Below are 63,013 nucleotides of genomic sequence, written 5' to 3' on the forward strand. Positions count from 1 at the left end.
CTCTGTTGCTGTCAAAGAACAGGAAAAGCAGAAGGCAGTGGGAAGGGCATGACTATTGGTGGGAGGAAAGGAGAGCAAAAGTACCCAGAGACAGAACCACGTTGTGGCTTCAGTCTTCTTGTTTCTAGACCTCAAAGAGAAAACCCTTGCTAAAGTATTTCTGCTTACTTCACAGTAAAGTTCTAAGGGCAAATGTTTGTCTAGCCTCAATTACTCTTGATCTTGTAATTCTCTTGTCCCTTCTCTGAAGGGACAGGATAATCTCCTGCCTACATTATTCTGGAACTCTGAAAATTAGCAGCTGACCCTTCTGATACCAAGTGAACTCTTTAAGCCTGTGGCTAGATCTTAGTCTTGGCTCTGTCTGTAAGGTCTCATACTCTATCCTCACATGTGCTTTCCTCCATTAATGCACCTCTTTTTATGTACTGTCATTCCAATTCTGTTTAAAAACCTTGGCCATTTTTTCCTAGATATGTGACATAAAGAGTATTTCAAAATGAGTTCAGGAACAACTTATGCATCTACAAAGAAATGGCACCTACATTAAAGAATAACTGTAGTTATTAAATTTGATGTAGTAATCTTCAGCATGGGTGCATAATATGTATCATTATTACCACACACCCTTGCATTTAGCTTGAATTTTCCCCAAACTGCTAATTTTCCAGTCATTTCCTCAGAAACTCTTGCTTCATTGTGAATATACTTCCTTATGTCCTCAACCACTATTTACAACTTCTCAGAATATACTGGAAAGAATATCCTGGGAATATATATTCTGCATCTTCTTCCCAGAATATACCTTTCCTGCAACATCTGTGAATGATACTGTTTTATAGTTGTTATTATTGTTGTTGTTGCTTTAAAACAAGTGTATCATGAGCTGAACTTTGATCAACTTTCCTGGCTCTTCATTGCAATTGCAAGATGATCAATCATTTGTCCATCCTGGATCAAGAAATTCTCCACCATTAAGACCTGTGTTAGCTATAAATACTCCATTTAATCCTTCTTCAATTTGTCTTTGGAATGCTACCTCTTTCTTTTTTTCCCATCAAAACTAAGGATAGCAGTTCACTGTTTCTTTTTATGTGCGGTATTCATACCACCTAGATTTCATCTATATCTAAATGAATTTTTTTATTGAAGGACTTTATTTTAAAAAAAAGAAAGATAAATGTACAAATTTTAAACATTTTTGCATAAAAGCCTATGAATACATTTTTGTCATTGCTTGGCTTTTATTAATAAGGTTTCGTAGTGTGCATTAAGATCTTACTAGTTACAATGAGCATAAAGTACATGTAAAACAGAATGTAACCTGGAATTAGTCAAAGTTATATTAGTGTGTAAAGAGTAAACATAATGGGTTCCTTTTGTTTTTTTGTTTTTTTTTTCTTGAACTTCACACAGTCTGTGAGGTGTTTCTGGGGTGTTCAGAGCTTTCTGGGGTTAGTATCCCATTATCAGTGAATGCATATTATATCTGTTCTTTTGTGACTGGGTTATCTCATTCAGGATGATATTCTCTAGAAAAATCCATGTTCTTAAGCATTTCCTTAAGGCATTGTTTCTGATAACTGGGTAGTATTCCATTGTGTAAATGTACCACAATTTTTGTATCCATTCATCTACTGAAGGACATCTGGGTTCTTTCCAACTTCTGGCTATTATAAATAGAGCTGCATGGAACATTGTGGTACATGTATCTTTGTTGTGTGTTGGAGCATCTCTGGGGTAAATGCCCAGAAGTGGAATAACAGGGTCTTCAGGTAGTACTATGTCCATTTTTCTGAGAAACCAACAGAATGATTTCCAGAGTGGTTGTATCAGTTTACAACCCCAGCAGCAGTGGAGAAGTGTTCCTCTTTCTCCACATCGTCATCAGAATCTGTTGTCATCTGAGTTTTGGATCTTGGCCATTCTGACTGGTGTGAGGTGGAATCTCAGGGTTGTTTTGATTTCCATTTCCCTGATGGCTAAGGATGTTGAGCACTTCCTTAGATGTTTCTCAGCCATTCGATATTCCTCGATTGAGAACTTTTTAAGTCTGTACCCCATTTTTTAATAGGGTTGTTTAATTCTCTTGTGTCTACCTTTTTGAGTTCTTTGTATACCTTGGATATTAGGCCTCTATATGATGTGGTGTTGGTAAAAATTTTTTCCCACTCTGTTGGCTGCCGTTTTGTTTTCATAATAGTGTCTTTAGACTTACAGAAACTTTGCAATCTCATTATGTCCCATTTGTCAACCTTTAAATTTAGAACATGAGCCATTGGTGTTCTGTTCAGGAAATTTTCTCCTGTGCCTGTGTAATCTAAGGTTTTCCCTACTTGCTCATCTAATAGTTTCAGTGTACCTGGTTTAATGTGGAGATCTTGGATACACTTGTACTTGAGCTTTGTACAACGAGATAAGAAAGGGTCTATTTTCATTCTTCTGAATGCTGAGTGCCAGTTGAACCAACACCATTTGTTGAATAAGCTGTCCTTTTTCCATTGAATGTTTACAGCTCCTTTGTCAAAAATCAGGTGACCATATATGTGAGGGCCCTTTTCTGTATCTTCTATTCTATTTCATTGATTTACGTGCCATTTCTGTAGCAATACTATATTGAATAGGTAGGGGGAGAGTGGGCGTCCTTGATGAGTCACTGATTTTTGTGAGATTGCTTCAAATTTCCCACTGTTAAGTTTGATGTTAGCTGTTGGTTTGATGTATACTGATTTTATTATGTTTATATATGGGCCTTGGATTCCTGTTCTTTCTAAGACTTTTAACATGAAAGGGTGTGGAATTTTGTCAAAGGCTTTCTTAGCATCTAGTGGGATGACCATGTGGTTTTTTTCTTTGAGATTGTTTATATGGTGGATTATATTGTTGGATTTCCATATATTAAACCATCCCTGTATCTCTGGGATGAAGCCTACTTGATCAAAATTTATGATCATTTTGATGTGCTCTTGGATTCGGTTTGAAAGGATTTTTTTTTTTTTAGCCAGACTAGCTAGAAGGCAAAGAGATTGTATCCAAATTAACAAAATCAGAAAGGAAAGTGGAGAAATAACAACTGAAACTGAGGAAGTTCAAGAAATCATCAGATCCTACTATAAATGCCTATACTCAACAAAGCTAGAAAATCTGGAGAAAATGAATGAATTCCTAGACAGATACAAGATACTAAAGTTAAAACAGAACCAGGTGAACCATCTTAATTATCCCATAATACCTAAAGAAATAGAAGCAGTCATCAAAAGCTTCCTAACCAAGAAAAGCCCAGGTCCAGATGGGTTCAGTGCCGAATTTTATCAGACATTTATTGATGACATAATACCAATACTCTCCAAACTATTCCACAAATTAGAATCCAATGGAACACCATGTAACTCATTTTTTGAGGCTACAATAACTCTCTTTCCTAAACCACACAAAGACTCTACAAGTAAAGAGAACTTCAGACCAATATCACTTATGAACATTGATGTTAAATGAATTTTCAAAAGCAACAAAAATCATTAGCACTAGACCTTATACCTATAATCTCTCAGTGATCAATAGTCATACCCCCATCACTAAGAATTTTTCTGCCTCTCAGGCTCTAATTTATTTATTTTTATTTTTATTACATTCATGAGAGAGAGAGAGAGAGAGAGAGAGAGAGAGAGAGAGAGAGAGAGAGAGAGAGAGATTCTGCATGTGCATATGTGCACACAGGCACATTCATACAAGTGCATTCATATACAAAGTTGGAGGACAACTTAACTCAAGGATATCATTCTCCCCATACTAAATCCTGGAAGTCACTCAGGTCATTAGACTTGACAGCAGGTATGTTTATTTACTGGGCCATCTGATTGGAATCTAATCAAATATTTGAAGATATCATTCCAAGTATTATTCTCTCTTTCTAGCCTTTTCTTTCCATTAATTATCATACAGAAATAACTCAAAGCCATTTTATTTTATGCCCATCAGACTGGTTTGGAATTGATTCCTCTCCATGCAAATTTGATATATCCCCCCTCCCTGTGCTCCCTACCACTATACAGAGCCATGATAATACTGCATGTAAAAGCTAAAAATGACTCAGTTGTCCTGCTATATATCTCTTTTACAGTGTCTAATCTTCCATAAATTCCATCCATTGCCTCTGTTGCTTCTCCCTTGGCTACTGACTGCTGCTGAACACTACCACATTCTCAAATGGACAAAGGATTAGTTAAAGCCATCACATACTTATGATCTCTCTCTCTCCCTCTTTCCCTCCCTTCCTCCCTCCATCCCCCTACATCCTTTCTATATCTTCCTTCCTCCTTCCCTCTCTCAATCTCTCCCTCCCTCCCTCCCTCCCTCCCTATCTCTCTCTCTCTCTTTCTCTCTCTGTCTGTCTATCTATGTCTGTCTCCCTCCCTCTGTGTGTGTGTTTCTTTGAATCTTCTTTTATGAAAACCTATTCATCTTTTCATACATTACATTCTAATTAGAGTTTGCATCCTCATCTACTACTCCCAGAGCCTCCCACCTCACCTCTCTCTCTCTTTCTTTCTCTCTCTCTTTCTTTCTCTCTCTCTTTCTTTCTCTCTCTCTCTCTCTCTCTCTCTCTCTCTCTCTCTCTCTCTCTCTCTCTCTCTTTCTCTCTCTTCCTCTCTCTCTCTCTCTTCCCCCCTCTCTCTCACAGGCAAACAAACAGACAAAATATATTTTTAAAAAACTCAAAGAAAACACGTACTGAATAAGATCACAAAATTGAAAACCATGATATATACAAGTAAAAGGCTATAAATGCAAAAAAAATTGTGCAAACAAGGTAATGTGAGCCAAAAAGTCTACAAAAATACCATTAAGTTCATTTTGTGTTAGGCTTCTACTGCTGAACTTACATTCTTAAGTAACTGAAGGCCTACTTTTGAGTGTAGTTGATATAGCCAGTACAACTCCACAAGGGGGAACAAAATTTTCCTTTGTAAGTCCTTGTCAATTGAAGATACTTTCCTGGTTAGGGATGGGGACCTGGCTCTACTTTCCCTTCTTAGTACTCAGGTTCCATCTGGCTTGAACCTCTGCATTCCCTCTTTGTGCCAGTGTCTGTGGGTTCATATGCACATATTTGAAGGTGTGTCATTGTTGACATGGAGTTTAAGATTCTCATCCTAGCTGCCTGGAAGTGAGTATTCTGCTAGCAGCCTTCAGATGAAGATGTTGAACTCTCAGCATCTCCTGCACCATGCCTGCCTGGATGCTGCCATGTTCCCACCTTGATGATACTAGACTGAATCTCTGAACCTGTAAGCCATCCCCAATTAAATGTTGTTTTTATAAAAGTTGATTTGGAGTCACTGATAATTGGATACTAACCACAGAAAGCTCTGAGAACCCCAGAAACAACTCACAGATAATATGAAGTTCAAGATTGATCTACAGGTGTCTGCTTGCTGAAAGGACTAGACTGTAGCTGCTGGTTCCTGCCAGGTGTCTGACTGCCTATAGGGGTGCTCTACAGCTGCTAAGTTGTGTTTGGTGTTTGCACACAACTGAACTTCTGTCGAAGCAGATTGAGTTAACCCCCAAAGAACAATCACTGAACATGCCTGCTTCCCCCATATCCTAATAGCTTTTCTTTCTGCTACGTCTGCTGGATGTTGGATTAGAGGAGAAATTAAAAGTAAGTTGCACATAGTTATGCCTATCAGTGGCACCCAATGTGTTCTACGCATAACTGGTAACTGCTTCTAATGTGGTAGAGAAAACTGCAGATTATGAGCTGTTAACAATGTTACTTAAGGAAATTGGCAAAATGGCTGCTGGGTGGTCTCCTAATATGGCCCCAGGGGAGTCTTGTGTTGCTTTGTAATGTTCACATCTACTCTATTCTGAAAAAGTGTGAAGGGAAAGCTGAAAACTCAGAAGACTCACTCAGTTTTTTCTAGTGGACAAGATTACAGAGTTGCCTATGCAAGTAGAAAGTTTAAGACTAGAGATTGTAATGATTAAAAAGAATAAAAGAGCCATGGGGAGGACAACATAGTTAATTCAGGCCTGAGGACTGAGTCTGGAAACATACTGCATGACAAAGGGGGGAAAGTAATAGGCTGAAAGGTAATGTGCTGCCCCATCTGCTCCATGTACTTTCACTACCAAATGCCCATAGCACCTCAGTGATACAGGGGGATATGAAGAGCAGGAGGTGGCACAAGGACAAAGAATTAATGTGCAACCAGGTATACTACCAGAGGAGTTGCTTTGACCTACACAGGCACCTTCAGCCTTCCCAGTCTCTGCAGCATATGCCTGTCAATGATGGTATTCCTGCCTATAATGAATTGACCTAGCAACTGATAAAAATGCTACATTTAAAGCATTTTAAAGAGTCTGTTATTTTGTATGGCTTACATTCTTCCTTTGTCAAATAAATGCTAAATAAGTGGGCTGTACAGCATAGGGTGATCCCACAAGATTGAAAGAAATTTTTGTCAGATGTTATAAAAGCTGGTCAACAATTACAATGGCTGTTGTGGTAGAGGCATGAAGCTATACAACTAGCACAGCATAATTTAGCAACTGGAATAAATATTACTAAGGAACAGCTATTTGATGAAGGGTGTATGCTGACTTACAGGAACGAATCAGATCGGATGACAGTGTAACTGAATAATGTTGTGTTGCCACTTCAAGAGTTTGATATTTGGTTGAGGAACCTTGGGAAGAAAATCTACCTTCTTTACTAAAATAATACAAGATTCTGGAGAAGGTTTTATAGAATTCTTACAGGGATTGAGTTTCAACTGGAAATAGAGCCACATAAGACCCTGAAACCAGACAGTAATTAATAGGAATATTGGCCTTTGAGAATGCAAACACCAAATGTAAGAGTGCAATAAGGTTTTTAAAAGCATGTGGAGCCCCTAGAAATGAATGAATAAGAGAAACAACTGTTACTGGTTCTCAGGAGCACAATGCAGACAACATAGGGAAAATTATAGCTAAAAAATATTATAAATCAAAATGCTTATTGTTTTACTTGTGGTCAATTTGGTAATTTCCAAGAAAATTATAAGGCTAAAATATCCAGAGTTCAAAATACTAGATAATATAGTAATATAGTAAGCAGAACCTACTTGCTTTCTGCTATGAGTCTCAAAAGCTTTCAGGCTATTGCCTCTTCTGTGGAAAGGGCAGACACTGATAAAAGGATTAGTGTTCTGAGAGAAACAGACTAGGTAACCTCTTTCCATCTGAAAGGAATTGAGGGACCTGTCAGCTCAAGTCCCCACAACAAACAATATGAGCTGTTTTCCTTTGGTCAGTCATGAGATACCAAGCAGGCAAGAAAATTAGGTATTTCTGATCTTATACAGGTTACAGAAGGAAGTCCACCTTTGAATATGGCCACAAATACCTCTCTTACATTATCCATAAAAGTTGAATGTTATTAGTTAACCACTGGTGTGTATGTTCCCTTACCTTCAGGGACAGTGGAAATAATCTAGAAAAAGTAGATTAGCTTCTCAAGGTTTATAATCTATCCAGTTCTAGTAAATGGGGATAGCAAGGCAGAAATAAAAAATTGTGGCAAATGTGATAAAGGAGATGCAAATTGAAACAGGGGATAGAATTGCTCAAATGTCATTGTTTCCTTGTATCAATGGTAATGTCATTCCTGTTGAACATACAGAGACTTTTGGGAGCACTGAGAAATGTGTGTTCTGATAAACAAACAATCAATGATCAGAGACCCAAATTAACGGTACAAATGAATGGTGTGGACATAGATATGTTGGTATATGCAGGAGCTGATGTTAGTATACTTTCCCCAAAGTCTTGGAATCAAGATTCCTGCTTCAGAAGGTTTACACACAACTTATAGGAATTTGTAAATTGTCACAAATAAGACAGTGTCCAATAGATTGCCTGTGTGGGACCAGAGGGAAAAACAGGAAAGTTGAGCCTTATTTGGCTGACATACCCATAAACTTATGGAAAAGGGATCTTTTACAACAGTGGGATATTAAAATTAGTATTTCTGCAATTCCAGGGACATCAAATAAGGAAATAAGGAATGATGTGGTAATTGTTCCTGAGGAAGACATTGATACTGGTAATGGAGAACAATTTCAAGCTGTGTCCACATTCCAAAAACAGGATATCACAGGGACTAAATTTCCAAATTGATCAAAAGGGTCACTGCTGACATATGAAAAACCTTACCCCTAAAATGCTTATCAAACCAAACTTTGTGGCAAAAGCCACATAATAAAAGAAAAATGCAGGGACTTGAACAACTGATACAAGAACAAAACATCCATGGGAGGAAACTAAAGGCACAAATAGAGGAGCAGGAATAAGAGAAAAGATCATCTATAGACTTCCTCACCTTGGGATACATCCAATATGTGCCCAATAAACCCAAGCACTATTGCTGATGCCAACTTGTGCTTACTGGCAAGAACCTGATATGGATGCCTCCTCAGAGGCTCTGCCAGAGCCATACAGATACAGAGGAGGATGCTTCCAGCTAACCATCAAACTGAACATGAGGACCCCAATGAAGGAGCCAGAGAAAGGACTAAAGGAGCTGAAAGGGTCTTTAACCCCATGGGAAGAAGAAAATTATCAACTATCCAAACTCACCACAGTTCCCAGGGACTAAATAACCAACCAGTGAGTTTGCATGGAAAGATCCATGCTACCCATATGTAGCAAAGGATAGAGAGCATTTACTGACATCAATGGGAGGAGAGGTCTGTGGTCCAGTGAAGGCTCATTTTCCCAGTGTAGGAGAATGCTGAGGTGCTGAGATGGGACAGGGTGGTTGGAAAAGGGAGCACCTCCATGAAGGCAATGGTAGAGGGACGGGGATGGGATTGTGGGAAAGGGATAATATCTGAAAAGTAAAGGCAAAAAAAATTCCAATAAAAAAGGAAAATAAATAACATCTGGAGGCTCAACATATAGAAGAATCTATCAGCCCATGGAATCACCTGTGTTTGTCTTAAAAAAGAAATCAAGTAAATGGAGAATGATAACAGATTTAAAAGTAATTAGCAAGGGAATTCAACCAATGGCTCTTTTACAGCCTGGACTTCATTGACCATCTTGTTACCAATATTATGACCTATAATAACTGAATTGAATGATTGCTTTCTCTCAATACCCTTGCATAAGAAATAGAAAACAAAACAAAACAAACAAACAAAAAGACATTATGCTCAATCCTTACACACCAAGAAAACTACTAATTCCGGGTTACATCCTGTTTTACATGTACTTTTTGCTCATTGTAACTAGTAAGACCTTAATGCAGAGTATCAAACCTTAAAAAGAAAAGAAAAAAATTCAAGCACTGACAAAAATGTATTTGAATACATTTATGCAAAAATGTTTAAATTTTTTTCCTTTTATCTTTGTTTCGTAAAATAAAGTTTAAAAAAATAAATAAATAAAAGAAAGACTTGCATAAAAAATTTGTTTTCTCAGTTCTTGAGTAATAATAGTCATCCACTAAAGAGATACTTCTGGAAAGTACTTCCACAGAGAATGTTAAATAGTCCAACTTTATGTTTATATTTTGTGTAACAAACTTATTCATAAGTGATTCCCTTGATCTGTCATGTATGACATTCTGTTACCTGATTCTGATAAAGATGTTTAGAGAATGTTTATGGTAACACAAAAAAATTCTACCATGCTGGGGGTTACAGATTGCTTCAGAAACAATACAAAGAGGGGATTCATTTAGTTATTTGGGTTATAAAATCAATCAATAAAAAATTCAACCTTAGAAGGTACAGATCCGTAGGGACTAATTATATACATTTAATGATTTTCAAAATTTAATGGGAAATTTTAACTGGTTGATGACTAAAATTGGATTAAGTACATATGAGTTAAGTAATTTGTTTTAAATACTACAAGGATATTCCAATTTAAACAGTCCAAGATGTCTAACAGCTGAAGCAGAAAAAGAGTTAACTCTTGTAGAGAAAAAGAATGCAAGAGGTGTAAGAGGACAGAATTGACCCTAAACTTGAGTGTATTCTGATAATTTTACCCTTGACTCATTCTCCTACTAGTCTCACTATGCAAAGGGAAGATGATATTGTGGAATGGATTTTTTTAGCTCATAAACAAAGTAAAAATTGAAGACATATATCAAAAAATTTCTGAATGAATTATTAAAGGTAGAGTAAGACTATTTCAATTGTCAGAAATAAATCCTGCTAAAATTGTAGTACCTCTTACATATGCCAAAATTATGCCACTATGGGTGACCAATGAGAATTGAAAACAACTTGTAGTAACTGCTTGGGTAAAATTAATAAATATCCAAAATACAAATGGACACAATTTATTAAAAGAACTAATAGGTTTCTTTCATGTATCATAAAGATAACACCAATTCCAGAGGTACCAACTTTTAATACTGATGCAAACAAGATGGGGATGGCAGGTTATAAGTCACATAAAATAAGCAAGGTGGTCAAAAGTTCATACACATCAGTTCAAAAGTCAGAATTTATGCTATTGTTATGGTATTAGATTATCCTGAACCTCTCATCATAATTACTGATTCCTTGTATGCAGAGTTGTTTTGCATTCGAGACTGCTGAATTTGTACCTGATAAGTCCAAATTAACTTTATTATTTATCCAATTGCAATGGGCCATCAAAAGTAGAAATCATCCATTATACATTACATATATTCTGTTTCATACAGGTTTGCCTGTTCCATTAACTCAAGGATATGATGAAATTGACAAATTACTAAAAGGGAATGTGTTAGAAGTCTCAAAATTTCATGAGAAACATCATGTTGATGGGAAAGGTTTAGACAAAAAAAAATTCATCACTTGGCAACATGCCTGTATTGGTTTGCTTTACATAAAGTTGTTGAGCTCAACTTGTGGTAACTCAAATATTGAAACTCACCCAAGAACTGATCATGAAGTTCAGCAGCAGCTTGTAGCTACCACTATCTCAACCTGAGGCTGGTTGCTGAGCCTGGAAGTTTCTTCAGGATTAAACTATAGCTTCCTGGTATCTTATTAAATGTAGGTTGCAAAACAGTGTGCCTACAATGAACAATAAAAGAAAAATGAACCCTCTTCTAATTAAGGACTTACTTTTAATAATTATTTTAATTATGTGTATGAGTCTGTGTCTACATTTTGTAGTCTACATGTCTATATGCACATAAGTGTGAGTGCCAGCAAAGGCTAAAAGACAATGTTGGATTCCCTAGAGCTGCAGTTACAGGCAGTTTTGAGCCTTCTGACATGGCTTAGGAAAACAAACTTTTGTTCTCTGCAACAGCATAAGGCACTCTTAACTGCTGAGCCATCTCTTCAGTCCCCCAAATTAATAACTTGTATTCATCAAAAGATACTATCAAGAGAATAAAGGGACAGCACTCCAAGTATGAGAAAATATTTGTAAATCATATATCTAGTAATGTTCTAGTGTTCAGGGTTTTAAAATAAAGAACTTTTGGGACTTGACAAGAAGACAAATAACTCAATTAAAGTGGACAAAAGATTTCAAAACCATTTCTCAAATGAAATATATACAAATGTCAAAAAAATGAAAAGACATTCACCATCACTAGTCCCTAGGGAGATGCAAAAGTGAACCATTATGAGCCATCAACTCATACTTACCATGATAGCTATGAAAAGAAAATAGAAATGAGAAAATCTAGAGGATATGGTGCCTCAAACATTACTGGTGACAATGGATATGGAAAAATACTTTGACAGTTCGTTTTGGCATTATGTAAAATTACCATATGATCCTGCAGTATTCCTCCTACACATACCAAAATTAACATACATGCATTCTCATAGCAGCCCTCTTCATAACAGCAGAATAGTGGAAATGATTGGCAGAGAAACTTCTTAGAGGGCACAGAGTTTTATTTCAATATGGTAGAAATGTTTTTGAACCAGATAGAGATGATTGTCCTGAAATCTTGAGAATGTATGGAATGCAACAAATTGTTCATACTAAAGGGCTAATTTCATATTTTCCCTTAATAAACTTAAATTTTGTTTCACTTATACTTTTAAGGCTTTGCTAAAAAAGCATCACTAACCTTACATTCATCCTAGTCAGAAATATGGAAACAATTCAGAGAATCTTCTTGTAGTTATTGGGAATACATTATTAAAGATGGAGGTCACTTTTCTTGGACATTTGGTTTTTCCACACCATCTATCAGTATCATCTTAATTTAGGCCATATACTATTTTCCAGTTTTGTCCTAGATACACATTCCTCCTTCAAATGTCAAGTCTTCAAGTTTCTTATATACAGCAACAGGAATTAGTGGCTCTCAAATCACAAAAGGCCCACTTATCATGAGATTTGATTATCAAAATTTTTGATCCAGCAGATCTATACTTGTAATAAGCTTCACTGTGATGCTGATCCTGCTAACTTAGAGCACAGTCAGTCTATAGCTTCACTGATCAATGACTTTACACGTTAAAATTATCTTTTCCTTAGCCTCTGATCCATGTATGTATGTTTATTGCACATTTCTCTAGCTTCTCTCTTGTCTATCCTCATCATATTTATATAGAATTCAGCACATTTTCTTTGATAAAGATCTATAACTTGGCTGTCTTTTTATACTATAGAAATTAACATAGACATGTTGAAAGAAAATTTAAATTTATTAAATGTTTATCACAGACTTGATAATAACATCAGAGGACCAACCAGAGTAAACAAGATTTCAGAGAGATCCAAGATCTAGCCTGCAGTGATTAGACAGCAGAATATGATTATTTAAGTATTTTCCTCAGGAGGCAGTCTCAGAATGAATAAATTGTATTTGTTTTATATACATGAATTTGCTAATATTCAAAATACATGGATGAAGACCATGTATTACATTTTAGTTCCATCCATTAATATCCACATGCTTGTTCGTATAGAAAGACACTTATCTCTGTGAAAAAAAAAAACAGAGGACAAAATGCCCACAGAAGGCAATTGGGCTATGGTTATCAGATTACAATGACAATATACCCAGAAACACCCCAAATCTCCAACACTATTTTCTTCTAGGTGTCTTTCTGTGTGTTGTACAAACTACCATATTATTAACACGTTCAGAACAGTTTACACGTGTTTTTCTATGTTAGAAGTTTGTCAACTGAAACCACTTTTCTTTTGTTTCTATTTCTAGAAATTAGTATAGCATGGCATCAAGCAGATAGTCAATAAATGTTTGTGTATGGCAGATAAATGAACAAAGGAAGGAAATCAAATGAGTCCAAAATATAACTACATTACTAAATAAGAGAAACAAGAAAAACCTGAAGAGAGGCCAAGGAGGCAGGGAGTAGTTGTGCTAGCTTCTGCAAAGTTAAGACATACAAAAACCTGCTCCAGTGTATAAAAATTTAAGTTACATTCAGTAAAATTTCTGGTTTTCATAAGAACTATATATATATATATTTAGGAAGAGAAACCATGCCTACATACATATGTTTGTGTGTGTATATGTGTGTGTGTGTGTGTGTGTGTGTGTGTGTAAGTGCACCTGCCAGTGTGTGTGCACAAGGAGGCCAGACTCATTGATACTGGGTGTTATCTATTGTTCTCCACCATTTATAATTGAGATAGAGGCTCACCATCTTGGTAAGGTTGCCTAGCTGGACAGCAAACCATAGGATCCATTTATCTCTGTCCAACAAATACTGAGATTACAGACGTATAACACCATATCTGGATTTTTATGTGAGTCCTGGGGCTCTAAATATAGGTCCTCATGTTTGCATTGCAAGTACTTTGCACACTGACAAATATCTTTAGTGCAAAAATAGATGTTTTAAGCATCTTAATTGACATATAACCAGCATAAAATAAATTTCTCATGCTTTTAAAAAGATATATTTTATTGGATATTTTATTTATTTACATCGCAAATATTATCTCCCTTTCCAATTTCCCCTCAGAAAATCCCCATTTTATGCCCCCTTACCATGCTCCAATGAGTGTACTTCCCCACCCACCTACTCCCACCTCCCATCCCTGGCATTTCCCTACACTGGGGCATGGAGCCTTCACAGGACTAAGGACTGTGTCCAACAAGGCCATCTTAGGCTAAATATGTGCCTGGAGCCATGGGTCCCTAAATGTGTACTCTTTAGTTGGCGCTTAAGTATCTGAGAGATCTGGGGGAGGGTTAGTTCATTGTTATTGTTGTTCTAACTATGGCTTGCACACCCCTTCTTATCATTCAGTCCGTTCTCTAACTCCTCCACTGGGGACCCTGTTCTCAGGCCAATGATTGGCTGCAAGCATCTGCCACTGTATTTGTCAGACTCTGGCAGAGCATCTCAGGAGACATCTATATCGGGCTCCTGTCAGCAAGTACTTCTTGGCATCTGCAGTAGTGGCTGGATTTGGTGTCTGTATATGGGATGGATCCAACAGATGGCCTTTCTTCAATCTCTGCTTTAAACTTTGTCTCCATATTTTCTCTTGTGGTTAATTTTGTTCCAGCTCCTAAGGACTGAAGCATCTGCACTTTGGTTTTCTTCATCTTGAACTTCATGTGGTCTGTGAATTGTATCTTGGGTATTCCAGGCTTTTGGGCTAATATTCATTTATCAGTGAGTGTATACCATGTGGATTTGTTTGTGACTAGATTATGTCATTCAGGTTGATACTTTCTAATTCAAACCACTTGCCTAAGAATTTAATGAAGTCATAGTTTTTAATAGCAGGGTAGTACTCCATTGTATAAATTACCACATTATCTATATCCATTCCTGAATTAAAGGACATCTTGGTTCTTTCTTGCTTCTGCCTATTATAAATATTACCACTATTAACATAGTGGAGCACGTGTACTTGTTATATGTTGGAGCATCTTTTGGTTATATGCCCAGGAGTTGTATAGCTGGGTCCTCAAGTAGTACTATCTCCAGTTGTCTGAGGAACCGACATAATGATTTCCAGGGCTCTACTAGATTGCAATCCTACCAACTATAAAAAAAGTGATTTCCTTTCTTCACATCATCAACAGCATCTGCTGTCTCCTGATTATTTGGTTTTAGCCATTCTGACTGGTATGAAGTGGAATCTCAGGTTTGTATTGATTTGCATTTCCCTGGTGACTAAGGATGTTGAACATTAATGCTTCCTGGACATTTGGTATTCCTCAGTTGACAATTCTGTGTTTAACTCTGTATCCCATTATTTAATAGGGTTTTTTAGTTCTAGCTTCTTGAGTTCTTTGTGTATGTTGGACATTACCGCTCTATTGGATGTAGGCTTGGTTAAGATCTTTTCCAATTCTGTGTGTTGCCATTTTGTCTTATTGACAGTGTCTTTTGCCTTACAGAAGCTTTGAAATTGTATAATGTCCTATTTGTCTATTCTTGATCTTAGACGATAAGCCATTGAAAATCTGTATAAGAAATTTCCCCCTGTGCCCATGTGTTTGAGGCTCTTCACCACTTTCTCTTCCATAAATTTTTTATATCTGGTTTATGTGGAAGTCCTAGATCCACTTGGACCTGAGCTTTGTACAAGGAGATAAGAATTAATGAATTCTTCTACATGCTGACCAACATTTGAACCAACACCATTTGTTGAAAATGCTCTTATTTTCCACTGGATAGGTTTAGCTCCTTTGTCAAAAATAAGTGACCATAGGTGTGTGGGTTCATTTCTAGCTCTTCAATTCTATTCCATTGTTCTACCTGCCTGTCCTTGTACCAATACCTTGTACCAAAACTGTACCAATACAGTTTTTATCATGATTGCTCTGAAATACAACTTGAGGTGAGGAATGGTGATTCCCCCAGAAGTTCTTTTATTGTTGAGAATGGTTTTAACTATCTTGGGTTTTAAGTTATCCCAAATGAATGTTTGAATTGCTCTTTCTAACTATGAAAAAAAAATGAGTTGGAATTTTGATGAGAATTGCATTGAATCTGTAGAAATCTTTCAGCAAGATGGCCATTTTTACTATATTATTCCTGTCAATCCATGGGCATGAGATATCTTTCCATATTCTGATCTCTTCTTTGATTTCCTTTTTCAGAAGCATGAAGTTCTTGCCATGAAGATCATTCACGTACTTAGAGTCACACCAAGGTATTTCATATTATTTGTAACTATTGAGAAGGGTGTAATTTTCCCAATTTCTTCCTCAGCCTGTTTATCCTTTGAGTAGAAGTACACTACTAATTTGTGTCAGTTCGTTTTATATCCAGCCACTTTGCTGAAGTTGTTTATCGTGTTTTTGAGTTCTCTGGTGGAATTTTGGGGGTCACTTAAGTATACTATTATATCATATGCAAGTAGTGATATTTTGACTTCTTCCTTTCCATTTAAAATCACTTTGACCTTCTTTTGTTGTCTAAATGCCGTGTATAGGAGTTTGAGTACTATATAAAATAGGTAAGGAGAGAATGGGTATCATTGTCTAGTCTCTGATGTTAGTGTGATTGGTTCAAGTTTCTCTCTCCTTAGTTTGGTGTTGGCTAATCGTTTGCTGAATATTGCTTTTACAATGTATAAGTATGGCCTTATAATGCCATAGGCATTCTTTTATGATAAAGGACTATTGAATATTGTCAAATACTTTCCCAGCATGTAATGAAATGATTATGTGTTTATTTTTTCCTTGAGTTTGGTTATATAGTGGATTACATTGATGTATTTCTGTATATTGAACCATCTCTGCATTGCTGGGATGAAGCCTAATTCATCACGATGAATGATCCTTTTGATATGTTCTTAGATTCAATTTGCAAGAATTTTATTTAGTACTCTTGCATTGATATTTCTAAGTGAAATTGGTCTGAAGTTCTCCTTTTATAGGGTGTTTCTCTAGTTTAGGTATGAGCATTATTGTGCCTTCATAGAACAAGTTGAATAGTGTTCTTCTGTTTCTATTTTGTGGAATAGTTTGGAGAATGTTAGTATCAGGTATTCTTTGAAGGTTGGATATAATTCTCTACTAAACCCATCTGGTCGTGAGCTGGTTTTTGGGTGGTCAAGTTTAGATGACTGCTTTTATTTCTTTAGGGGACATAGGACTGTTTAAGTGGTGTCTCTGATCCTGATTTAACTTTGGTACCTTGTTTCTGTCTAGAAAGTTGACCATTTCATTCATATTTTCCAGTTTTGTGGAGTATAGTATTTTATAGTTGGATCTGATGATCTTTTTAAAAAATTTCCTCAGTTTCTGTTGTTATGCCTCCCTTTTTATTTCTGATTTTGTTAATTTGGATAATGTCTTTGTGTTTTCTGGTTAGTTTTGCTAAGGGTTTATCTATCTTATTGCTTTTATTAGGGAAACAGCTCCTGGTTTCGCTTATTCTTTGTATAGTTCACTTTGTTTCTACTTGGTTGATTTCAGCTATGAGTTTGATTATTTCTTGCCATCTACTACTCTTGGGTTTATTTGCTTCTTTTTGTTCTAGAACTTTTAGGTGTGCTGTCAAGCTGCTAGTGTTTGTTCTCTCCAGTTTCTTTTTGGAGGCACTCAGAGCTACACATTTTTTTTCTTAACACTGTTTTCATTGTGCCCTATAAATTTGAGTATTATGTGCCTTCATTTTCATTAAATTTTAAAAAATCTTTAATTTCTTCATTTCTTCCTTGACCAAATTATCATTGAGTAGAGGGTTGTTCACTTGAAGTCTTTCACTATCTCACTATTATTGTGTAACTTTCAATGTGTGCTTTAAACTTTAGTAAAGCTTACTTATAAAATCAATGTGGGTATTCTTGCATTTGGAGCATAGATTATCAGAATTCAGAGTTTATCTTTTGGATATTTTATTTGACAAGTATGAAGACAACACAGGACTGGCAAGAACCAGGTGAGAAGGGATTCTGACTAGCCAGGGGGCAGAGAGATGTCAGCAGAGCACTCTGAAAGTGTGTGCCTGCCTGCTTGGCTTGATCCAGGGACCCAGGAACCCATCACATCAGACCCTAAGTTCCCAGCCAACAGCTTCCGGGGTACACAACAGGCACTCAGAACATCTGCAACCAAGAAAGGCAGAGATGCAGACAACACAGGACTGGCGAGAACCTGGTGAAAAGGATCCCGACTAGTCACGGGGCAGACAAATATCAGCTGAGCACGTGGAAAGTGTGCACCTACCTGCTCTGATTATCCCAGGGATCCAGGAACCCTGTGGCATCAGGCCCTCTGTTCAGAGCCAACTGCTTCCTGGGTGCACAACAGGCACTCATCCACCACCAGGAACAGCAGAGATCCAGCAACATAGGCCAGGTACAAGGGAAAGGCAAGAACCAATCACTGACAACAAGATGGCAAGAGAAAAGCAAAAGAATGTGCCGCAGGGAAACCAAGACCACCTGGCAACACTAGAACCCAGCTCTCCCATCACAACAAACAGCAGAATGCCAAAAACTCCAGAAAAAGAAGACTCAGACATGAAATCCTACTTCAAGATGAAGATAGAAATTCTTAAACAAGAATGGGAGGAAAAGCATAAAGAATTAGAAGCTTTTAAAGAAAAATAAAGAAAACACTCAAAGAACTAGAAGAAAACAGAACCAAAGAGATGAAGGAATGGAAAAAGGAATTTAAAATGGAAATAGACATAATAAAGGAAACACTAAAAGAGACAACCCCAGAGGTAGAAAACCTAAAAAAGAAATCAAAAGTCACAGATGCAAGCATTTCCAACAGACTACAAGAGATGGAAGAGAGAATCTTGGGGACCGAAGACAACACTGAAAACATAGACAAAACAGTCAGAGAAGATGCAAAAACCAAAAAGCTCCTAACCCAAAATGTGCAGGAGATCCAGGACACAATGAGAAGACCAAACCTAAGGATAATAGGAATAGAAGAGGGCAAAGAATGAGGCACAGTAAATATCTTCAACAAAATCCTGTAAGAAAACTTCCCTAACCTTAAAAATGAGATGACCATGAGCATAAAAGAAGCCTACACAACTCCAAATAGTTTGGACCAGAAAAGAAATTCCTCCTGATACATAACAGTCAAAACACCAAGTGACCAAACAAAGAAAAAATACTAAAAGCAGTAAGGAAAAAAGATCATGTAACATATAAAGGCAGACCAAACAGAATCACACCTGATTTCTCAACAGAGACTATGAAAGCTAGAAGAGCCTGGACAGACATCATGCAGATCCCGAGAAAGCACAAGTGCCAGCCCAAGCTGCAATACCCAGCAAAACTATCAAACACCATAGATGGCGAGACGAAGATATTCCAAGACAAAATTAATTCACACAATATATGACCGCAAACCCAGCACTACAATGAATTATAGATGGAAAACCCAATATAAGAGGGAACCACCTCATAATAAAAACAAGAAAAATTCTAAGGAAGAAAACCAAAAGAAGAAAGACACACAGGCACAATTCAACCTACCAAAACAACAATAGCAGGAAACAGCAACCACTATTCCTCCATATCTATTAACATAAATAGACTCAATTCCCCAATAAAAGGATATAGGCTATTAGACTGGATACATAAACAAAACCCAGCATTTTGCTGCATACAGGAAACTCATCTCAGAAACAAAGACAGACACTATCTCAGAATAAAAGATTGGAAAAAAACCTTCCAAGCAAATGGCCCCTAGAAGCAATGGAGGGGACATTCTAATATCAAATAAAGTAGATTTTCAAACAAAAGTTATCAAAAAAGATAAGGAAGGACACTTTTTACTCATTACAGGGGAAATCTGTCAGGAGGAACTCTCAATCCTTAACATATATGCTCCAAATAAAAAAGCACCCACATTCATAAAAGAAACCTTACTAAAGTTCAAAAATATTTTTTACCGCACACAGTAATAATGGGAGACTTTAATACCCCACTCTCACCAATGGACAGATCATGGAAACAGAAACTGAACAAGGTCACTGTAAAACTAAAAGTAACTATGAACCAACTGGAATTAATAGATATCTATAGAACATATCATCCTAAAACAAAAGAATACACTTTCTTCTCAGCACCTCACAGCACCTTCTTGAAAATTAATGACATAATTGGACACAGAATGAGCCTCAATCGATACAAGAAGATAGAAATATTCCCATGCATCCTTTCAGATCACAATGGTTTAAAGCTGGTCTTTAATAACAACAAAGACAACAAAAAGCCCATTTCACATGGAAACTAAACAATGCTCTATTAAATGATAGCAAGATCAAAGAAGAAATAAAAAAGAAATTAAGGATTTTCTAGAATTGAATGAAAACAAAAACACAACATACCCAAACCTATGGGATGCAATGAAAGCAGTACTGGAAGGAAAAATCATAGCTATGAGTATTTCCAAAACAAAACTGGAGAGAGAATACACTAGCATCCTGACAGCACAGTTGAAAGCTCTAGAACAAAGGGAAGCAGATACACCCAAGAGGAGTAGATGGCAAGAAATAATCAAATTTAGGGCAGAAATAGACCAAATAGAAACAAAAAAAAAATCCATTGAAAGAATCAACAAAACCAAGAGCTGGTTCTTTGGCAAAATTAACAAGACTGATAAACCCTTAGCCAGACTAACTAAAGGGCAAAGGGAGAATATGCAAATTAACAAAATCAGAAAGGAAAGTGAAGAAATAATGACTGAAACTGAGGATATTTAAGAAATCAACAGATCCTACTACAAAAGCCTATACTCAACAAAGCTGGAAAATCTGGAGAAAATGGATAAATCCCTAGACAGATACAAGATAACAAAGTTAAACAAGGACTGGGTAAAACAGCTAAATAATCCCATAACACCTAAAGAAATAGAAGCAGTCATCAAAACCATCCCAACCAAAAAAATCCCAGGTCCAGATGGGTTCAGTGCAGAGTTTTATCAGACATTTATTGACGACAAAACACCAATACTCCCCAAACTATTCCATAAAATAGAATCTGAGGGAACGCCATCTGCCCCCCCACCCGCCCCCAGCAGCAGCTCCTAAAGGCTTAAAGACTGGGACCAGGAACACAACTTTGGAACTTCTGTTTCTACCCGGCGGCGACTTCAGGGCGCAGAACAGGGCTCGGCCAATCTGACACCTGTACCAGTGGAGATCCAGGGACACAGACCAGATACAAGGGAAAGGCAAGAACATATAACTGACAACAAGATGGCGAGAGGAAAGCAAAAGAGTATGTCCCAAGGAAACCAAGACAACCTGGCAATACCAGAACCCAGCTCTCCCATAACAGCAAACATTGGAATGCCAAACACTCCAGAAAAAAAAGACGCAGACCTGAAGTCATACCTCAAGATGCTGATAGAGATACTTAAACAAGAATGGGAGGAAAATCAAAAAGCTTCAGATCCTTTAAAGAGGAAACAAGAAAAACACTCAAAGAACTCAAAGAACTAGAGGAAAACAGAACCAAAGAGATGAGGGAATTTAAAACAGAAATTGACACAATAAAGAAAACACAAAAAGAGATAACCCTAGAGGTAGAACACCTAAAAAAGAAATCAGGAGTCAAAGAAGCAAGCATTTCCAATAAACTACAAGAGATGGAAGAGAGAATCTCGGGGGCAAAGAACAACATTGAAAACATAGACAAAACAGCCAGATAAGATGCAAAAAAAAAAAAAAAAAAGCTCCTAAACAAAAATGTCCAGGAAATCCAGGACACAATGAGAAGACCGAACCTAAGGATAATAGGAATAGAAGAGGGAGAAGAGTATCAACTAAGAGGCACAGTAAATATCTTCAACAAAATCGTAGAAGAAAACTTCCCTACCCTCAAGAATGAGATGACCACGAGCATAAAAGAAGCCTTCAGAACTCCAAATAGGTTGGACCAGAAAAGAAATACCTCCCAACACATAATAGTCAAAACACCAAGTGCCCACAGCAAAGAAAGAATACTATAAGCAGTAAGGGAAAAAGGTCAGGTAACATATAAAGGCAGGCCTATCAGAATCACACCTGATTTCTCAACAGAGACTATGAAAGCTAGAAGAGCCTGGACAGACATCATGCAGAACCTAAGAGAGCACAAGTGCCAAGCTGCTATACCCAGCAAAACTATCAATCACCATAGATTGAGAGATGCAGATATTTCAAGACAAATCTAAATTTACACAATATCTGACCACTAACCCAGCACTACAACGAATTTATGAGGAAAACCCAATACAATGAGGGAAAATACAGCCTAGTGAAAACTAGAAAACTCCTAAACAAGAAAACTAAATGAAGAAAAAGAAACAGACCAAACTCAACCCACAAAAGCAATAATGTCAGGAAACAGAAACAACTATTCCTTGATATCTAATAACATAAATGGACTCAACTCCTCAATAAAAAGACATAGGCTATCAGACTGGATACATAAACAAAATACAGACTTTTGCTGCATACAGGAAACTCATCTCAGAGACAAAGACAGACCCTATCTTAGAGGAAAAGGGTGGGAAAAAACTTCCAAGCAAACAGCCCCAAGAAGCAAGCTGGAGTGGCTATTCTAATATCGAATAAAGTAAATTTCCAAACAAAAGTTATCAAAAAAGATAAGGAAGGACACTTTTTACTCTCAATCCTTAACATATATGCTCCAAATAAAAAAGCACCCACATTTATAAAAGAAACCCTACTAAAGCTCAGAAAATACATTTCACCCCACACAATAATAGTGGGAGATATTAATACCCCACTCTCACCAATGGACAGATCATGGAAACAGAAACTGAACAAGGACACTGCAAAACTAGCAGAGACTTTGAACCAACTAGAATTAATGGATATATGCAGAACATATTATCCTAAAGTAAAAGAATACACCTTCTTCTCACCACCCATGGCACCTTCTCGAAAATTGACCACATAATTAGACACAGAACGAGCCTCAATCGATATAAGAAGATTGAAAAACTCCCATGCATCCTCTCAGATCACCATGGTCTAAGGCTGGTCGTTAACAACAACAAAGACAACAAAAAGCCTATGTACATATGGAAACTAAACAATGCTCTGTTAAATGATAGCAGGGTCAAGGAAGAAATAAAGAAAGAAATTAAGGACTTTCTAGAATTCACAAAAATAAAAAAACAACATACCCAAACCTATGGGATGCAATGAAAGCAGTACTGAGAGGAAAATTCATAGGCCTAAGTGCTTCCAAAAAGAAACTGGAGAGAGCTCACATCAGCAACCTGACAGCACAGCTAAAAGCCCTAGAACAAAAGGAAGCAGATATACCCAAGAAGAGTAGACAGCAAGAAATAATCAAAATTAGGGCAAAAATAGACCAAATAGAAACAAAAAGAACCATTGAAAAAAGCAACAAAGCAAAGAGTTGCTTCTTTGAGAAAATCAACAAGATTGATAAGCTCCTACCCAGACTAACTAGAGGGCAAAGAGAGGGTATCCAAATTAACAAAATCAGAAAAGAAAGTGCAGACATAACAACTGAAACTGAGGAAATTCAAGAAATCATCAGATGCTACTACAAAAACTTATACTCCACAAAAGTGAAAAATCTGGAGGAAATGGACGAATTCCTAGACAGATACAAGATCCCAAAGTTAAACCAGGACCAAATAAACTATCGAAATAACCCTATAACACCTAAAGAAATAGAAGAAGTCATCAAAAGCCTCCCAACCAAAAAAAGCCCAGGTCCAGACAGGTTCAGTGCAGAATTTTATCAGACATTTATTGGGGATATAACACATATACTCTCCAAACTATTCCAAAAGATAGAATCAGATGGAATACTACCCAACTCATTTTTTGAGGCTACAATAACCCTCATACCTAAAACACACAAAGACCCTACAAGGAAAGAGAACTACAGACCAATCTCACTTATGAACATTGATGCAAAAATACTCAACAAAATCCTTGCAAACCAAATCCAAGATCACATCAAAACAATCATTCATCATGACCAAGTAGGCTTCATCCCTGGTATGCAGGGATGGTTTAATATAAGGAAGTCCATCAACGTAATCCACCTTATAAACAAACTCAAGGAACAAAACCACAAGGACATCTCACTAGATGCTGAGAAAACATTTGTTAAAATTCAACACCCCTTTATGTTAAAAGTCCTAAAAAGAACAGGAATCCAAAGTCCATACTTAACATAATAAAAGCAATATACAGCAAACCAACAGCCAACATCAAACTTAACAGTGGGAAACTTGAAGCAATCCTACTAAAATCAGGGACTCTACAAGGCTGCCCACTCTCCCCCTACCTATTCAACATAGTACTGGATGTCCTGGCTGGGGCAATTAGACAACAAAAGGAGATCAAGGGAATACAAATCGAAAAGAAAGAGATAAAAATATCACTCTTTGCCGATGACATGATAGTGTACTTACGTGACACCAAAAACTCCACCAGAGAACTCCTATAGCTGATAAACAAGTTCAGCAAAGTGGCTGGATACAAAATCAACTCAAACAAATCAGTAGCCTTCCTATACTCAAAGGACAATCATGTGGAGAAAGAAGTTAGGGAAAAGGTACCCTTCACAATTGTCAAAATAACTATGAAATACTGTGGAGTGACTCTAACTAAGCAAGTGAAGGACCTGTACGACAAGAACTTCAAACCTCTAAAGAAGGAAATTGAGGAGGATCTCAGAAAATGGAAAGATCTCCCATGCTCATGGATTGGAAGGATCAACATTTTAACAATGGACATCCTACCAAAAGCAATCTACAGATTCAATGCAATCCCCATCAAAATTCCAACACAGTTCTTTATGGAATTGGAAAGATCAATGTGCAATTTCATATGGAACAACAAAAGACCTAGAATAGCTAAATCCATACTCAACAACAAGAAAATATTTGCAGGAATCACTATCCCTGACCTCAAGCTATACTACAAGGCAATTGTGCTGAAAACTGCATGGTACTGGTACAGAAATAGGCATGTGGATCAATGGAATAGAATAGAAGACCCAGTAATGAACCCTCACATATATGGTCACCTGGTTTTTGACAAAGGAGCCATAAACATTCAATGGAAAAAAGAATAGCCTATTCAATAAATGGTGCTGGTCCAACTGGCACTCAACATGCAAAAGAATGAAAATAGACCCTTTCTTATCTCCTTGTACAAAGCTCAAGTCTAAGTGGATCAAAGATCTCCACATTAAACCAGATACACTGAAACTATTAGATGAAAAAGTAGGGAAAACTTTAGAACATATAGGCACAGGAGAAAATTTTCTGAAGAAAACACCAATGGATCAAGCTCTAAGGTCAAAGATTAACAAATGGGACTTAATGAGATTGCAAAGTTTCTCTAAGGCTAAGGATATTGTCAAGAAAACAAAATGGCAGCCAATAGAATGGGAAAAGATCTTTACCAACTCCACATCAGATAGAGGCCTAATATCTAAGGTATACAAAGAACTCAAAAAGCTAGACACCAGAGAATCAAATAACCCTATTAAAAAATGGGGTACAGAGCTAAATAAAACGTTCTCAGTTGAGCAATATTGAATGGCTGAGAAATATCTGAGGAAGTGCTCGACATCCTTAGCCATCAGGGAAATGCAAATCAAAACAACCCTGAGATTCCACTTCATACCAGTCAGATTGGCCAAGATCCAAAACTCAGATGACAACACATGCTGGCGAGGTTGTGGTGAAAGAGGAACCCTTCTCCACTGTTGGTTGGGTTGCAAACTAATACAACCACTCTGGATATCAGTCTGGCGATACCTCCGAAAATTGGACATAATACTACCTGAAGACCCAGCTATTCCACTTCTGGGCATATACCTCAGAGACACCTTAGTACACAACAAAGATATATGCACCACAATGTTCATAGCAGCTCTATTTATAATAGCCAGAAGCTGGAAAGAACCCAGATGTCCTTCAGAAGATAAATGGATACAAAAATTGTGGTTCATTTACACAATGGAATACTACTCAGCCACCAGAAACAATGACTTGACCAAATTCTTAAGAAAATGGCTGCATCTAGAGAATATCATTCTGAGTGAGATAACCCAGTCACATAAAAACAGACATAATATTCAGTCACTGATAATGGGATGCTAACCCCAGAGGCTTGCACTGCCCCAGAGACAACTCACAAACTGTAGGAAGTCCAAGAAATAAAGAAAACAAAACAAACAAAACAAAATTTTTTATACAACAAGAAAACTTTGACTTTTTATATGTTACATTTTTTACATGTACTTTATGCTCATTGTAACTATTAAGTTTTCAATGCATACTATCAAACCTTTAAAAATATCATGTACTGACTAAAAAATATATTCATACAGTTTTATGTAAAAATTATTTTAAAATCTAAAAAAAAAGTACTGACAAATATGTATTGTATAAAAAAAAATAAAGAATCTGAGGGAACACTACCTAACTCAATTTTTGAGGCTACAATAACCCTCGTTCCTAAACCACACAGAGACCCTAAAAGGAAAGAGAACCTCAGACCAATCTCACTTATGAACATTGATGCAAAAATACTCAACAAAATCCTTGCAAACCAAATTTAAGAACACATCAAAACAATCATTTTTCATGATCAAGTAGGCTTCATCCCTTGCATACAGGGATGGTTTAACATGGAAATCTTTCAATGTAATCCACCATATAAACAAACTCAAAGAAAAATCCACATGGACATCTCACTAGATGCTGAGAAAGCATTTGACAAAATTCAACACCCCTTCATGTTAAAAGTCTTAGAAAGACCAGGAATCCAAAGCCCCTACCTAAACATAATAAAACGAATATACAGCAAACCAAAAGCCAACATCAAACTTAACGGTGGGAAACTTGAAGCAATCCCATTAAAATCAGGGACTCGAAAAGGCTGCCCACTCTCTCCCTACCTATTCAACATAGTACTGGAAGTCCTGGCTGGGGCAATTAGACAGCAAAAGAGAAACAAAGGGATACAAATTGGAAAGGAAGAATTAAAACATCACTATTTGCAGATGACATGATAGTGTACTTATGCGACCCCTCAAATTTCACCAGAGAACTCCTACAGCTGATAAACAAGTTCAGCAAAGTGGCTGTATATAAAATTAACTCAAACAAATCTGTAGCCTTCCTATATTCAAAATACAAACATGTAGAGAAAGAAATTAGGGAAAAGATACCCTTCACAATAGTCACAAAAACTATGAAATACTTTGGTGTGACTCTAACTAAGCAAGTGAAGGACCTGTATGACAAGAACTTCAAACCTCTAAAGAAGGAAACCAAGGAAGATCTCAGAAAATGGAAAGATCTTTTATGCTCATGGATTGGAAGGATCAACATTTTAAAAATGGCCATCTTACCAAAAGCCATCTACAGATTCAATGCAATCCCCATCAAAATTACAACCCAGTTCTTTACTGAGTTGGAAAAAGCAATGTACAATTACATTTGGAATAACAAAAGACCTAGAATAGTGGAATCCATCCTCAACAACAGGAAAACATTTGAGGGAATCACTACCCCTGACCTCAAGCTATATTAGAAGGCTATTGTACTGAAAACTGCTTAGTACTGGTACAGATATAGGCATGTGGATAAATGGAATAGAATAGAAGATCCAGAAAAGAGCCCTCAGGTATATGGTCACCTGATTTTTGACAAAGGAGGTGTAATCATTCAATGGAGAAATGACAGCCCATTCAACAAATGGTGTTGGTTCAACTGGCTCTCAGTGTGCAGAATAATGAAAATAGACTCTTTCTTATCTCCTTGTACAAAGCTCAAGTGTAAGTGGATCAATGATCTCCACTATAAACCAGGTACACTGAAACTATTAGATGAGAATATAGGAAAAACCTTAGAACTCATAGACACAGGAGAAAATTTCCTAAAGGGAATACCAATCTCTTGTGCTCTAATGTCAAAGATTAACACATGGGATTTAATGAGATTGCAAAGTCTGTAAGTGTAAAGACACTATTATGAAAACAAAACGGCAGCCAACAGAGTGGGAAAAGATATTTTCCAAGCCCACATCAGATAGAGGCCTAATATCCAAGGTATACAAAGAACTCAAAAAGCGAGATACCAGAGAATCAAAAACCCTAATAAAAATTGGGGTACAGACTTAAATAAAAATTTCTCAATTGAGGAATATGGAATGGCTGAGGAACATCTAAAGAAGTTCTCAACATCTTTAGCCATCAGGGAAATGCAAATCAAAACAACCCTGAGATTCCACCTCTCACCATTCAGATTGGCCAAGATCCAAAACTCAGATGACAATAGATGCTGGCTAGGATGTGGAGAAAGAGGAACACTTCTCCACTGCTGATGGGGTTGTAAACTGATACAACCATTCTGCAAATCAGTCTGGCGGTTCCTCAGAAAAATGGACATAGTACTACCTGAAGACCCAGTTATTCCACTTCTGGGCATTTACCCCAGAGATGCTCCAACATAGAACAAAGATATGTGCACCACAATGTTCATAGTAGCTCTATTTATAATAGCCAGAAGCTGGAAAGAACCCAGATGTCCTTCAGTAGATGAATGGATACAAAAATTGTGGTACATTTACACAATGGAGTACTGCTTAGCTATCAGAAACAATGGCCTAACGAAATTCTCAAGAAAATGGATGCATCTAGAGAATATCATCCTGAGTGAGATAACACAGTCACAAAAGAACAGACATAATATGCAGTCACTGATAATAGGCTACTAACCCCATAAAGCTCTCAACACCCCAGGAACAACCCACAGACTGTGTGAAGATCAAGAAAAAAAGAATATATTTTAATTAACACAGAACTGTATCACATCCCCCTTTCCTTCCTATAGCCCCTCCCAGTTTCTCTCCTTTCTTCTCAAATTAATAACCTCTTTTCCTATATTATTGTTACATATATACATATGTGTATGTATATGTACCCACAAATACTTAATTACAACCTTATAAAATGTATTTGTATACTTTTATGCAAAAGTGATTAAAATGTGTACATTTATTTTTGTTTTTTAAAATAAAGTTTAAAATAATTAAGGCAAACAAAAATATAACAATAGAAAAGGTATTTGATAACCTTCAACATGCAGCTAAGATAAAAATATTTTACAATTCAGGAATAGAATAGAACTTTGTTTACAAAAGGGATCTGGAAAGTAGTCAATGAGATACTATTTTTCATCCTCCAAGATAGAAATAATTAAAAAGTCAGACGGCAGCATCTGTAATTTCAGCACAAAGGAAGCTGTGTGAGCAGAGACTTGTCTTAAAAAACCAAAATAAATAATTTATAAGCTAAAAGTTAACTGAGTGTGGAAGATGTAAAGAGAAGTGGTTTAATTGGGGAGGTTGTGAAGAGATAGGGTTTTAGTCAATTGCTGTGAAGAGACACCATGACCATGGCAACTCTTATAAAAGAAAATATTTCTTTGGGACTGGCTTACAGTTTCAGCAATTTAGCCCACTGTTATCATGAGAGGGAGTTTATGCTCTTCTTGATACCTGCTATACCATTTATAAATATTGTGAACTCTATAATGCATTCTCATTAATTTTCCCTTAAGCCAAGGTTGGCAAGCTACAGTTTATGAGTCAAATACAGATCATTGTTTGGGTAAATAAAAATTATTAGAAAAGAATCTATGTGTTGTTTGTGATTCGTTGTTCTGTACATTGAGTCACAAGTCAGAGCTCATATATTCCAGAAAGTATGAAAATCATTGAGGGTTTTGGTGTAGCTCAGGATAGCCAAGAACCTGCCATACACTTCACAGTGCTATAATCACAGATGTGGACTGCAATGCCTTGCTCATAACTTGTGTCTGATCTTACCCTTTACAGAAAGCCCAATGACTTCTATTCTGGACAGCCATCTATCTATTAAGGGCATTTAAATAAAATTTAATCATTTAATACCCATTTACGTAGTTATCAGTTCAGGTGTTTTCATTATATTCAGTAGTATCATATTCATCCTCTGTAGAGGAAAATTTACAGTTTTTAAAAGTGTAGGGCTACTGGTGATTATGTCATCTGTTCTGGGTCCAAAATTGTTCATATTTTGCAGTAATTGAAACATCTATTTTTACTGAAAATCACAAAAAAGCTTCTTAAGAACTAGGCTCAGAATTGTTTTGGTGTTACTTTTACATACACTGACAAAAACAAGACATGACTGAGTACAAAAGCAAGGGTTACAAAACTGTGGAATAGGAAAGGTGAAGAATTGCCATGTTCTGGGCCATGAGTATAGGTAATTTGTAATTCTGGAGGGCTGCTATGAGTGGCCTAACCCTTCATGCTAGATTCATCCTCATTCCTCAAGTATTCACCTGAGTGCTGACTATGTATTAAAAATAGTTACCAGGACTCAAAAATCACATGAAACAAAATGACTTCCCCGATGGCATGTAAAGTTTGGATGCAATTTGGCAAAAATAATGATTTAATCTGTAATAAGTCCTATGAAGAAATGGTGTGATGATGAGAATAAACGAGCTTCAAAGGACAAAGTGGCTAAGAGAAGCCTAATATCAGGCGTGATATTTTAAGCACAACTAGATCTCCTCCAGAGAGGCTAACTTAGGGAATAAGCTGCAACTTATAAGCTATTGTTATGGTTTGGATGTTTTTTCTCCCACCATTCCTATGATAATGCTTTAGTCCCAGTGAAATATTATTAAGAGGTGGGGCACTTAGAAGATTACTTTATGGAGGCAGAATTCTCAGGAATGGAATTGGTGCCATTACAAAAAGACCAAAGGGAACTTGATTGCACTGTATGCCAAATAAGAACATGAAGAAGGCAGTCTGACATTTATATGGCCCCTACTAGATCCCAAAATTCCTAGTGTCTTGATTTAGTGTTTCCCTGCCGCCGGATCTGTAAGCAACACGTTCTTCTATCTATAAACCACCTAGTTTACAATATAATATTACAATGTCCTGAGTGGCTTAAGATGTATGCCATATCCAGCGTGCGACATAGGCTGTTTGAGCAGGAAATCTGGTTTCACTTTAAGAGAAAGTGTTACTTTTATTGCCTCTCAAATCTCACTTGGTTGCCTTAGAAAGAGCCACTAGTCCTATATTAACAGAAGACCCCATTTCTGCAAGAGCCCAGCTACAAAGAAAACCAAATTAATTATTCTTATAAACAACAAGGTGTCTTATCTATGCAAGAGTTATCCAATTTCTAGTGATAAATATTTTCATATACCCTGGGAAATCAAAGTTCCTCTCAATAGCCACCAAGGACATGGGTAAGACAGCAAAGCGTGTGGCGAAAGGCAAAAGTGGAGTGAGTTGGATTTTGTGTCATGCAGCAGAGCACTTCCCATAGAGGTCATATATGGAAATTTTGTTGTCTACCTTCCAAGGTTCTAAGATAAACTTTTAAATTCCTTTGTTTGGGCCAGTTAGATGGCTCTGCAAGTAAAATCACGTGAGTCATAAAGTTTCTAATGTCGCCAGTATTAGATTTTACAGGGACTAAAACAACAACCATAGAGTACACATAGAGAAACCCATGGCTCCAGCTGCATATGTAGCAGAAGATGGCATTGTCTGACATCAATAAGAGGAGAAGGCCTTGGTCCTGTGAAAGCAAATTTCCCCAGTGTGGGATGAGGTTGGAGTGGGTGGATGGGAGTGGGAGCATCTTCATGGAAGCAAGGGGAGTAGGGATGGGAGAAGGGGGAGAGAAGGGGATAACATTTGAACTGTGAATATATAAAATATCCAATAAAAATATTTTTAGAAAATGTTATTGTGCTTTTCTCCTTTTAAACCCAAGCATTATTTTTAATATTCCAAGCAAATAAAGTGTCCTTTAACCTTTTATTTCCATCTGTGACCAACTTTCGTAGCTGAAGTTACTCCAATCTCTTAGCTTAGCCAGTTTCCTCCATTTTATATGTTCCATGCCTTTGTCTATGAACAAAGTTGGATACTCCCCTTCTCCATCCTCATCCTTGCTGCAATGCCTCATTTTACTTGCTCATTATTTCAGCTGTATTCTTGTTCTCTCATTTCTCCTCCTATGTGTCCACCCACATCTCCACCTACAGTGTCTATAATGTGCTTTCTATCTGCTGTAGCTTAATAAAAAGGAAATTATGCTAATTTTATTCAAACTTTTAAAAGTTAAAAGCTGTACCAGTGTTATTCTGCCCCTTTCTCCTTTTATTTATTCATTTCCAAAGAAAAGGTGTCTAATCATCTCAGAAAATTACACTTGTACAATCTTACCCACTTTGCTATTTTTATTTTCAAATAAATAGATTTTCCCAATCAAGTTTAGATAACAACAAGAAAGCCAGCCTTCTGAAATTGGTTTTTACAGAACTAGAGGTCTTGGTCCAGGAAAATTCTGACATCAGTTCATGATCTTGGTGCCCAAGAAGGACCAGAGTTTTTGGAGACAATGCTTTGGTGCTTAGTATGTAAGCAAGATGTTAGCATCAAAACAGCAGTGCATCAAGTAGTGCTTTTAACAGGCTAGAGAGGTCTACCTGTGGTTGAGCTCAGTGTCTAGAAGATGGATTTTTAGAAAAAAACAGAACCCAGTTTTTGGAAGAAATACTTGTGTGAAGATGCAGAGAGGAAAGATTTAGTGTCCAAGATTTATAGCTCTCACTAAAGAAAGAAACTACTTTATAGAAACAAAAGTGCCAAGCCCTGTTTGAAAAAAAGGCTTGGAAGGAAGAACAAGTGGCGGGAAACCCAAATAACAGACTGAGAAAAGATATGGTTGCAATTGGGAATACTGATACCAAATCCAATTTGTTCTCCAAACTCATTCTTCCCTGTTGTTCCACAAAATTCTCCAAGAATTTTGTACTATTTAGTGTGACTGTTTCTTTTCGATATCCATTAATGGGACAAGCATTTCCCTTTGCTGGGGGGCGGGGAGACATGGCCTCTGATAGCAAGGCCATCTGTTTCTCAGGCTCTTGGACACCCAGGTGCCACTAGATACTGTGGAAGATCTAAGAATGGAGTAGGGGCCCATGAGCTGGGTCTAGCCTGGGGCAAAGGGGAAGAGGAGGAATCTGACTGGTCGGGGGCCAGGGGTCCTTCTCTAGATGGTGATTGGCTGTAGACTTGAGCTTGGTGATGGCTGAGGCTGGGAAGAGAGAGAGACCTTCTACAGGAGATTAGATGGTAGCCCTGCAGACAAAGGGCTTCTCTACAGCTCCCCAAAGTGGGACAATCTATGTTTTTAAGATATTTACAGTTATGGAGGAAAGTGAATGAGTAAAACTGTACACCAACATCTCAGGGTGGGCCTGAAATTAAATCTTTTGCAAAAGGAGAGTCTGGGAAAAGAGGCAAAGCCTCCAGGCATTTAGGTTCCTCATTATAATGAAGATGTGTCTTGACACTACCTGAACTGGGTTGATATCCTCTACCTGTGGAGGGGCTTGGGGTATAGTCCTTACATGACTAATGGCACAAATGTATAGGGGGCTGCGGCTAGTGATGGACACCTGGTTTTGTAAGTAAAGTGAGAGTCCTACCATCCCTTAGGGTCACCAGGGTCTCAATCCTCATCTCAACCAGGATCCAGGATACCTTTCACAGCCCACGGCTCCAGATGTTTTGAGGAAAACCCACAGGCTGATCTCAAGGCTCACTAGTGCTCCTGAATGATCTGCAGAATTCCATCTAGGCACGTGCACTTGGGAACTGTGAGGGACCCTTTTCTTGGTAATATACAGGAAGAAGACTATGGTTTCTGGGGCTAGACAGATGGGATGCCAAGAGCCAGCTTTGCTTGTCAAAGGGTGACTTCCAGTCCCATGTTCCGCTCAAAGTCATGCTTTTATAAGACAGTGATGGAACTGAGGTGATGGCTCCATTGGCAAAGCATGCGCCATGCAAGCTAGAGGACCACAGATTGTTTCCCAGAACCTACATTTAAAAAGTGACACAACGGTCTGAAGAAATCTCTCAGCAGGTAAGAACACTGACTTCCAGAGTTCCTGAGCTTATGCCCCAAAACCACATGGTGTCTCACAGCCACTTGTAACGGGATCTGATGTCCTAGTCCATTGTGCCTCAAGAATATAGAAGTGTGTGTGTGTGTGTGTGTGTGTGAAATAAATCTTTTTTTTCTAATGTGAAACATGTAAAAACAAATGAAAATTGGCACTGGAGAGGCAGAGACAGGGAGGCTCTCTGTTGTGTACTGGTCACCTGACCACATGAATCAGCAACTCCAAGGCTAGTGAGACTGTCCCTGTGTCTAAAGGATTGAGCAGACAGGGCAGGAGAAGCCCCTGTGGATGTTGACCTTTGCCCTCCATGCCCATGTGCTCACACATGCATCCACTCACACAACCACAGGCCTAAGAAGATGAAGGCACTGTGACAAGTAGTTGACACAGTTTCTACCGTGGCTTAGTCTGGATCTGCGTTCAGGAAAAGGACAGCCTACTGTCCATACAGCAGAGGAAGCTGGCAGGCATCACCTCAAACTGGCTAGTGGCTGGAAGCAATACCACCTATTAATTATTCAGAACTGTGCTCCCATGTCTACTCACTAGGATAGTGCATAAAGCAGGTGCTGTACCCCATTACTGAGAGAAAGGAGAGAACTTAAGTCTGATAATTTCTATCTTTCACTGAAGCAGAACATGAGGGTGTCTTCTGAGAGGGCAAAGGGGAAGCAGGAGCAAGCTGGAGTACTAGCTGTACAGCAAGGGAGAGTTGGTGTTTCACTAACATGAGAACTCCTTGGGTGGCCTCATCCCTTCCCCCATGTTTCTCATTCACCACCACTCCTGCTGCTCTGTTTTCTGTCATAGCCTTCTCTGTCATTGGGTTCTCACACCAGGCAGAAGCATCTCAAAATTCCTGTCACCTGGACCTGGAGTGGGGCAACCCAAATAACTTGATTCTGAACCCAGAGCTGTAATCTCAATCAAAATGTCTGCCTGCAGAGAGAGCACAGAGCCATCTCAGTTTGGCCACATTCCATTGAGATCACAAGTCTTAGCAGGAGCTAGGAATTGTCTTAAGAACTCTCTGAGTTGATCTCTGTATCTCAAAAGAGCAGCTGTGTGGCTGGCTTCTCCAGCACATGTGCTTGAGCACCCAGCTCAACCTAGGCCATTTGGGAACTGTGACCCTGTCTTAGAGCTACCTCTCTGAAAGCCGACCTTCCCAAGGCTAGACCTCAATGGAACCACACACATCCATCACAGAGCATCCAAGAGCAGTCTATCCACACAGGACACCAGGACCAGAAACTCCTTGATTGATGTTTTATTGTTTCGAACGGGTCTTGGCTGATGCCCGGAAGTTCCTCTTCCTGCCTTAGCGTCTGTTGCGGTAGTTCTCCATCTCCTGGAAGTACTTTGCCCGCATAAGCGCAGCCTTCTCCTTATACGGCATTTTGTCCGCCTCTTCGGCCAGAGACCACATCCTTCCGGCAGCCCTTGCCACCTGCACCACGTTCCAGTCGGGGTTTTCTTGTTTCAGTTGGGCATAGTGGTCTTGGGAGAAAAGCAGGAATGCGGTTGGGGGTTTCCGGGGTGCCTTTGGGTCCCTAGTTCTTCTCTTCTTTATCTTCCCGGGAAAATTCTTCATTTCTTTCTTATACCGATCTTTATCAAGTTTCGCTAGGGCTTCATACTTGGCCTTTTCGCGCTTCGAGATGGATCTCCATTTTTCCGAACACATTCTAGAAAGTTCTTCAAAGCCAAGATAAGTCCTTGGGTGTTGCTTCTTGAATTTCTTTCTAAAATGCTGCATAAAGTGGATGTAGGAACTGACGTTCGCCTTGGGCCTTTGCTGTCCTTCTTTGCCCATGGTTAGACAACCTTGATTTCCTTTTCTTGATCTTCCGGTATCAGATAGCAAAGGCTTCTGCCTCCTCACCTAAGGAACAATCTGGGAGGTACTCTTCTTAAGGTGAAATGTTCTCAGTGTGTGTGCCTCAGCCAGGGCCCAGCCTTTTCAGTGCTGGTGACCTTTGTTGGGTCAAGAAAGGGAAACTATGATGTCATCCCTGAGCTGGCCAATGGCAGCAAAGCCCAGGCTTACAGGCAGCCCCTCCCCCCTCCCAGTAGTGGTTGCTTTCTCCAGGGACTTTTGCCTTTTAAGGAAACATGCAGGTTTATCTCAACCATATTAGAGTTAGTTCTGGCCCTGGGAACCTTTCCCTTTGGCTTGCTGTAGGTGTGGGCTTTGCTCAACCTCTGAGGTCTTTTATCCCTGTCCCCTGGTGGGTCAAAACAAGGGCTGCCTTTCTCCATGGTATTCTCAGGATTCTGCCTCCTTATTCTCCACACTCTAGAAAGAACCAAAGCCAGGTGGGGGAGGGGAGTCTTGGGAGCTGTCATGATAACATGTGAAGACTGTTTGCCTTGAGCCAGGGCAATGCCTGCTGCACAGAAGGGTTTGGTAGTAACCCTAAAAATAATAACTATGGCAGCTGGGACTTGGTTCCTCTCAGGACACAGTTGTCTAACTTAAAAACCAAGCACTTTGGTTCAGAGTCTGAATCCTTCCTTTCTCTGAGGAAATGAGAGAGAAAGAGGGAAGAGAATCTGAGCATGTTTTAGTTAAATTGGAAGTCTTGAAGATGTGAATTACTCGCTTTTCCAGCATCCCCTCCCCATCCTCAAAAGGATCCTCATTTCCTAGGGGTACTTTACAAAGCACTACAGCAGTTCAGGAGATTGGCTTCTTTGTGGTAAATCTTTATACCCTCCAGTTGTCATGCAGCAGTAGAGAGTACAGTAATGGACAACAGACCTGTCTCTGTGTTAGTGGCTTTACTGGAAACCCAGTGTGGGACTGTGTTGCTATATGCATAGGGCCAGAAAACATCTTCACATTGACATAAGGACTGATTTCAAGCTGAGCAGCCACAGGCAGGCAGGAGCCTTGGGTCTTGGGTGTCATCTAATTGATTGGAGCCACGATCCTGAAAACTTTTAGGGGAGGACTAGAGGTGACATTTTTGGTCTTAGCATATACAAGATGTTTTCTGGGGCTAAAGGTTCAGAGGTCATATTTTATATACATACATACATGAATATGTGCATGCCTGCATATATATATATATATATATATGTATACAAACATTTATACATATCCACACAATTACACACACCTTTATATACATACATACATGGATATCCATATCCATATCCATACACAAACACAAACACAAAGATATATATATATATATATATCAGAACTCCAAGTCAGGCTCCAACTTTTGGTTTGTGCTAAGGAAAGACATCTCCACCATACCCTACGTTCTCTTAAGCCTATGATTTTCCTGGAAAACATGTTTGCCCTAACAAGGGACATTGCTCTAGGTGACCTATAGGGTACCATGCCAGAAAACATAAATAACTACTTATATAAGAAAAGCTATGTTTATATAGGCAAGACTATAGACTTGCAAGGATGAGGTAAAATGCCTTGACCAGCCTGGCTGACTTGCATTACCTGCTCCTGAAATGAATCCCTTGTGCTGTTAGAGATCTACTGCTTACCCTTCCCTGGCTACTCTACGTGGAGAATAACCCAAGTCCATTTCATGTAACCAGCTAGGAGCCTCGGGAGATCAGAAATGGAAGAGGTGGGCTTTGTGCCATGTCTCCTGACTCCAGCCACTCAGAGGTCACCGGGAGTTGTCTCCTCCTGAGACCAGAGTTCTCTTCCCATGGTAAGGTTTCCTCTCTAAGCAACTGTCCTCACAGGTACGCAAACCACTGCCTTCCATATCTTCTCCTGTCTAGCCTGGAAACAAATCTGTTTTATTCTGCCCCATGTTCCCTATCACTTCCCTACATTCCAGGACCTTCCTGTACCTTCACCTCACCTTTCTAGATAATCTGTTTCTAGACAGTTTATTAAACACTACTCAAATTTTTCTGCTGGGACCTTGATCAAAGTACCATGTCAATAATCTTTCACCATATACACATCAACCACAAGCAGGAGGGTATTGAAATTCTAGAGATCCAGATTCCCATAGTCTCCAGAGATCCAGAATCACATTCAGCGGCAGTGCTGGCCAAAATAGTATGGACCCAGCCTCTTCGATCTACTGCCCTGAATTATAAGTTGTCCTCTAGGTAGGGGGATTGGACTAGCAGCCAGACAGTTAAGGCCTCAGGCTTCATGGCTGGCAGAATTTCTGTTGCATATTCTCAGCTCTGCCATTTGGTTCAAAAGGAACTACAGCCAATCCATAAATAAATGATGGTGGCTTTGCCAATAAAGCTTTATTTACACCAACAGGTTATAGGCTGTAGGTTTCAAATTAATTGGCTTTCAGTCTGGCTAGAAGTTCAGTTCTACTGAGATCTCATTATTGCAGTCTACAATAAAAAGTCACTGAATTTCATAGTTCATTACCATATGCACACATATATAATGTGTATTAGCCTCAGTTTCTGAGGATCATCAATCCATATAATCCTCATTGCAATGATATGGGGGGTGCTGTTTCCCTAACCATTCTAAGAAATTGGTCATGGAACCAGGTTTTGCTAAACTGCACCTATTATTAGTGTGACATGATATTATTTTTGTCATGTTCTATTTTGATGTTTGTTGGGTTAATGTTGGGGGTGGTGTCTGTTCAGCCACTGTGCTCTGGCAGGTCAGGGAGGCAGGATGCAAGACAGTTGACAGCATTTATGCCACACCATCACCAGGCAGGTACACATGTATGGGAAGCTGCAGGTCGTGGGAAGCACAGGCTTAGATGTGGTGACAGTAAGCTGGAGCTCACTTGGGGTCGTCAGGTTCCCAGGATATTGGAGACCCTGGCATCACTGCATTCAGCCAAAGACCCGAGAAAGGAGTAGGGTCTGGGCCAAGGCTATTGGGGACTTCGGCTTCTTCCTTGTGGGTCTTGTCTGTGGTGGGATGTAGGCTTCAGATTGGTGGTGGCCATAGCTGGGAACGCAGAGTGGCCTTCTAAGGAAGATTACATGATAGCTGTTTAGGTGAAGGACTTCTTTATAGTTCCTGACTATGGGTTCTGATGAAAAGAAATAGTCCGTGCTTTTAAGGCTTTTATTGTCATGGAGGAAAATGTATGAGTAAAACCGCACCCCACCTTCTCAAGTTGGACCTGTGATTAAATACCTTTTGCAGGGAGCAGTGTGTGGGAAGAGAGGCTAATTGGATAAGCCTCAGGTCTTTAGGTGACTCATTATAATGACCCTACATGACCTGTGTTGACATCCAGTACCTGTGGAGGGGCTTGAGGTGTTGTCCTTACATGACTAATGGCACAAATGTGTGGGGGGCTGTGGTTAGTCAAAGGGTTATGAACCTCCACTCTAGTTCCTCCTCCTCCTGCTTCTTCCACTCCTTCTTGTGGAAAACACACACAAACACACACACACACACACACACACACACACACAAGTTGTTTTTGTACACCATACAAAAACACATGAAACAAATATGGCCGAAGATTGTGCAGCACTGAGTATATGTATTTGCACACTGTGCTTTTGGTTTTCTGTTTGTTTTTGACTAGATGTTCTGTTTCTGATTTTTTTATGGTACTTTAGCTTATCAATAGCTGCTTTATTATAGGAAGAATAAATGATTTTTTATAATTTTTAATGATAAATTAATTTATTTTCAACACGTTGAACATATAATTCTTATTATATGTTATATTTATAATATAATTATATATACATGTAATTCTTACTATATATCTTATATTCTTATTTTTGACTTTTGAGAAAATATTTTTAATGGTCACAGTGGGGACAAGAAAAGCTTGGCCTATTATTCCATTAGCACTCTATGTTTTACAACTTATTTTGTAGAAACCTTATGTAATTTATTATTGTATATTAACATTGAATATACAGCTCATTTTGAAAAGAAGGCCTTATGTTACTGTACTATAATGGTAAATATGATGGAGTCCATGGAAATCCTTACTTCAAGATCAGCTTGCTTGCATAGCAAGATTTTCAGTTTAAAATAATCTCTATCAAGGTTCTATAAACACATACCTTTTGTTTTTTAAAACTTTATTTTAAAAAACAAAGATAAATGTACATATTTTAAGCATTTATGCATAAAAGTATGTGAATATATTTTTGTCAGTACTTGATTTTTTTAAAGGTTTGATAGAGTGCATTAAAACCTTACTAGGTACAATGAACATAAAGTACCTGTAAAATAATATGTAACCTGGAAATAGTCAAAGTTTTCTTGGTGTGTAAAGATTAAGCATACTGGTTTTTCATTTTCTTTCTTTTTTCCTTGAACTTCATATAGTTGGTGAGTTGTATCTGGGGTATTAAGAGCTTTCAGTGGTTAGTATCCAGTTATCAGTGACCGCTTATTATTTCTGTTCTTTTGTGACTGGCTTATCTCACTCAGACTGATATTCTTTAGATGCATCCATTTTCTTAAGAATTTCATAAAGTCATTATTTTTGTTAGCTGAGTAGTACTCCATTGTGTAAATATACCACAGTTTTGTTTTTTTTTTTTTTTCCCATTCATCTACTAAAGGACATCTGGCTTCTTTTCAGAATCTGGCTATTATAAATAGAAATGCTAAGAACACTGTGGTGTATGTGTCTTTGTTGTATATTGGAGTGTCTCTGGGGTATAGGCCCAGAAGTGGAATAACTGGGTCTTCAGGTAGTACTATGTCCAATTTTCTAAGGAATCACCAGACTGATTACCAGAGTAGTTGTACCAATTAACAACCCCACCAAGAGTGAAAAAGTGTTCCTCTTTCTCTGGATCCTCAACAGCATCTGCTATCATCTGAATTTTTTATTTTAGCCATTCTGACTGGTGTGAGGTGGAATCTCAGGGTTGCTTTGATTTGCATTTCCCTGATGGCTAATGATGTCAAGCACTCCCTTAGATGCTTCTCAGCCATTCAATATTCCTCAATTGAGAACTTTTTGTTTAGCACTGTAGCCCATTTTTTATCAGGGTTGTTGGATTCTCTGGTGTCTAACTTCTTGAGTTCTTTTTGTACTGTGGATATTAGGCCTCTATCAGATATGGGTTTGGTAAAGATCTTTTCCCAATCTGTTAGCTGCCATTTAGTTTTCTTGGCAGTGTCCTTACCCTTACAGAAACATTGCAATCTCATTAATTCCAATTTGTCGATATTTGATCTTAGAGCATGAGCCATTGGTGTTTTGCTCAGGAAATGTTCTCCTGGACCTATGTGTTCAAAGGTTTTCCCTACTTTCTCTTCTAATAAATTCAGTGTACCTTGTTTAATGTGGAGATCTTTGATCCACTTGCACTTGAGCTTTGTACAAGGAGATAAGAAAGAGTCTATTTTCATTCTTCGGCATGCTGAGTGCCAGTTGGACCAGCACCATTTGTTGAATAGGCTGTCCTTTTTCCATTGAATGTTTACAGCTCCTTTGTCAAAAATCAAGTAACCACATATGTGAGGGCTTATTTCTGGATCTTCTATTCTATTCCATTGATCCATGTGCCTATCTCTGTACCAGTACCATGCAGTTTCTATCACAATTGCCTTGTAATATGGTTTGAGGTCAGGGATAGTGATTCCCACACATGTTTTCTTGTTCTTGAGAATGGATTTTGCTATTCTAGGTCTTTTGTTATTCCAGATTAAATTGCACATTGCTCTTTCCAACTCTATGAACAATTGGGTTGGAATTTTGCTGGGGATTGCATTGAATCTGTAGATTGCTTTTGGTAAGATGGCCATTTGTACAATGTTGATCCTGCCCATCCATGAGCATGGGAAATCTTTTCATTTTCTGATACCTTCCTCTATTTCCTTCGTTAGAGATTTGAAGTTCTTTTCATACAGGTTCTTCACTTGCTTAGTTAGAGTGGCATCTAGGTATTTCATATTCTTTGTGACTATTGTGAAGGGTATCTTTTCCCTAATTTCTTTCTCCACCTGTTTGTCCTTTGAGTAGAGGAAGGTTACTGATTTCCTTGATTTAATTTTATGTCCAGACTTCCCTGAACTTGTATAGCAGCCAAATAAGTTCTCTGGTGGAATTTTTGGGGTCAATTAAATACTCTATCATGCCATCCTCAAACGGTGATGTTTTTACTTCTTTCCTTCCAATTTGTATCCTTTTGATTTCATTTTTCTGTCTAAATGCTCCAGCCAGGAACTCCAGTACTATGTTGAATAGGTAGGGGGGAAAGTGGGAAGCCTTGTCTAGCCCCTGATTTGAGTGGTATTGCTTCAAGTTTCCTACCGTTAAGTTTGATGTTGGCTGTTGGTTTGCTGCATATTGCTTTTATTATGTTTAGGTATGGGCCTTGGATTTCTGTTGTTTCCAAGACTTTTAACATGAAGGGGTGTTTAATTTTGTCAAATGCTTTCTCAGCATCTAGTGAGATGACCATGTGGGTTTTTGTTTTCTGTTAGTTTGTTTATATGGTGGATTACATTGATGGATTTCCATATATTAAACAATCCCTGAATCCCAGGAATGAAGCCTACTTGATCATGGTGAATGATCTTTTTAATGTGTTCTTGGATTCGGTTTGCAAGGATTTTGTTGAGTATTTTTTGCATCAATGTTCATGATTGAGATTGGTCTGAAGTTCTCTTTCCTTGTAGGATCTTTGTGTGGTTTAGGAATGAGGGTTATTGTGGCCTAAAATAATGAATTAGGTAGCATTCCATCTAACTCTATTTTGTCAAATAGTTTGGAGAATATTGGTATTAGGTCATCAAAAAATGTCTGATAGAATTCTTCACTGAACCCATCTGGACCTGGGCTTTTATTGGTTGGGACACTTTTTATGACTGCTTCTATTTCTTTAAATGTTATGGGATTATTTAGATGTTTGCCTGGTCCTGGTTTGACATTAGTATCTGGAATCTGTCTAGAAATTCATCCATTTCCTCCAGATTTTCCAGCTTTATTGAGTATAGACTTTTGTAGCAGGATCTGATGATTTCTTGAATTCCCTCAGTTTCAGTTATTATGTCTCCACTTTCCTTTCTGATTTTGTTAATGTAGATACTCTCTCTTTGCCCCCTAGTTAGTCTGGCTAAGGGTTTATCACTCTTGTTAATTTTCTCAAAGAACCAGCTCTTGGTTTTGTTGATTCTTTGGATGGTTCTTTTTGTTTCTATTTGGTCAATTTCTGCTCTCAGTTTGATTATTTCTTGCCATCTACTCCTCTTGGGTGTATCTTCTTCACATGTTGTGTTTTCATTTTCATTAAATTCTAGAAAATCCTTAATTTCTTTCTTTATTTCTTCTTTGACCATGCTATTGTTTAATAGAGCACTGTTTTGTTTCCATGTGTATATAGGATTTTTATTGTCTTTGTTGTTATTAAAAACCAGTCTTAGAACATGGTGATCTGATAGGAGACATGGGAGTATTTTAATCTTTTTATATCTACTGTGGCTTGTTTCGTGACCGATTATATGGTCAGTTTTGGAGAAGGTTCTACCAGGTTCTGAGAAGAAGGTGTATTCTTTTGTTTTAGGATGATATGTTCTGTAGATGTCTATTAATTCCAATTGTTTCATAACCTCTGCTAGTTTCACTGTGTCCTTTTTCAGTTTCTGTTTCCATGATCTGTCCATTGGTGAGAGTGGGGTGTTGAGGTCTCCCACTATTATTGTGTGGGGTGCTATGTATTTTTTGAACTTTAGTAGGGTTTCTTTTATGAATATGGGTGCTCTTGAATTTGGATTATATATGATAAGATTGGGAGTTCCTCCTGACATATTTGCTCTGTAATGAGTAAAAAGTGTCCTTCCTTATCTTTTTTGATGACCTTTAGTTGAAAATCTACTTTATTCGATATTAGGATGGCCACTCCGGCTTTCTTCTTGGGGCAGTTTGATTGGAATATTTTTTCCAACATTTTACTCTGAGATAGTGTCTATATTTGTCTCTGAGATGAGTTTCCCGTATACAGCAAAATGCTGGGTTTTTTTTTTTTTTTTTTTTTTTTTTTATGTATCCAGTCTGATAGCCTATATCTTTTTATTGGGTAATTGAGTCCATTTATTTTAACAGATATTATGGAACAGTGGTAGCTGTTTCCTGCTATTTTTGCTTTTCGAGGTAGAATTGTGCCTGTGTTTCTTTCTTCTTTTGGTTTTCTTGGTTCAGTATTTTCTTGTTTTTACTATGATTTAGTTTCTATCCTTTTACTGGGTTTTCCACCTATAATTTTTTGCAGTGCTGGGTTTGTGGTCAGATATTGTGTAAATTTAGTTTGTCTTGGAACATCTTGTTCTCTCCATCTATGGTGATTAAGATTTCTGCTGGGTATAGAAGCTTGGGCTGACACTTGTATTCTCATTGGGTCTGCATGATGTCTGTCCAGAATCTTTTAGCTTTCATAGTCTCTGTTGAGAAATCAGGTGTGATTCTGATTGGGCTTTCTTTATATGTTACATGAGCTTTTTCCCTTACGGCTTTTAGTATTCTTTCTTTGCTTCGGGCACTTGGCATTTTGACTATTATGTTTCGGGAGAAATTTTGTTTCCGGTTCATTCTATTTGGAGTTCTTTTATGCTCATGGTCATCTTATCCTTAAAGGTAGAAAAGTTTTCTTCTACTTTTTTGCTGAAGATATTTACTCTGCCTCTTAGTGGATATTCCTCGCCTTCTTCTGTTCCTATTATCCTTAGATTAGGTCTTCTCATTGTGTTCTGGATCTCCTCGACATTTTCGGTTAGGAGATTTTTGCTTTTACATCTTCTCTGACTATTTTTTTTAATGTTTTCAATGTTGTCTTCAACCCTCCAGATTCTCTCTTCCATCTGTTGTGGTCTGTTGGAGATGCTTGCATCTGTGATTCCAAATTTCCTTTTTAGGTTTTCTACCTCTAGGGTTGTCTCTTTTAGTGTTTTCTTTATTGTTTCCATTTCCATTTTAAATTCCTTCTTCAATTCCTTCATCTCTTTGGTTCTGTTTTCCGCTTGTTCTTTTATTTCTTTGAGTGTTTTTCATGTTTCCTCTTTAAAAGATTCAATTTCTTTATGCTTTTCCTCTCCTTCCTGTTTAAGGATCTCTATCATCATCTTGAGGTATAATTTCAGGTCTGAATTTTCTTTTTTCTGGAGTGTTTGGCATTCAGCTGTTCGCTGTGATGGGAGAACTGGGTTCTGGTGTTACCAGGTTATCTTGGTTTCCTTGTGGTAAGTTCTTTTGCTTTCCACTTGCCATCCTGTTGTCTGTGATTATATGTGGTCTTGTTGTCAGTGATTGGTTCCTTCCTCTTCCATGTACCTGGCCTGTGTCCCAGGATCTCTTCTTTTCCTGGTGGCAGATGGCCTGAGTGCCTGATCAGCAAGCATGGGCCCTCTGGTTGGAAACCAAGTCCCAATGGTAGGTTTCCTGTTCCCCTGAACCAATAGGGGTGTGGGGAACACTTTTCAAGCACTTGGCATAGACTGCTCTGCTCCCCGGCTGCTCGCAATGCTGTCTCACCAGGACTGTGTCCCTGAATCTCTGCTGTTCCTGGTGGCAGTATTTCTTATATTGTTCAAGGGTTGCTATACAAGGTTCAAATGCACAACATAATCCTAAATACATATTTAACTATAATGAACATATGTAAGTATATTTTTCTATTTTAAATATGTATATCACCATTAAGCATATATTATTTTTAATATTATATTTTATATTATAAATGCAATTCTTTTACCATTATATGATGTATAGTGTTTCAGTTGTACATATAAATGACAATTTATTTGTTACATTGTAAGCTTAGATTTTTCAAAATCTACTTTTACTAATGTTTCACCAAGGCTTCAACCTTCCCCCACCCCCTTATAGCCCACCAAATAAAGGTAGGGAAGAGAAGATGGTAAATAGGACAATGAGATGTGTATCTGTTTAGCAGTAGTTACTTGGGGTTATTCCAAACTGTCAGGATACCAGCAATCCAGTTCAGTAGTGTCAGGATACCAAAATGGATCAACACCGGTGGCTTAATCCAGCAAAAACAGCCAGAACTCTGTTGAATCAGCAAGAATCAGTGGGAATGACCAGAAACAGCCCAGATGCCAGAAGTTTTCTGCTGTGCCTCTGTCAATGAAGCAAAGATCAGCTAAGATATAAGACTCAGAAAGTGCTGCAAAGTTAGCTCTGTAACTGCATCACTGTCCTTTGAGTCATATTTATACTCTCCCCAAACACTTCATGTTTTCCTACTGGTCTTGCCTCAGCAAAACAGCATGTTAGTCTGCATCAGATGACATTACCAAAAAAAAAAACTTCCACTTCATTACATACTGTAACAAGAGGGACAATCCATTCATCCAGTTCTCAACAAAGAATGAAGAAATATCAATCAGGCACTGAGCACTGTTTTAAATGCTATGGAACCAGCAGAGAAAAATTCTGTCTGCATGGATCTTACATTCCAATTGGAAGACACAATAATCCAACAAATTTGTATTGCATCAGGTGGCCTTAGAGGTTGCAATATTTTTATTCCTCAGAATGTTATGCATAGTTGTGTATATATATGTACTCTGTGTCTACATGCATGCTTTCTTACATTTATATACTGTTCAGACTATATAAAATTATCATATGTGCTCCCATAGAATTAGCCAAAATTTTTTTCTCTTGCAGGACTTGTATAAGTCCTTAACAAATAAGTCAGTTTCTACTTGTCAATAAAAACAAAAATATTTCCAGAACTTTAAACATGCTTTACCTATGTTTATATTTATAACTGATACTTAAAATACAAATTCTATGTTTTCTATGCTTCAGATACACTTCCCCTCATTTTTATTAAGTTCAAAGTCATGTTATTGTGTTAAGGAAAAAATATTTGTCTTCTATATTCAGAGACTTAAAATGAAAAAAAAAAATAAGGCATCCAGAAACCAAGTAGAAGAAACAATATAATGTTTAGATATGAAATTGTACTTGGAGGGTTAAGGAGGAAAAAGATATAGAGAAAGAAGTTCTTTTAGATGAAAAGGAATTTTTGTATGTTAAAATGGTTTTGCATTAAAAGTATAGAATTGTTCCAAAATAGAAAAACAAAATGGTAAAGCCAGGAGGTTAAAGCATGTCACCGTAGGGGGTTGTGAAAGAAGAAAAACTATGTGTGAAACTAAATGGGCAATTTAAACATTTCAAGGGGTCAAATTGTTCTGAGTGATTACATCATCAGTCTATCTGTTACAGTCATTAGAAGGAAACTACAAAAGTAGACAATGGGACCCCAGCATTAAATCACATTTGAAATTTTGCTTTGGGATTTTCAACAATAGGAGTAAAATAAAAGCAGTTTTAAAAAGGGGGAGGGAGGCAAGAGAAATGATGACTGATGGGAAAACAAGCCTTCTCTAGTGGGTAATAATTTCCTCCAACAGAGAAAAATTCACTACCACAGAGGAACCTCAGACAGAAGACTCTATATAGGTCCAATGTTGCAGTAAATATTAAAAAATAAATGGGAAGGCTTGTCTCTTTATTGGCACTGTGGTCTCACTCTACCAGTGCTGCTTTTAGTATGGAGCCACGCATATGGAATACAGGTTTATATATTCAATTCTCAATCCACAAACCCTCCTCACAACAAGATTTCCCTAAATGGACAAAGATACAAACTGCCGTTCTATATGAGAAATAAGACATACAAAATCCTTAAAATGTTCATAGCTACCTAACACCAATTAAGCCCACCTAGATCTAATTCAACTTCTGATGTCTGTCTTGGAACTTTTCTCTCTGTCCTCCCCTGTCCTCTGACTTCTGATCCTCTCTCTCCACCTCCCTTCCCTGCCCAATCATTGGCTCTGGCTCACACCGTTATTTTACTAATTAAAATGGGAAGGTTCAGATGAAGTCACCTTCATGAGTACCTGACTAGGCATCCCTTCTTGGAGAAGTGAAATTAACATTAAAATACAAACAGCTTAAGGACTATCTACATTTTCCCCTTTTTATCCAGTTAAAAGGCTCTTTTCCCTCAACTATAAAATGAGCATAACTATTATTATTCTACAATTTATGAAGTATAAGACAGCCTTAACACCATGTCTATCAATTTTATCTATTAAATAAAGCACCTTTTCATCTATCTTAAAAGAATGTAATTTTACACCTGACATATATCTTGGTTTTAGATTATATGTCATCTGAAAACCACCCCTTTAGATCAATATTAACTTTCTTATTGCCAAACATCTGGTTTGGCTATGAGGCTACCAGTCTTCAACCATATCAGAAACCCCAGAATGACTAATATTACCTGATATATAAGAAGCACAAGACACAGCTTCCAAAACTAGCCACTTATAGAGACCACTGATCACTTGTAGAGTCCCTCATCCCTCAAAACATTGGAGCATCAATTTTTAGCCTTCTGGCCTAGGATCATATCTGACAGACCTTTGTAATGCATAATTTTGAAGGGCTGATAATTTTGGCTTGACAAAAATTATCAGCCAACTATTCTGCAAAGGTGTCCCTTTCTGGACAGTATTGTTTGTAGATGAATGAGGCAATTCTTGCCTAATGGCTGTCTTGCCACAACTGAAGCAACTTTACTGATGTTCAATTTCTTCTTAGACTCTAAGTAGGAGTACTGTCAGGAGCAAATAGGTCTCTAGTCAAATGATCTTTAATAAAAAATTGTCTAAAATTGTCATATTCTGTGGACTTCTGGTGCCTTTGAAGATTATCTATCTACACAAAGCATCTCTCAACTGTTAAGCCTTGACTACTTTTGGCTATCTTTGATTGAAATTATCTTTTTAAAAACACCCTTTTAATGGCTCAGAACCATGAGTTTGTTATCTAGCCCTCAACTGGTATTGTTTAGTCAACTAAAAACAGTGTATAAACTTTAAATCTGTATGAAATCAATTTTATAGTGCTATAAATATTATAATATTTTTGTTATATATAAATATTTGCAGCAATTAAAATGATTCTATCCAACGAAGATGACTTTAGCTTAGTTACCAAAATATTATTAAAGCTGTAGAATCAAATCTGACTAATTTCTCCCTGTATGATTATGACCATTTCTAAATTCTTCATAAAAACAACCTCACAATAACCACTTTCTCCCCTCCCAAAGTCTAGGGAATCAGGTAATGACTCTTCATAGTTTCTTCAAGCTGAATATATGGGCATTAAGAATTTAGAAGGGGGAAAGAGAATGACGAAGCTGGACAGGACTCAAGAAGGAAACCCACCTGACGATTGTTGTAGTATCTGATGTCTGGATTCAAGCCAATTCAGCATTTTGATGACAATCATCACCATATGTACATTCTTTAACATATATAAAACTCAACAGAAACCATTTTAGTACTAAGAAATATTTTTTGATCTTTTTTAATTTAGTTTTTCAAGTGGCCTACCTCTATAAAATCTGATCCATATAACTGTGGAAGGCACACATAGCTGAATCACACTTTTTAAAAACACAAAGACAAAAGACAAAACCTTTCTTCCAAAATAGTATGTCCTTTAGTTGTCAGCTAGAATATCTTTATTTTGTATTCTTTCCCAGAGACATAGTATAACTACAAAAGTCAACATCATATCTATTTTGTACCAATATAAACAATTAAGATAATTATAAGCCCTCGCTAGCTGACATCTGAGGAGCCTTGTGGCCTTAACAGGATAATTCACAAAATAAATTATCACTTACAAATCAATAAGAAATTAATGTTTACCAGGACCTTAGTTTAAAGTATTTCGATCTGTCCTTATCTCAGCCTGGAGAGTCATATCTGTATTTATTAATACCTAACCTAATATATGTCTGTATTCATTCTTCTGGTGTACAGACTCTTTTAATAATGACCTTATTACACTTACAAATAATCACCACTCTTTCTCAGAGTCAGTGACATATTTTCTCTATCTAATCTTGTACCAACTTTTCATACATTTACTAAACAGTTCTGTAATACTAGCCCAAAGTATTTTGATCTGTCCTTCTCTCAATCTGTAGTGTCAGATTTTTATTTACTAATACCTAATCTAATATATGTCTGCATTCACCCTGTCTGATGTATAGACTCTTAGCTCTAAACCGCAGGTGAAAATCCCCACGTGATTCAAGTAAACTCTTTAATCCCTTTTCTAACAAAAAAAAAAAAAAAAAAAAAAAAAAAAAAAAAAAAAAAAAAAAAACCACCTTGGCTTGATTATTAATTCTGTATACCATCCTTAAAACAAACAAAAATCTCTCAATACATGCTCTAAACAATACTGTAAAACCAGGACTTCAGTCCAAAGAATTTCAATCTGTCCTTCTCTCAGCCTGGAGCACCAGATCTTTATTTATTATTATCTAACCTAATTTTACTGTATTCACTCTTCTGATATACAGACTTCTATCTAGAAAAATGAACTCGACTTGTGTATCAATTCTTTATGCCATCTTAAAACAAACAAATAAGCTTTTTAATTTTGAAAACAAGTTTTTTTAAAGAATCAAATAGCTACTAACCTACTAACCTCTCTCTCTCTCTCTCTCTCTCTCTCTCTCTCTCTCTCTCTCTCTCTCTCTCTCTCTCTCTCCCTCTGTGTGTGTGTGTGTGTGTGTGTGTGTGTGTGTGTACATGACTGCCTGTTTTCTATACACAGGATATTACAGCCTACCAGCAAAAGCTGTCTCTGTTTCTTTTAAAGTTCCCATGCTTGAGACATCACATGACTCAACATGGCGCTGGCACACTCTTAGAAAAAAAATCTTTTTAACTAACTTTTAGACTGATAGCTGTAAATCTTTTAGTGTATTCTTGCCTAACACTTTGGTGAGCCACCTACCTGTTGCAGTAAATGTTAAAAAGGAAATGGAAAGGCTTGTCTCTTCATTGGCACTGCGGTCTCACTCCATTTGTGCCACTTTTAATATGGAGCCAACACATGGACTCTGTAGCTTGGTCCAAGCCACCACCAAGGTATCACTCAATACACATGGACTTAGTGCCTGAAAAAGACTGATTCTTTTTCTCCTAACAACCATGAATTGCTTGTAGTACTTCTAGTGGTAGGGCCCTGTATGATTTCTTACATTCACCTTGGTGTGTTAATTGGTATTGCCATTGTATAGTTCTTGTTTAAGCAGCCGTTTTGTTGAGTTTTCACAGTTATAACTTCCCTGTTGTTTATAGAAGATACTATTTCAAAGGTATGTCCCCATCTTCTGACTTTTACACTGTTTTTTTTAAAACAACTTTATTTTACAAAACAAAGATAAATGTACTGATTTTAAACATTTTTTGCTTAAAATTATACATTTTTGTCAGTACTTTTTTTTCAGATTTTAACATAATTTTTACATAAAACTATATGAATATATTTTTTAGTCAGTACTTGATTTTTTCAAGGTTTGATTTTATGCCTTGAAAACTAAATAGTTAAAATGAGCTAAAGAACATGTAAAACAAAATGTAACATGGAAATAGTTAAAGTTTTCTAGTTTTGTAAATATTTTTTGTTTTGTTTTGTTTTGTTTATTTCTTGGACTTCATACAGTCTGTGAGTTGTTTCTGGGGGAGTGCAAGCCTCTGGGGTTAGCATCCCACTATCAGTGACTGCATATTATGTCTGTTCTTTTGTGACTGGGTTATCTTACTCAGGATGATATTCTCTAGATGCAGCCATTTTCTTAAAAATTAGGTTAAGTCATTGTTTCTGGTGGCTGAGTACTATTCCATTGTGTATATGTACCACAATTTTTGTATCCATTCATCTTCTGAAAGACATCTGGGTTTCTTCCAGCTTCTGGCTATTATAAATAGAGCTGCTATGAACATTGTGGTGCATATATCTTTGTTGTGTATTAAAGTGTCTCTGGGGTATATGCCCAGAAGTGGAATAGCTGGGTCTTCAGGTAGTACTATATCCAATTTTCTGAGGTATCGCCAGACTGATTTCCAGAGTGGTTGTATTAGTTTACAACCCAACCAACAGTGGAAAAGTGTTCCTCTTTCTCCACAACATCGCCAGCATCTGCTGTCATCTGAGTTTTGGATCTTGGCCAATCTGACTGGTGTGAGGTGGAATCTCAGGGTTGTTTTGATTTGCATTTCCCTGATGGCTAAGGATGATGAGAAATTCCTTAGATGTTTCTCAGCCATTTGATATTCCTCAATTGAGAACATTTTGTATAGCTCTGTACCCCATTTTTAATAGAGTTGTTTGATTCTCTGGTGTCTAGCTTTTTGAGTTTTTTGTATACCTTGGATATTAGGCCTCTATCTGATGTGGAGTTGGTAAAGATCTTTTTCCACTCTGTTGGTTGCCATTTTGTTTTCTTGACAGTGTCCTTAGCCTTACAGAAGCTTTGCAGTCTCGTTAAGTCCCATTTCAATCTTTGACCTTAAACCACGAGCCATTGGTGTTTTGTTCAGGAAATTTTCTCCTGTGCCTATGTGTTCTAAGGTTTTCCCTAATTTCTAATCTAATACTTTTAGTGTACCTAGTTTAAAATGAAGATCTTTGATAAACTTACACTTGAACTTTGTGCAAGGAGATAAGAAAGGGTCTATTTTTATTCTTCTGCATGCTGAGTGCCAGTTGGACCAACACCATTTGTTGAAGAGGCTGTCCTTTTTCCATTGAATGTTTATAGCTCCTTTATCAAAAATCAGGTAACCATATATGTGAGGGCTAATTACTGGGTCTTCTATCCTATTCCATTGATCCACATGCCTTTTTCTGTACCAGTACCATGCAGTTTTCAGCACAATTGCCTTGTAATATAGCTTCAGGTCAGGGATAGTGATTCCTGCATATTTTTTCTTGTTGTTGAGTATGGATTTCGCTATTCTAGGTGTTTTGTTATTCCAGATGAAACTGCACATTGCTCTTTCCAACTAAATGAAGAATTGGGTTGGAATTTTGATGGGGATTGCAGTGAATGCGTAGATTGCGTTTGGTAAGATGGCCATTTTTAAAATGTTTATCCTTCCAATACATGAGCATGGGAGATCTTTCCATTTTCTGAGATCTTCCTCGATTTCCTTCTTTAGAGGTTTGAAGTTCTTGTCATACAGGTCTTACAATTGCTTGGTTAGAATCACACCAAGGTATTTCATAGTTCTTGTGACTATTGTGAAGGGTATCCTTTCCCTAATTTCTTTCTCCACCCATTTCTCCTTTGAGTAGTGGAAGGCTACTGAGTGGTTTGAGTTAATTTTATATACAGCCATTTTGCTGAACTTGTTTAGCAGCTGTAGGAGTTATCTGGTGGAATTTGTGAGGTAGCTTAAGTACACTATCATGTCATCTACAAATAGTGATGTTTTTACTTCTTCCTATCCAACTTGTATCCTTTTGATTTCCTTTTGCTGTCTAATTTCTCCTGCCAGGACTTCCAATACTATATTGAATAGGTAGGGGGAGAGTGGGCAGCCTTGTCTAGTACCTGATTTTAGTGGGATTGCTTCAACTTTCCCACCATTAAGTTTGATGTGGGCTGTTAGTTTGCTTTTATTATGTTTAGGTATGGGTCTTGGATTCCTGTTCTTTCCAAGACTTTTAACATGAAGGGGTGTTGGATTTTGTCAAATGCTTTGTCATCATCTAGTGAGATGACCATGTGGTTTTTTTCTTTGACATTGTTTAAATGGTGGATTACCTTGATGGATTTCCATATATTAAACCATCCCTGCATCCCAAGGATGAAGCCTACTTGAACATTGTGAATGATCATTTTGATGCGTTCTTGGATTGGGTTCACAAAAATTTAGTTGAGTATTTTTGCAGCAATGCTCTTAATTGAGATTGATCTGAAGTTCTCTTTCTTTGTAGGGTCTTTGGGGGTTTGGAACGAGGGTTATTACCTCAAAAAAATGAGGTAGGCAGTGTTCCATTGGATTCTATTTTGTAGAATAGTTTTGAGCGTATTTGGTATTATGTCGTCAATAAATGTCTGATAAAACTCTGCACTGAACCCTTCTGGACCTGGGCTTTTTCTGGTTGTGAGGCTTTTGGTGACTGCTTGTAATTCTATAGGTGTTATGGAATTATTTAGATGGTTTACCTGTTCCTTTTTTAACTTTGATATCTTCTATCTCTCTAGGAATTCATCCATTTCCTTCAGATTTTCCAGCTTTGTTGTATATAGTCTTTTGTAGTAGGAACTGATGATTTCTTGAATTTCCTCAGTTTCAGTTGTTATTTCTCCACTTTCCTTTCTGATTTTGTTAATTTGGATACTCTCTCTTGGCCCTCTAGTTAGTTTGGTTAAGGGTTTATCAATCTTGTTAATTTTCTCAAAGAACCAGCTCTTGGTTTTGTTGTTTCATTCAATGGTTCTTTTTGTTTCTATTTGGTCTATTTCTGCCCTAAATTTGATTATTTCTTGCTGTCTACTCCTCTTTGGGGTATCTGCTTCCTTTGTTCTAGAGCTTTCAACTGTGCTGTCAGGTTATTAGTGTATGCTCTCTCCTCTTTCTTTTTGGATGCACTCAGAGCTGTGAGTTTTCCTCTCAGTACTGCATTCATTGCATCCCATATGTTTGGGTATGTTGTGTTTTCATTTTCATTGAATTCTCAAAAATCTTTAATTTCTTTCATTATTTCTTCTTTGACCCTGCTGTCGTTTAATAGAGCATTTTTTAGTTTCCGTGTGTATATGGGCTTTTTGTTGTTATTAAAGACCAGCTTTAGACCATGGTGATCTGAAAGGATGCATGGGGATATTTTGATCTTCTTATATTGATTGAGGCTCATTTTGTGTCCAATTATGTGGTCAATTTTCGAGAAGGTGCCTTGAGGTGCTGAGAAAAAGGTGTATTCTTTTGTTTTAAGATGATATGTTCTATAGATATCTATTAATTCCAGTTGGTTCATAGTCTCTGCTAGTTTTACACTGTCCTTGTTCAGTTTCTGTTTCCATGATCTGTCCATTGATGAGAGTGGGGTATTAAAGTCTCCTACTATTATTGTATGGGGTAAAATGAAATTTTTGAGCTTTAGTAGGGTTTCTTTTTTGAATATGGGTGCTTTTGTATTTGGAGCATATAAGTTAAGGATTGAGAGTTCCTCTTTACAGATTTCCCCTGTAATGAGTAAAAAGTGTCCTTCCTTATCTTTTTTGATAACTTTTGGTTGGAAATTTACTTTATTCGATATTAGAATAGCCACTCCAGCTTGCTTCTTGGGGCCACTTGCTTGGAAGTTTTTTTCCCAACGTTTTACTCTGAGATAGTGTCAGTCTTTGTCTCTGTGATGAGTTTCTTGTATGAGCAAATTGCTGGATTTTGTTTATGTATCCAGTCTGATACCCTATATCTTTTATTGGGGAATTGAGTTCATTTATGTTAATAGATAACAAGGAATAGTGGTTGCTGTTTCTGGATATTATTGCTTTTGTAGGTTGAATTTTGCCTGTGTGTCTTTCTTTTTTGGTTTTCTTGCTTAGGAGTTTTCTCGTTTTTTACTAGGATATACTTCATCTCATATTATGGTGTTTTCCACCAATAATTCATTGTAATGCTGGGTTTGTGTTCATGTATTGTGTAAATTTAGTTTTGTCTTGGAATATCTTCATCTTTCCATCTATGGTGATTTATAGTTTTTCTGGGTATTGCAGCTTGGGCTGGCATTTGTGCTCTCTTGTGGTGTGCATGGTGTCTGTCTGGGCTCTTCTAGCTTTCATAGTCTCTGTTGAGAAATCAGGTGTGATTCTGATTGGTCTGCCTTTATATGTTACCTGACCTTTTCCCCTTACTGCTTTTAGTATTCTTTCTTTGCTTTGGGCACTTGGTGTTTTGACTCTTATGTGTCGTGAGAATTTCTTTTCTGATCCAATCTATTTGGAGTTCTGAAGGCTTCTTTTATGCTCGTGGTCATCTCATTTTTAAGGGTAGGGAAGTTTTTTTCCAGGATTTTGGTGAAGATATTTACTGTACCCCTTAGTTGATATTCTTTGCCCTCTTCTATTCCTAGTATCCTTAGGTTTGGTCTTCTCATTGTGTCCTGGATCTCCTGGACATTTTGGGTTAGGAGCTTTTGGGTTTTTCCATCTTCTATGACTCTTTTGTCGATGTTTTCAATGTTGTCTTCCTCCCCCGAGATTCTCTCTTCCATCTCTTGTAGTCTATTGGAAATGCTTGCATCTGTGACTCCTGATTACTTTTTCAGGATTTCTACCTCTAGGGTTGTCTCTTTTAGTGTTTTCTTTATTGTTTCTATTTCCGTTTTAAATTCCTTCTTCCATTCCTTCATCTCTTTGATTCTATTTTCTTCTAGTTCTTTGAGTTCTTTGAGTGTTTTTCTTGTTTCTTCTTCAAAAGCTTCTAATTCTTTATGCATTTCCCCATGTTCTTGTTTAAGGATTTCTATCATCATCTTGAGGTATGATTTCGGGTCTTTTCTGGAGTGTTTCGCATTCCCCTGTTTGCTGTGATGGGAGAGCTGGGTTCTAGCGTTGCCAGGTTGTCTTGGTTTCCCTGGGGTATGTTCTTTCACTTTCTTCTTGCCATCTTGTTGTCAGTGATTGGTTCTCTCCTTTCCCTTGTACCTGGCCTGCATCCCTGGATCTCTTTGCTGTTCCTGGTGTCAGATGGTCCAAGTGCCTGTTCTGTACCTGGTTCTTTCTACAAAGATAACAGCTCTGCTTCATTAGGTGTTGCTTATAATTCCCAGTGTGGATTTACATAAAAGACATTGAAACAGGCTAAGCAAATGTTATACCAATGAACTATTTCCCAGGCCTTGTGTTTTTGAAACATAATTTCACTGAGTAATTCTGGCTGACCTTGAACTCATTATTTAGCTCAGACTAGCCTTTAACATATAATTCTCCTGTTTCATTTGCCTGAGTATTGGGATATAGGAATGTACCATCATGTTCAGTTTAATTAGAATTTTAAATTTTTCTTTCAATAATATTGTTACAAGTTTTGTGTTTCTCTTTTTAAAATTTATTGCTAAAGCGTTTATTATTTTGTTGATATTATACATGTAGTCGTGTTTATAATTTCCTTTCTGTAGCTACATTTTGCAAATGTGAAGAAATATAATTAACTACTAAGTATAATGGTCTTGAATCCTGTTACATGCTGAATTTTATATCTCTAGTAGATTGTCTAGTATATTTCTTAGAATTTTGTATAAAGAAGATCATGTCACCCACAGAGATATCTTTATTGTTCCTTCTAATGTGATACCTTTTCCTTTTTTTTCCTGTCTCCTAAATACTTTAACTAGCCTTTTTTGAAGAGAAGGTAGTTGTGATGGGAATTGGACACATCTTCTTGTTTCTTAGGATGCCAGAATTTCACCATTTAGATAAGATTTAGTGCATTAATTTTAGCATGGCCACAAACAATTTAGTATAACATTAGCTGATATCTTTGTTTGTTGTTTATTATTTATTTGTTTTGAAAATGCTCCTTTATTCCCAGATCATTAAATAATTTTTATCACACAGTGGTATGAGATTTTAATGGCTGCTATTTTGGACTCTATTGAGATAATTCTGTAGTTTGGCTTTTATTCCATTGATATGGTTCACTTTTTAAAATGGACGTTAGGATGGAAAGCTACTCCACACTCCTGAAGTAAAGTCTCCTTAACGTTAATGCATAATTTTAATATATCTATTTTGGAATATAATTTTTTATTGAGATACATATCAAATATTTTGGGGAGTGGAATAAATCTTGTATGTACAGGTGACTAGTCCTTAGGGTTTTCTGTCTCTAGGAGTTAATGTAAATCATAATATGGAGAATGAATGCTTGCTTATTTCCTTGAATATCTGTAACTTCCTTCTAAAAATGGCTAATTTTAAAGATGAGGTACAGGAAGCTTTCTTTAAAATATTCGTAGTCCATGCCAAGTGTCAGTATATAGGAACCATCCTTATCCTTCCCACATACTATATACAGGTATCTTACTAGCATCAACTGCTTTAGCCAAAATTAAGAAGCAATGTTTGGTCTGGAAGAATATGCTTAATACTTGGCCACCTTGCCGTGTACTCCCTCCTTTATCCCTTGGCTTCCTGCCTTTGTAATTAGATCCTGGTTTAACTCAGTGTTGTATACAGAGTGCTGGTAATCTCTGGTACTACAGATAATTCAGACCCAGATGAAGTACTAAGAGATAGATTCCAGATGCTTTGTTCCTAATCTAGCTCTATCATGTACAAGCATTAAACTCTATAGGCATATTTCCTCAACAACAAAAGGAAGTAATAATGCTTACATCACAGAATTGTTGCCAGAATTCAATTGAGGTTAAAGGTAACCATCACATATTAAATTCCCCATAAATTGTTAATATTGGTGAAATATAAGAATTTTGTAACTGAAGCAGGAGGATTACATGAGCTTAAGGACATCATGAGATATATAGTGTATTGTAGGACTAGAGAGTGAAATTCTGCCCCCATCTCTCCAAATAATAATAGTAACTGGGCTTGCCCTAGTTTCCAGGAAAAAGTAGCAGGATCCATCAGGAGGCAATTGATGATGGTGAAGATATATCTACCTCCAGGGAAACTGAGGCACCATTTACTTGGCTTCAAACATTTATTCTTTAATGAATGTAGTCTTTTTTATGTGAACATAAATTATCACATAACTAAAATTTTAAAAAGAATAAAGAAAAGGGTAACTTAGAAAATGTGTGGGAAGTAATAACTGCTTGAACATCAAATACTTGCTAAAGCACCAGGAGTTTACTAATTAGGTGTGAACAGATCAAAACTCCTACATGGTTAATTTGTTTTTAATATAGAGAAGTTTGATAATGAAAGGACAGAATTTTTGCAAATTCTCAGTTCTCCCGCCAAACCTAAACATTTGCAAAATGCTTTATAGTAACAGGCTTCTCCGACACATTGATTCTGCTCAGTATTATCTCAATCCTTCTGAATGGGCTACACCCGCTGTTCTATCTCCTTCAAATGTGTAAAGAAGGTATCAAAATAAAATGGGAGAAAATACGTATATTTGATTAAGTGCCTGAAACCCTAGAAATTTCTTAAATATGTCTATTGCTAAAATTATTACTCACTTTCTATGTAGAAAGTAAGAAATTTAAATACATGGTTCAGTGATCCTTCCTAACAGCCTATGGAAATGTACTATGAATGCTTTTAACATGGGGGAATTTGGCCCTATGGAGAGTAGGGAAAATTGTGAAAACCTAAGCATTGACCATGTTCTCAATCACAAGACTCTACTACCAAAAGTGATATATACATTTGATAAAAAAACTTTTGTGTCAAAAATAATACAGAAGACCAATTGCAAACAGCGCCCAATTTTCTTCTGTCTGCAAACCATGGGGTTGGGAATATGGCTTCTTTTCCCACCCCCATTCTTAATTCCCTAAACCCTCTTCACTCACTGCCTCCCATTCTCTAGGTCAAGTCAATAAATGAGCTTATCAAATTATTTAAAATATTGTTCTCTTGAATCAGATACACAGTTTACAGCAATTCAACACTGCTGGAGTGGCTTTAACAGCTTTTAGAAGTTGTGCATAGTTGTGATTACTGACACAAAAATTGCATGGAATCTAGTGTTAATTTTTCCAGCAATAGTTTTGCCTTTCATCACAAATAGCTAAAGTTTAGAGTAGTCAACAGTTTTCAAAACCTCAGCTATATGACCTTTTAAGTAAAGACATGTATTTCAAGTTATAAATGATGAGAATATTTTAAATATCATGTATTTCAGACCAAGGCAGAGGGGGTTTTACTCATCATTTTGAATATAGTTCTTAGCATTTTGTAATTATTTCAATTTCTAGATTTTAAAGGCTGACTCTGTACAGTGAATGCTTCCTGTGCTAAAAACTAGAAATATGTGATTTTAGTCTATTTGTTATCGAACAAATTATGGTAGCATGGGTGATAGGGGAAGACACAAGACTCCTGGGTCTGAGATTGGTAATTAATTTCAGGAAGGAGCAGTAAGTAGGCTATAAGCATATCTGTGAAAGTTTCCTGAGCAGGAGATCTCATAAGGTACTGGGAAGAGGGCCAGATAATATCTGTACATTTAGGAAAATATAGATCTTTTAAAGTGAAAAACAAGCCTTTCTAGCCTTTGCTCAGGAGCAAATCACTGTTCACTACACAGTTATTCTTGAAAATGGAACCTAGAACAGACAGCAGTCTTTATTTTGCTTACAATATACACAGAAACAGAGAGATCTGTGAAGTGCTCAGTATCTGAAATATGATTCAGAAAGGTAAATGGGATTCAACCAAATTCAGTTGGGAAATTTGATGCACTCATGCTATAGTGAAATGACTGCCGTGAGTCGATAACAAAACCCAAGCTGAAAACATTCAATTGTGGATTGTCTCATTCAACATTTGTGTGTGTGTGTGTGTGTGAGAGAGAGAGAGAGAGAGAGAGAGAGAGAGAGAGAGAGAGAGAGAGAGAGAGAGAGAGAGAGAGAGAGGAAATGGCTATTTCCTCCCTTCCTCTCATATTTAGATTATCTGCTACTGTAAAACACAAGTCCCCAAAGCCTAGTGAGTTAAAACAATATATTATTACGACCAATTATTTCTGTGGGTTAAATGGGTTCAGCCAGGTGGTCCTTGGTTTCTCCTGAGTGGTTAGACTCAGATGGCAGCTGGAGTCATTAGGAGACTCAACTGAGTGAGACATCCAAAATGGCTTCTTTAGCCACATTTGTCTCAACTGCTAAGATCTGAGAAACAGCTAAAGGCTCTTTTCAAGCAGCTTCTTCATGTGGTTTTCTCAAAGGACAGTAATATAGGAGTAGACAGATTTCTTACAGGATAACTGGCTTCTTTCAGAGTAAGTATTCAGGGAAAGCCAGGTAGAAAACTGCCAGACTTTTATTTACCCTTAGAGCAAGAGACTTCTCCAAAGGGGCAACACCAGGACATTCAGAACATGGGAGATTAGAAGCATCTCTAGTGCCTATCACATGAAGGAATGTTACGATCTAGCTAAAAGTCAAATGTGCATTTGTCCACCAGGCTAGGACTCTATTTTTAAACAAATATAATTTCCTAAAATACAGCCCTAGTGTTTTGGTTAAACATAGCAGATCCAGAGCTTCTTTTGATGAAACAAAAGAGAAAAAAAAAACAGAACTTTGAACTTTAATGATCATCTTCAAACTTGACTTAACCTCCTATTTATTGGTGGATTGCGATAACAGCCCAGACTTTGTTCTGTTGTTGGCTTGAGGCAGACCTGCCACCATTCTAGGGCTGACAAGCCAAAACAGGTGAGTGCATCTAGCATGACTCACCTTGGTAGCAGTGATTACCACCCAGGTCTGGTCTGGCAAAGCAGAGCACCCTCCCCTTCACACACGCCCAGGCTCACCCACAACTTGAAGCATTTCCTTGATTCTTTCAGAGATGGTGGACTGAATGCACATCCAAACTCTTTCCAGTAAGAGACATTTTGTGAAGTCTTTGGCAGCATGTTGGCTGGCAAAGTCATCTGGCTGGCACACTCCTCCAACATCAAGTTATGGCACCGCCACCTCTACTCGGTGGAGTTTCGAAATTTCATTTTGCACACCCTGTACAATGTGAGTCACTCAGATTGCAGAGGAGGAGGAGGAGGCGGCCATCTGCTAGTCATGAATAGATGACAAATACCTTGCCCTGTGAATTTCCATCCTCATTTCACAATATTTAAGTAAACACATTTTGTAATCACTTTTTTTCAGAGTTCCTTAGTGTTTGACATAGATTTTTTGTAAACACTGTGTGAAGCTACCTTTTCTCTTTTCCTTCAAACAACTGTATTTATTACTAAAGCAGTACTGATGACAACTATTGCCAAGTGCAGTCATACTGAAAAGCCAGAACAAAAAGAATACACATCTGAATCGCATAATAAAGCCCCATGCTATTTCAGAACAACTGTGGTGAGAGGCCTCTCCACTGTGCCCAGCTCCATGGTGACCCCTGCTGCCTGCCTGCAAAATTCCCCAACTATTAAGGCCCATTAGAAAAGCAAGAAATCAAGAAAGTAAAAAAGGAAGGAAGAAAGGAAGGAAGGAAGGAAGGAAGGAAGGAAGGAAGGAAGGAAGGAAGGAAGAAAGAAAGAAAGAAAGAAAGAAAGAAAGAAAGAAAGAAGAGGAAGAAATGGAAAGAAAAAAAGAATAGAAATGGAAAGAAAAGAAAACACAGGAACAGAAAAGAAGGAAAGAAAATGTTTCCAAAGGAGAAAAGCAAGTGTAAAAGTATGGACTGAAACACTGAGATCTAAAGCTGCTTCAGGTTTGGCTTTGTTCCTCCAAAAACCCAAAAGATGTGCAGATTTATGGCAAGAAAGACTACAGATTTTTAAGTCAGAGAATGTCTTGCTATTAAATTTTGAACAAACTTCTTACAGACTTTTGGTGGCATATCCAAGGTGGTACGAATACTGGCATATCCTTAGGATTTGCACAACCATCAAATAAGACTGTTTCTTTTAACTTTGATGTGGGAAACTGGGGAGCGTGCCATTGAGAAAATGAAATATATTTCTGCTGATAAACAGCTAAAGTGAAAAATGGACCTGCTGGCAGACAGGCCATGATGTTCTCAGCTCACAAAAAAACAGTGGAAAAGGAAAAAATAAAGTAACATAAAGCCATTGAACAATCACAAAGTAACTAGATGTTTCTTTACCCATGAAGACTGTGGTGTTACCCATCTGAGGTTTGCAACATTCCTAATGCTGCAACCCTTTAGTACAGGTCCACATGTTTTATGTCCCCCAACCATAAAATTAATTTTATTGCTATTTCATAGCTGTAATTTTTCCACTGTAATGAGTCAAAATATCTGTGTTTTTTAAAGTATTAGGAGACCTGGATGAAAGGGTCATTCAACACTTCCTAGTGGATTGTAAACCACTGGTCAACAGCTGCTCCCTAACACCAAGTTCCCTCTGATTTTGTTAGTGTGAAATCTAGGGTTATCTCTTTCCCCCCAGTACCTTCTGGGGATCACTTGTAGCAAAGCCAGTCTCTTGAGAAACACCTGCTTGCTCTCTCTCAGGGCCTCAGGACCTCTGGTGTTAGCTCTCTTTTTGGTGGAAATAACTTTCAAATTTAACTTCTAAAATGCCTGTTTATGGTAGGTGAGCTT

At 37.5% G+C, this 63,013-nt stretch overlaps 1 protein-coding gene across 1 annotated transcript; it reads right to left on the minus strand.

Annotated features, from left to right (window-relative positions):
• Positions 1-35,276: 35,276 nt before the first annotated feature.
• Positions 35,277-35,771, minus strand: LOC308414441 (high mobility group protein B4-like; the record flags this gene model as incomplete). Its single annotated transcript, XM_080909661.1, has 1 exon — positions 35,277-35,771. One exon carries the CDS (start codon positions 35,769-35,771, stop codon positions 35,277-35,279), a length of 495 nt encoding a protein of 164 aa, XP_080765787.1.
• Positions 35,772-63,013: the final 27,242 nt, after the last annotated feature.

The sequence above is a fragment of the Micromys minutus genome, assembly GCF_963924665.1.
Source record: "Micromys minutus genome assembly, chromosome: X".
NCBI lineage: Eukaryota > Metazoa > Chordata > Mammalia > Rodentia > Muridae > Micromys > Micromys minutus.